General features: G+C 38.6%; 2 protein-coding genes and 1 long non-coding RNA gene across 6 annotated transcripts; all 3 read right to left on the minus strand.

The window, feature by feature from the left end:
• Nucleotides 1–7,261: 7,261 nt before the first annotated feature.
• Nucleotides 7,262–8,924, minus strand: LOC126606226 (uncharacterized). The gene is made up of 2 exons (XR_007617157.1): nucleotides 8,513–8,924; nucleotides 7,262–7,613 (listed from the first exon to the last, which is right to left on the minus strand). It is a non-coding gene; the product is annotated as an uncharacterized LOC126606226 (long non-coding RNA).
• Nucleotides 8,925–10,823: 1,899 nt separating this feature from the next.
• LOC126606223 (cyclin-dependent kinase F-4-like) lies at nucleotides 10,824–18,026 on the minus strand. The gene is made up of 18 exons (XM_050273578.1): nucleotides 17,837–18,026; nucleotides 16,240–16,546; nucleotides 15,545–16,147; nucleotides 15,393–15,471; nucleotides 15,231–15,299; nucleotides 15,059–15,148; nucleotides 14,825–14,963; nucleotides 14,283–14,385; nucleotides 14,125–14,177; nucleotides 13,957–14,023; nucleotides 13,649–13,757; nucleotides 13,248–13,313; nucleotides 13,043–13,111; nucleotides 12,879–12,942; nucleotides 12,204–12,317; nucleotides 11,817–11,848; nucleotides 11,621–11,702; nucleotides 10,824–11,377 (listed from the first exon to the last, which is right to left on the minus strand). Exons 3-18 carry the CDS (start codon nucleotides 15,598–15,600, stop codon nucleotides 11,157–11,159), a joined length of 1,413 nt encoding a protein of 470 aa, XP_050129535.1. The 5' UTR covers nucleotides 15,601–16,147; nucleotides 16,240–16,546; nucleotides 17,837–18,026; the 3' UTR covers nucleotides 10,824–11,156.
• A 1,554-nt stretch (nucleotides 18,027–19,580) lies between these two features.
• Nucleotides 19,581–24,681, minus strand: LOC126606222 (probable methyltransferase PMT21). Of its 4 annotated transcripts, none has more exons than XM_050273575.1 (9): nucleotides 24,292–24,681; nucleotides 23,816–23,886; nucleotides 22,798–23,068; nucleotides 22,557–22,705; nucleotides 22,232–22,427; nucleotides 21,749–21,959; nucleotides 20,633–21,308; nucleotides 20,419–20,496; nucleotides 19,581–20,218 (listed from the first exon to the last, which is right to left on the minus strand). In XM_050273575.1, the coding sequence occupies exons 3-9, from the start codon at nucleotides 23,047–23,049 to the stop codon at nucleotides 19,996–19,998; spliced, it is 1,785 nt and encodes a 594-aa protein (XP_050129532.1). In that variant the 5' UTR covers nucleotides 23,050–23,068; nucleotides 23,816–23,886; nucleotides 24,292–24,681; the 3' UTR covers nucleotides 19,581–19,995. The 4 variants fall into 4 exon arrangements, with proteins under 4 accessions (XP_050129532.1, XP_050129531.1, XP_050129530.1 ...); XM_050273574.1 differs by having other exon boundaries at nucleotides 23,816–23,889; XM_050273573.1 differs by lacking the exon at nucleotides 23,816–23,886 and having other exon boundaries at nucleotides 24,292–24,680.
• Between the last annotated feature and the right edge of the window lie 47,408 nt (nucleotides 24,682–72,089).

The following is a 72,089-nucleotide window of genomic DNA, read 5'->3' on the forward strand; positions in this document are numbered from 1 at the left end:
AGTGCTTCGAATATGTTCTATAACTGCTCTCAATCAAAAGCACTCACGCGATGCTTCATGCAAGGCGAGAATCTCAACATGGTTCAATGAAGTCACAACTAGCGTTTGCTTGGTAGACCTCCAAGGTATAGCGATGCCTCCAACGGTAAAGACATAGCTCGTTTGAGAGCGTGCCATATGTGGGTCAGACATATATTCAGCATCTGTGTAACCAACAAGGTGAGAACGTGCCATATGTGGGTCAGACATGCATCGTTGACAATCATCTCATTTTGATTCCAATACTGCGTAGTGGACCGAAATCTCACGATGCTTAGAAGGCCGGGTTGTCTCGTTTAAGACATCGTCGTAATCTAGAATAACCTCATGTGTTGGGACAGATTAGTGAGCGATAGTCGAATTCAAACTAGGGTCACTAGTTGGTGCCATTTTCCTCTTCCAAGGTTGTGAATCCTTTAAACCAAGGGGTTTGCCATAATGTACCGAGCTGCGTGGAAGGTACGGCTTTCCCAAGCAGGTTGTTGACGCGGGGTACATCTATCCTTGCAGGTGCGTTTTCTGCAATTACATATGATCTTGTCAACTTTGCTAGATCATTAAAAGTAGGGTTGGGTTTGATTCAAAACAGTTTGGTTTTTTGCCACAATTGAATCAAAATTTTTGTTTGGTTCGATTCGGTTTAAATTTTTTTCGATTTTTTTTCAGTTTTGGTTTTTTTCGGTTTAGTTTTTTTCATGAATTTTTTTTTTAATATCTGGAGCTTGAAGCACATACTTCATTGCCTTGAGCATCCTCATTCCTTATTGAGAAATCAACCTGCAACATGCCTTAATCAACATATTTGAACTTTAACTAAGAAGTCAACTTAACTCATGCTTTTTAGTTTTCATCTCTGCATTACACAATATTATACAAAAGCTTAATACTTATCAAATTAAAATCAACCAGTAGTAAACACGGTTGGAGCATTTGAGCTGAAACAAAAAAAATCCAACAGTAGAAAAAACTAATTTAGAAACCGAAAATAGAAAACTCAACCTAATTTACCAAATTAAAATCAACCAAAACAAAAAAAATATCAATCTTTTTTAAAATTAATAGTTAAAATAAGGAAGAGATCGAACTCCCTCTGTGCTAGTGTCAGGCCATTGCAGGGCTAAGTTGAACTAATCGAACTCCCTTTGCCATCCTCCTCTGCTTCTAATTTGAAAAGGGCTAGGGAAAATTATGGTTTGGAAGAAGGAATCCGTGAGGAGGACAGGAGAAGACTAAAGAGAGTGACTTGGAGGAAGAGATGAAGTAGATAGAGAGGAAGAAAGCAGTAGAGGGGGAAAAAGTGTTTGAGAAAACATAAAAACTGAAATGGGAGTGAATGACAGCTAGGGTTTGTAAACTTAAGAAATTTTATAAAGCATTAAATATTAGAAACCTATAAATAATTTACTGGTACAACTATAACAACACAAAGCCTACAGTCAAGTTGGCTTGATGCAACTATCCTCAAGCTTGAGGGAAGGGGCTTAAACCCTCACGCCAACATGTTTTTGAGTATTTATATATGATTTTTTTTGTATTCAGCTCGATCCAGTTTGATTTTTGGACCAAAAAAACTGAAACCGAACCAGCCAGATTCAGTTCGGTTCAGTTTGGCAGTTTCGATTCGATTTAGTTCAGTTTTCAGTTTTTTGAACCCACCCTTAATTAAAAGAATCTGGCATGCTCTGAGCAATGCTCTAAAGATCTATAATTCGGCACACCTTAGTTTCAGACTAGGTAGTGTGGGATCTAAATAAGACATAATAGGAGCATACCACGACAATTCGCGGCATTCTTCAGGAATGTTAGCATGCTTATCTCCCCCTAACGATAGGAATATTGTCTCATCAAAGTGACAATCCGCAAAACGTGCGGTAAAGAGATCTCTTGTCAAGGGTTCTAAATAGTGAACAATTGATGGCAAATCATAATTGACATAGATTCCCATTTTTCTCTGAGGATCCATTTTGGTACGTAGTGGCAGCGCTATTGGCACATAAACTGCGCACCCAAACACTCGTAAATGTGATACGTCAAGCTCGTATCTAGTAACTAACAGTAATGGTGAATGTGGTTGGGTAACGACAGACCTCAGGATGACCAACATAGCTGCATGCAATATTGCATAGCCCAAGGCAGATACCGACAGTTTGGTTCTCATAACTAAAGTCCGAGCTATCAATTGAAGGCACTTTATGAAAGCTTCTGCCAAGCCGTTTTGGGTGTGAACATAGGGTACATGAAGTTCCACATCAATCCCTACTAACATGCAATAATTTTCAAAAGTCTGTGACGTAAACTCTCGAGGTTATCCAGTTGAATTGACTTGATAAGATAATCAGGGTGATGAGCCCTTAGCTTAATAATTTGTGCTAGGAGTTTAGCAAATGCAGCGTTGTGTGTGGACAACAGCCAAACATGTGACCATTGTGTCGATGTATCAACCAACACCATAAAGTATCTAAATGGTCCGCATGTTGGTTGGATAGGTCCATAAATATCCCATTGAATCATCTGAAGAAACTTAGGGGGGTCGTGAATGATCTTTGTATGTGAGGGTTGAGTATTTAACTTCCCTAAAGAACACGCTTTGCATGGCGGGAATCCAACATAGGGAGGTAACTGATGCCCATGTGATGATTTTAGGATACGGCGCATCATGTCACATCTGGGATGTCGCAAACGGTCATGCCAAAGCAGGAAAGTGCTCTAGAACTCAAAAATAGGGTCGGCCACATGATGGGCTTCTATGCCACAAATGGTTGTGATGTACAACCCACTCGAGATACGTTCCAACTTTTTGTGAATACGCTTCTGGCCATATTCGTACGAAGTGATACAAAGAAATTCAGAACCATTATCTTCAGTGGTTACAATATGATATTGATTATCTCGAATATCTCTAAAACTCAACAACTTTCCTCCGAAACGTGGAGAATAGAGTACCTCTTTAATGGTTAAAACTGTACCATTGGACAACATGATACGGGTCTTTCCATATCCTTCAATCAAGTTGGATGGGCCTGAGAGAGTTGTCAGATGTGCTTTCCTGGGTATTAAGTTAGTAAAATAGTGTCGATCACGCAAGATGGTGTGCGTGGTAGCACTATCAGCCGGACAACTAACTTCCCCACAAGACATACCTAGAAATAAATTGATTGAATTAGTTATATGCATAAATATAATTTCATTCATTCAATTAAGCAATTCAAGAAATAATATCCATCAAATAACAATCCATAACTCAAAACAAACCAAAACCAAACAAATTATTCCAAAGACTTAGAAAAATTGTTCAAAATTAAACCATAAACCTAGAAAAATAAGAGAGAGGGGCCGGCCACTCCTAGTGGGGTCGGCCACTAGGGGTAAACACCCTAAAAACATGTCTAATTTATTCATCCATTGGAGCTGACGCCTTCTAAAAATTCGATATCTCCATTGATGTAGTAGCATCTTCCGGATGTTCCACATGTGCAAAAGTTAGACTCACAATGGAAATGATACTTGGCAATAGCCTCAAGGGTGGCTTGGCATACGCATGACCAATGATCCTTTGATCCACAACGGTAACACATGTCCATTTTAGTGGAAGCTGACTGAACAAGAGCTTTTCCCTTATTTTTGAAGTATGAGGCATTTGGGGCAAGTGTGCTAGATCACATTTCCTTCCTTGGGGCCGGCTCTTTGTTGACCTTGGGCCCGTGGTTGGGCTTGCCACCCATTTCCACGGTCATGATGATTCTTACGTCGTTTGTGGCTGTTAGAATTGGTCGCATACACTTCAGGCGCGGCGTTCAAGCCAATCGGTCGAGCTTGATGATTATTCATCAAAAGCTGGTTCTACTTTTCAGAAAGAAGTAGTACATAGATCAAATCCAAAAATTTGGTGAACTTATGTGCCATATATTGTTGTTGTAGGACAATATTGGTGGCATGGAAGGTCGAATAGGTCTTCTCCAGGAGATCTGATTCAATTAATTCCACTTTACAAAACTTCAGCAGTGATCGGATTCTACAAACTTCAGAGTTGTATTCATTCACAGACTTAAAGTTGTGGAAGCAAAGATGTTGTCAGTCGTGTCTTGCTTCAGGCAAGTAGATGTCTATCTGGTGATCGAAACGGTTGGCCAGAGCAAGCCAGATGATGCGTGGGTCCTCCTCCACGAGGTACTCAGTTTGCAATGCATCATGGATGTGTCTTCAAATGAAAATCATTACAGTAGTTTTCTGAACTTTGTCAACAGGTTTGTCATCGGTAAGTGCCTCGATGGTGGCTATAATACCTTTTGCAGTTAAATGGAGCTTCACATCTTGAACCCACTTTAGGTAGTTTCTTCTGAAGACTTCCAGAGCGATGAAATCGAGCTTGTTCAAGTTCGACATGTCCCTAAAATGTAGGGTACAAAAAAAACGTGATTAGTGATATAGTGATCCATACACATACATCATAGAACAATCGAGTTCTATTGACATATATTGGTTTAATTTATGCATGAAAACTACAGGTTTTATGTGGTAAGTTTTGAATGAAAACTTCAGATTTCAAAGACACTAAATATGAAACTACAGGTTCAATTTAGTTTTTATGAACAATTAGTTTATAAAGGAGAAGTTCCTGCAAGAAACACAGAATGCAATATGCTGATTTAAGTGTAGTGGATTTAAGTGTCTTTGGGAACTCAAGTGTGAAAGCTTCGAGACTACGAAAGGATGTCAACGGTTCAAAGTATAAAAATAAATTATTGAATCGTTAATGTCCAAAAGTGATCTTCAGGTCAATAATTTTGGATTCATTATAAGATTAATGGACTGGAGGTCACTTTTAATTAATTCAATAGATCGGGACCAAATAGGGTCGATCGTGGAAGCGAAAATAATAATAACATTCAGATTAAAATTATTTAAAATGCTAAATAATAGCATGGGGTCAAAAAAGCATAGCCCAAAAGGATTTGGGCTCAGGTTGGCTACAAAAGGCAGCCCACGGGTGGCTACATGCCACGGGCCGAGGGATTTAAAGCCCAGTAGCAAGCTACTGGCTTATGAAGGCCGAATGGGGGGCATCGGTCAGGCCCAGCGAAACGCTGGCCTAGTGTTAGGTCCGAGAAGCCTAGCCGGAGCTGGGATTCGAGTCGGGCACAACCCAGCAAACAAGGCTACGAGAAGTTGGCCCGGGCGTAGGGTAAGGGCCAGCAGCCTAATGTTGCTGGCAATGCGGGCGTAGTTCACAAGGACAACCCTAGGAAGGTTGCGGCTTCCTTAGGGAGCAGGCTGGGACTTTAGGCCCATACAGGTTAACCAAGCCAAATGTCTGAGGGTGTCCGTATGGTTGTAGCAAGGCCTAAAAGGCTGCTGCCGTGGTGGTGTTGCACGGTGCCCAACGCCATTTTTTTTTTTTGACATGGTTAGGGTTTGAAAAACCCTAGAATTGCTTCTAATTTATTTATATGCTTTGACTCACAATTCCACATAGCAATTTTTAATTGCGTAATGCATGAAACAAATATATGAACATATACAATTATATATCGTAAGGAAAATATAAACATAAAGGGGTTCATGTATCATGGAGAATGTTTTCATAATTCGTGGATGTTTCAAATATCTTCTTTTATTTTAAGCGTACCTAATTGGCAAAACACAAAGAAGAGCCCTTGAATTTTGTGGAAGATAACCTCCTCCTACGATCAGTCAATTCCTCAGCTTCTAGCAAGAGCGTGTTAATAACATGTTGTAGGCCCATTTGATTGAACTAATCTAAGAGATTAGAGAGAAAGGGGGCCGGCAATAGCATGAGGGAAGAGAGAGTGATTTAATTGTGAGGTGTGCTTGTATCACCCCTATTGTGCCTTTATTTATAGTAGTAGGATAGGCAAAAACCTTACCCTTTTCGGATTACAACTCTTAATAGGTAATCAACTCCAAATAGGAATATAAGAGATATTTCTAGATCTACTAGGGTTTACACAATCACATTCCTATTCTAAATATAACTGCAACACATCAAGTATTTTCCAAAAAAAAAAAAAAATCCAATTCAACAATCAATTGAATTTAATTCTAAATCGATTTGGTTCGTACAAAATTGCAAACAATCAAGCTTTACTTCTGAACAAACAATTCAACACCCTTTTATTTATCTAATTGTTTAGGGTGTATTTTTGCTCACCCACACTAACTATAGGGTATGTTCACCACCTCTTCTAATGCTTGCCACGTGTAATCTACACTAACCCTAGTTAAGCCTAATTTTTTTTTCAATTTTTCTGCTCTAATTAATAGGAAAGAGAATCCTAGTTTTACCCAATTACTTCCATATTTATTCTTTCTTCTTATATTTTAGTAAAACTTGTATGTACGCATCTTCTGAGTTTTTCATTGTTCTTGTCGAAACCTACGCCAATAGATTGGATGAACCGACTTATTTTCTCCAACTAGAAAGGGTATGCAACTCTCTTTTATTTGCTTTTTAGGATTATTAGAGTTTCCATATATATGCTTTTTTGGATTATTATAAGGTGTCAATTTAATACAATATTAAGTAATTTGATGCTTATACTGATAGAACACCAAGATGATGAGTTTCATACTCCATCTTCCAATGATGCAAAGAACCAGTTGATTATATACACTTAGATTCAAATTTCGAAATCTTTGAAGTCTTTGATCAAAATGATGAAAAATGAGATATTCCAAGCAAAGTTGGAGATAATTCCATGGGATTACTTTTGATAGTTGGAGAAAAATAGCAAGTTCTTCCAATTTGATGGAGTAGGTTTCAATAAGAAGAATGAAAAACCCACAAAATTCGTGCGAATTGTCTGTTTGTATTAAAAAAGAAGAGTTTTAATAAAGAGTCTTAATGAAACACTCATGATATTGTTCACTTTTAACATTAAAGACATTTTTTTTCCTAAAAAGTCACTCCTGATACTATTCACTTACAACATTATTTTATTTTTTTTATTAAAACTAAATTTTTTGAGGACTTTTTGTTAGTTTTCATTTTTATAAAATATAAGTAGAAGAAAGGATAAATAAGAAATTAATTGAGTAAAAGTAAGATTCCCTTTCCTAGCAGAAAAAATTTAAAAAATAAAAAGCATAACTAGGGTTAGTGTGAATTACACGTGACAAGCATTAGAAGGATAGTGAACATACCCTATAATTAGTGTGGGAGAGCAAAAGAGGCACCCCTGTCCAGAAAAGAAATAGAAGTATATAATACAAAATTAAATTATTTTCTAAAACTCAGATCTCATACAATTTTAAGGGAAATTTTATTTAAACTCATCTAACCTATTTATACACTCAATTTACTCTTTTCACCCATTTGATTTTTAACTAAACTATTAATATCTCTTTAAACCCAAATTTAATACCTAATATACCCTCATAAACCTAATTCAATATGTGGATTTATTTTTTCCCCCATTAAATTTTTAACTCAAAGCTGCCGGCTGTGCCACTTGACTGCTGAATAGTTACCGCCAAATAAGCTCATTGATTCTTCAACAGATGTAAGATTGAATCCGTTATTCCACTGTAACTTCCTTCTTCCTCTTCCCCTTTTCCTGTTGCCGACGAACATAGAAAAGTTAGAGAGAGAAAGATAGGTAAAGGGAGATGGCGTTGGACTGGTGTTGCTCACAAGTAAAAATGGCTTCCACGGAGGGTATAGTACCAATAACCAGGGCTTTTCTCGCTTCCTACTACGACACATACCAATTCCCCCCTCTCTCAAACGACATCGCTCCTCTCAGCCGAGATTCGATCCTTCACCGCCGACTTGCTCCGCCACTCTCCGGCGGCTCAAGGTCATCGTAATTTCAAAACCCTTTTGAAGATTTTACATATTTTTGCTAAAGTGATCAACTTTTTCCAATTTTTTGCTTGCAATCTCAAAAATTCAATATCTTGCATAGTGAATGAATCGAATGGGTTTAATTTTTAGGCGAGGAGAGATTGTTAGTGAGTGAATTGGATAGTGAACCTCCCCATAAAGTCGACGAAAACATGTGGAAGAATCGAGAGCATATGGAAGAGATACTATTTTTGCTTGAAAAACCCCATTGGCCTCAAACTGTAAGTCTAAGCTAAGTTAATGTAGGGTTTAATTATATTATATGGGTTTACGGATAAATTTGAGTTTTATTATTAATTTGATTTTGTATTTAATAGTAATTATGTAATAGGATAAACTAGATAATTAACATTCAAAATTTAAAGTTGGATGTAAAAAGAAGTTGTATAAGTTTAAATAAAATTTCCCCAATTTTAATTCAGCAGAATTACAATACCAGGATCAAATTGTACAAAACTACCCGGATCGAATGCAGGAGAATGTTTTCACACACATGCATTCAAATTTCAATTAAAAACACTAGAAGATCTCCAATCACGTGAAAGCGTTTTCGGTTTTAGAGAGGGACAGAGAGAGGTTGGTATAGTTAGAGAGAGAGAGAGAGAGTACCTTCAAGAGAAACCAGAGATAGAGTGAATCTGACGAATGCTACATAGGAAGGAGAGATTGAATCCGTAAATCGCCTGACCCTCTTGACCCAATACGGCGATGAAATTAGTCGCTCGGCTGCTTCCTCAGCCACGAGAACGACGAATTTAAGCTATTGTGGTGGAAAATTTCAGATCATCTCATCCAACCCCACCACCTGTTAAAAAATCTGTCATTTTGCTCCGGCTTGTTCATCTCAAATCATCTCATCCAAGTTGAATTAGTTGCTGCGAGGATCCATGTCTGTCGCCAAGAAGCTGTTCGATACAGTTTTCCAAGCTCGCCTCCGTGATTTTACCCGTTGATAGCCAAACGTCGATGTGAAGATTGCAGTCTTGATGACAGCCGCCAGGGAGAGGGAGAAAGCAACCCCTTTTTTCTCTTTTTAATAATTTTTTCCATTTGCCACGTGGCAAAAATTGTGGGGTCCACATTTTCCATGTCACGGTGAAATTGAAAGAAAACTTAACGTATGTATGACAATTAAATGAAAATTAAGTAAATGTTTAAAGATATATGAAATTGCAATCGAACGGGTGCGTGCAAAATATAATTTACCCTATCATCTATATCTAGGTTTTTTTAACTAAAATAATCTATGAGATTGTCATAACTCCTCACTTTGATTCCTGACATTGAAAATCGGTGAAGTGTTCTTTGAGTTTGTCCATTGTGGTCCTTTCGCTAAAAAAATCCGTTAAATGAAAAAGCAAGTAGATGGGTTTATTAGACAAATAATTAACATAGGTTTTTCACGATATCTCAAATGATTGACAATGGACAAACTATGCTTCAATGCTAAACGTTGGAAGAAGTTCCGAAGGTTCCATTATATTAAGCAAAACTAAGCGAGTGAAGAATCCAATCCAAATATTTTGCAATGCACTGAGTGTGGAATGCACTGGATCGGCACACTACACAAATGGAATTGCATGATACGATTTCAACAGTCTCACTCAACCGTGCGTTGGTCTATTTGTCCTTGGCTTTCATTATGGCCAACTTTTGTTCTTTCCGAATCCAAGTCTCAAGCTAATGAAATAACGATATGTGGACAAAACTCCTTATACATGCCTTTATTTTATTGAGCAAGATGTCACCGTGGCAGTACATCTTCTCCAGTTTTGGATGTGATACTATACACTTGCAAACTTGACCATTATAAAAGTCTCATGACACGATCAGGCATAGGCAATCCACGAGCTCAAGGGAAAAACCACTCTTACCACAAACCACAAGGGAAGCGGCAAAAAAGTATGGCCAAATCGAATAAATGATCCATGTGGTCATAAGGTATTCGGAAGATAACCCATGTGCTAAAAAAACTCAGATTTAAACCCTTGTGGTGTACTCCGTTTGCAATCCAAAAGTGATTTTTCCGTTAATTATATATTAATACATGGGTAAAATTGTACTTTGACATGTGCACCTTCTTCTTCCTGCATATTCCCTACGCAACCCCCAAACTCACTTCGTGCAAGAGAAAAAGGAGAGACCATTTTTAGTTTTCCACATAGCTACCACCGCAACCATGACGGCCACGGTGTCTCTCCTTTTTCTTGCGCGAAGTGCGGAGGAGGAGGAGGTCTTGACTAAGCTCTCTCTCACTCTGAAACCATGGGTACCACTCAGACCCCCTCTCTCTCTCTCTTCCTCTCACTCTCTCTGTATGTGTGTCACTGGTTTTGTATATGTGATAATATGCAGGTATCTCACGTGACTCGATGCACAAGCGTTGTGCTACTGGAGGCAAGAAGAAGGCAAGGAGGAAGAAGAGAAAGTAATGCTTTCTACCTTCAACCCCATTTCTCTCTCTACTTTACTCTTTGATTGCTTGTTAATTTTCCTTCATTTTCTATTATTTGCCCTTTGTAATATTTTTTTTTATTGATTTGTTATGTTGTAATTAAGCGACAGATGTGTTGTTAATTGTAAACTATTTCTGGGTTTTTCGTTGTAGATAAAAGGTGAGGTCTCACCGGATCTTCTTTTTCTTGAAAATGGTCTCTCCTTTTTTCTCTTGCACGAAGTGAGTTTGGAGGTTGCGTAGAGTAGATGCAGGAAGAAGAATGTGCACATGTCAAAATACAATTGTACCCATGTATTAACAGATAGCTAATGAAAAAATCACTTTTGAGCTAAATTTGTTAACGGAATACATCACATGGGTTTAAATCCGAGTTTTTTTTTAGCACAGGGACCTTTTTCCGAATAACTTATGACCACATAGATCATTTATCCAATTTGGCCAAAAAGTAATAAACAAACAACCTTATACAAACAGCGCATTAACTTCCATTTATTCACTCTGAAAGACCACCATTTATTCACTCAGAAAATCCAGGTCATTGTTTAGAAAGCAACAGGAAATGCCGAACTCTCATCCAGCCCGGCGTACATTCATGAAAACTGGGCAGTACATGCCATTTGTCATACATACCACACTTCTTCACCTGTAAACAAACCAAACCAAACACCTGGGCAACTACATAGGCGTTCAGTATTAAACAAGGCGAGACATAAAAATCCGCACAGCTGCAGGTTGTGATACCACACATAAAACGGTCTATACATAAGACCTGTTAAAGAAGCTCATCGCCTTCAATCATCCCGCAACTTTCCTTGAATAGGTTCTACCAGGTTGAATCTCTTGAACAGGCCTGAGATACAAGTTTCCAGACTCACCAATCCACTCGACTCCAGCCTTCATGGGAGGGGGCCGCATCTGCTGCCCGACAGTCTGCCTGTGATGACCAATTGTCATATTTGCCAACTTCTCAGATGTATCTGAAACTCCACGTGCAACCCTTACCTTGTTCACAGAAGCTGTGCCAGCCAACATTGTATTCTCAGTTAAATAGAAAGTCAAATAACAAGCACTCTGACAAAACAAAAGCAAAAAAGAAAATCCAGGACCAGGGGATTGAGAAATAAAACTAACTAAAATCCAAAGAAAAACAGACAACATCACCCATTCTTGTGGTTCATAAATGTGATCAGTTTGGATATTAAATCGAAAACAATTCAAGAAAGCAACACAATCAAATTCCTTCTAGTCATGGAACTTACTAGGACTGCTCTTTCCCGGTGGTCGATATTTCTGCTGCTGCTTGGGAGAGCTTTTCAAATATTTATCATTCTTTTTCGCATCCTTAGATCATAAAGATGAGGAAATTATTTAAAAGGAACAAGCAAATGAGGTATGTCCACGTTTGGCATAAGCACACAATCAAATTAAACAGACACAAGTAACATGTGCTCTCACCTGGTCGGCCATATCCAGTTTCCGCTGCACCCCTGCAAAGTCAGTTCTTACATAATGAGAACTCATTTAGAGAATTACCAGTTCTTTCGACAAAAGGATGGCAATACTTCCTCCACTAAGAAGTATAGGACTAGAAACTTTCAATAGACAAAAAGCTAAATTTTATAAGGATATTGTTGAGGAGAAATAATTTCTGACCACAAGGGTTAGCTCTCAACAAGAAAAACCTACGACAACACCACCTGGTGAAAAGACTCATTGGAGTAATTTACAATAACTGCAGATATTAATAAATACAGAAAAACAAAAAATAAAAAATAAACAAAAGGAAGAGAGAGAGCAGCATTTAAAGTCTAAATAAACTCCGCAGAACAATATCCAACCAACCTGTGCCCACAGAGGCATGCAACTTGGGGGAAGGGAAGTTGCTAGCAAGCTTTGAATGAGATACAGTCCCAGAAAGTCTTCTAGCACTTTGCTGCTCCACTACCCTTGCTCCAGCTGTGCAATAATACAAATAAATTTATATCCTACATTACTTGAATACCATGTATTAAAAGCGTGAGGTGTGGGCGAGGCATCCGAGGGATAGCCCAGCCTAGGCGGGACCTATATTTTTTAATATATACATAGAGCGTACACACACACACACACACATATATATATACATATATTATATTATATATATAAAATAGACGATGAAAAGCACAATGAGCACACATATAACAACGTAGACAGCACACACATCCATTATATAAAAAAATAAAAATCAGAAAAAAAGGCAGAGAGATGATAGTACAAGGAAGAGGTATGAGGCAATTAAAACCCTACCCAAAATTTGGGTTTGGGAGTAAAATAAAAAAAAAAAAATCCCCTGAGGCTCGCCTAGGTGGCTTTGGCAGCGCCTTCCGCCCACTCCCTCAAAACAGAGGTGGCAACCCTCAAGCCCAGCCTCACAGGGCGCCTGGGCGCGCCCTGAGGCAAGCCTTTTAAAACATTGTTGAATACCTAAATAACAATCTCAAAGCTGATACATTTCCATAAATTATCAGATGGACAAACCTATTGGATGCGTCCTAGCAACAGTTAATCTGGAACGAAGGGATGGAGGAACAGAATAGCAACTCTGCCACATGAAAGGAAGTACATGTTAGAATACACAATATTTGCAGACCCCTATTCATCATAGGACGTTGCAGTTACTAAACTTTGTTCCAATACACCACCTGGAAGAAAGGATGGTGGAGGGCCTCTGCAGCAGTTGGCCTCCTGGAAGGGTCCCAAGAACAAAGTGACTACATCAAAAGGGAAGGAAAAACATAAATCACACAGTAGTAGACATTCTTTAAACAAAGTCACCATGTGGGCTAAGTTGAGGGGTAGGGAGGATGGAATAAGAAACAGCTACAGTAAATACTATATAGGACTTACTGTTATAAGGCTGATTGCACCCTCACTAGCTGATGGAATCCGTGTAGAAAGATCAACACCAGCAAACTGCAATGTTAAAAGATACAAAACCAACTTAATATATATGGTTGTTTTTTCAAGCAGGGGAACAACATAATCTTACATTTCTACTAAAAATAAAAAATAAAAACGCAGATAAAATTACATCCCATATTTGCATGCAGCTTTAAACTGCCTAATAAATCTCTCATAAAATACAATGCAGCAATGACAACAGTCTGCTAAAAGTGAGAATGTAAACCATTCCCCAAGAGATTTCTGTACAATTCTATGCACCTCAGAGAACGCACTAAAAATGCATGAGAAAAAACAGAACAAACAAATATGAGGAAATGAGTGATGCCAAATCAGAAACAACTGACCTGAGGAAATTGGTAGTTGATATCACTTGCAAGGCGAAGCCCGTCAGCCCATGAGTCCTTGGTTGGGCTTCCAATCACACTGCAAATTTTATATACCTCATCTGCTTCACTGCAAGAACAGTGGAAGAGGGAGGTGAAGGTGAGAACATTTAAAATAAACCAACTTATATTAGTCGCTAAATTATTAGCAAAAGCCACTAATATATTCCAAAACACATCCAAGTTAATTAAACAATTACTGCAAAGATTCAAAATTATATCCTATGGGATGCAAACCACTTGATGGTTAGGGAGTGTGGAATACATACCTAACACCCGGAAATAAAGGGCGGAGAGAAAACAACTCAGCCATTATAGCACCCATTGCCCACATATCTGACAGTCAGAATAAAAACTAATAATTTAAGAAACCAATCACTGTGAACACATGTTTTCACAAAAAACAAAAAATCGAAACTTTAAACATAAAAACTCACCAACTTTTGAGCTATACAGGTACGACTGAAGCAGCACTTCGGGCGCTCGATACCTAGCACACCCACATTCTAGAGTCAGTAACTTACAGCAACATATTAACACCCAAGCAGAGATAACTTATTACCAAAACTGTAAGAAAAATTAAATTAACACCCACCACCGTGTGGACACGTATTCTGTATATGGTGGTTGTGAATTGATTTCCCGAGCAAGTCCAAAATCAGCAATTTTGATGACATCTTTGGTAACCAATAAGTTCTCTGGAAAGGAGTGAACGTATAGGTACAATTATGTCAGTCTGATAGCAGAAGAAAAATCAAACACAACAGGTGACAGCCTGAACGACTTAATCACAAACCATGAATGCAAAGAAATCGATTGAGGAAAGAAAATAACCACACGAAAAAAGTAAAAATAAAATTTAAGAAGAGTTTGCCACATGGGGATTCAGAATACGAGAGGAAAAAAAAAGAAAAAGAAAACCATACACAAATGCAAGAAAGTATAGCAAGGGCATGCAAGAAGCAATGAGTGAAGACAGACCGAAAAAAAGACAAACAAATCAAAATATATAACACTATTGGCATTCTGAATATCATGTATACCTTCACTTCTCCAAATTTTTATTCAGCCCTTCTACTTCTCTTTGAACATTTTACCTGCTCAACCGAGGTTATCCATAATAATTGTAACAGTTACCTGGCTTAAGGTCTCGATGAAAATATCCACGCTGATGCATGTAAGCAAGGCCTTGGAAAACTTGAAAACACCAATTTCTGACTTCAGCTTCAGGGAAAAGCTTTTCCTTATCTTTCATAAGTTGATACAGGTTGAACTCCTGCAATGTACATATGACAACACAGAATATCAACAAAGACTCTTATCAATGGCATCATAGCAAATAATATCAAGTTTGCCAACTATACCACTTACCATGTATTCAAACACGAAGTACAACATGTCATTTTCTCTGATGACTTCCTTGAGCTTCACAATATTTGGATGATTCATTCTACGCAATGACTGCATGCAGAAAAAATGACATAATTAAAAAGTATAAATCATATCAGGATATTAATAAAGAGGAGGTAGTACATTGAACCACCTTCACTTCCCGTAGACTTACGCACTCCTCCCATGAAAAATAACTTTTCTTCATTTTTTTAATTGCAACCTGTAAATTGTCCAACTGATTATGAACAGAACAAAATCTAAAGCACAAAATACATTCCAAAGGGAATGGGAAACGGAAAAAAAAAACACTTACGACTTCACCAGTTTGCTTATTAATAGCTTGCCAGACAGTCCCAAATGTGCCATCACCAACTTCCTTTATTAACTTGTACCTAGAGTAACCACATACTTATTTATTAGTATGAATACAAACAGATAAACCTAAACTCCCCAGTAAACACTCACCTCTCCATTCTTCCTGTGGAACACAAAGCAGCTCGTTCTTTATTCAGTGAAAGCATAAAGACTCAAGATAAATGGAATTTATCTTCTGAAGATGATCCTTAAAATACACTGTATGATATCAACAACTGCCTTGCTGGTCGAGCTGAATCAAACCATCAATCTTCTGAGGCAACATGCACGAGCACAAAACCACAATTCTTATGATGGATAGGCTGCACGGCCTTATTCATTACTAAGTCCAGGGCATCGGGACTACAGCATGACATTAATGGCAAAAAAGGACAAGGATCACCGAACATATCGATGTTAAAAATCCAACCAGACTGATTTATCCCGCCAAAAGAAAGACTTCTAGCTCAAGATAGTGTCACCCAAGGCTTAATAAACTTAACTAATAGCTATCTCATCTAAATTACGCAGAGATCAGTGTGGAATCTTCAGGTAACCAATATCTTGCCACTTATCATAGCACCCACCAAGAGCAACGATGAAATAATAACTTTGACATAAACAGTTTGCACTGGTTTGGTTTGACGTAACTGATTATCTAATAATAACTATGTAGAGATCTTCTCTTCAGTCACAGATTGCCAGAATTTAACCCTGTCATAATAATCAAAGAATAAAGTTTAGGAATACTTAGCAGGCATCGAATAAAAAGGTATAAGTATAAAACTGAGTTGTATATGTTGTACCCCTGATGAAGTTTTCCCAGAAATTTCAACTGGATGTTGTATCAGCAATGCGCTATGCACTAAAGATCCAACACCTGACTCAGAAGTAACAAGCATCATGTCTCCCGTATTGATCATTTGAGAGAAACTGACCACTAAGTGCAATTAACAAAAGAAACCAGAAAAAAATCTCCAAGGACAAGAAATCTCCAGTCAAGCACTTCCTGGAAAGAAAAGACCTGGTACTGGTGGCAATTTGACCAGAAGCGCATTTGCTCCATGTCTTGAAATATATATGAAATCCCTTTAAATCTAAGCCCGGCACAACCTGAAATTAAGATTAAAATACATTAATGCATTGAAAGAACATCAGAAAATCATGCAGACAAAGATACAAAGTAACAATTTACTGATTTTAATGGCAGGTTAAACTAAATCTCACATAATATGGCAAATAATGATGCAAATCCAAATACTATCACAAGATAACATTTAATCAGTAACACAGCTTCTTAATAGCTCTCACATAAAAATACAAAACTTCCAGCACATTTCAGAACCAAGTTCAGACAAATAAATACCACAAACCACAAAACGACAACATACAACAAACTTTAAGGCACTTAAGCTGTATGATGTATACAACAATAACAACAACAACAACAAAGCCTTTTCCCACTAAGTGGGGTCGGCTATATGAATAAATTACTACAAAACTTAAATGTGATGTACATATTCTTTCCTATTTCATTGTTGATATGCATACCCAGGCCAACAAATGATTTCCAATCCTAAGCCACATGCTGCAAAATCACAAATTTGGTAACAGGATAACCTAAAGTCACAAAGGAACATCAGGGACAAAGTACATAGACCCCCATGACACGGTCATGAATTTCAACAATAATTTGTATAACTTCTAAGCCACCAAATGACCTTTGGCACAAAATTGGAATGTAGGAAAGGTAGGAAGAAAAACCATAACCAGAAACAAGTCTACAGAAAAAATTGTAGCGGTTAACTTTGAGGTGCAGCAAATTACAGTTTTAGCCACGATACACTTTTAGCTAATGCTATAACACGAGTGATCAATAACATTAGCAATTTATATAAGAGAACACAAACAAAATACAACCAATGAAAATTTACGAACAAATAAATAAAAGCCTCAAATTACCAATTGGAGTTAAGATTAACAAAAATAAAAACCAATGTAAGCCGCGATATATCTCTGTTACATAATCCAATCAGAAAAAAAATCACCATACCTTAATAACCCAGAGGATGAAAACCCTACAAAAATAAAGCCCCAAAATAGTCAAACTCTGAACCCCCTTCATTTCCCAGAATTTCTCAGCAACCAAACATACTTCAAACCGAAATCGAAGAATCACATCCAGCCGATTGCGTTAAAAAGCTAACCATAATCCTAAAATCCCAAAATCCCAAAACATAAATCGAATAAAATCGCGATACAATCAACAAGGAACAAAACCAAAATATCCAAAACAAACAGAATAAAATCAATTACAAAACAAATCAAATTCAGAAATAAATCTAAACAACAAGAAGGGCAAAAAAATTATAGGGGATCAGATCGGGAGAAAAGGAATCGAACCTGAAAGCCAAGCGGCATAACAACCGTCGCCTAGGACGGGAGGGGGTGGAATCCAGAGTTTCTTTTATGTCAAACCGACTTCGTTTAAACCCACCGAATTCTGATATGCTGGCACATAGAGAGATGAGAGAGAGAGAGAGAGCGCGCGATGAGAGAGAATGAAAGCCTTCGTGCCAACCAAGGAATTTACCTAACTCCACGTTATCACGGAGGCAAGGGATATTCTTGTCCTTTTATCGAGTGCTTGATCTTTTTTGGGTCGTCGTTCTTTTTTTAGCTAATTGTTTGGTGGGTTGGATTTTTTTTTTTTTTAAATACATCGATATATTTGTACATTAAAGGTTAGATTTTTCCTTTATTTGTTGTACCTTTTTTTTTCCTGTGCCCATTTTATCCACTGAAAGGTATCACTGTGGTGGAATTGAGTGTTATTTTTGCATCACGCTGTAGGTTCAAATCTAACAAATAATTTTTTTTTCTTTTTTTTTTAGTACATCGATATATTTTTACATGAAGGGTTAGATTTTTCCTTTATTTGTTGTACCTTTTTTTTCAAATGAGTTTACTTTAGAATTCCTTTTTTGTTATTTTAAGTTTTGACTTTTTCCTGTGCCCATTTTATCTCATTGTGGTGGAATTGAGTGTTATTTTTGCATCACGTTGTAGGTTGAAATCTAACAAATAAATTTTTTTCTTTTTTTTTTAGTAAATCGATATATTTTTACATTAAGGGTTAGATTTTTCCTTTCTTTGTTGTACCTTTTTTTTCAAATGAGTTTACTTTAGAATTCCTTTTTTGTTATTTTAAGTTTTGACTTTTTCCTGTGCCCATTTTATCCACTGAAAGGTATTACTGTGGTGGAATTGAATGTTATTTGCATCACGTTTGAATCTAACAAATATATCATTTTATAAAAAAAAAAAAAAAAAAAAAAAACCTCCCCATTATATATTTGAGAGTCATATTTTTCAGTATTTTGGATTTTTCTTATTTAACATAAAACTGATATCAAACATAATATCCTGAGAATAACAAAAAAAATTTGCACAGAAGACTAGAAACTCGGGAAATAACTCTATCCCAATAGCGGAAGCTTTAACTTTGAGTGATGCTTTGAACTTTTCTCAGCAGAGGGGCTTTATAATATTTGCGTAGAGGGAGATTCTAAGCTAGTTATTGATGATGTTCTATACACTTGCGCTATTTCCTGAAGATTGAGACCAAATATTGATAATATTCGATGAATGGCTTCTTCCTTCCACTGTGTTAAGTGGAAGCATATCTTCCGGGAAGTTGATATTGGCCTTTTTATTTTCAAGCAGGAAAAAAGAAAAACTAGACAGAGAAACTAGTCGACACCAGAATTAAACTTGATTCTCTCTCTTCTGTTGTAGTTGAGGTTTCTCTTTTATAAAAGCACCTCAGTACCAAACCAGTACTTTATGTCAGATATAAAGCACATTTTCAAGAATTAAACTTGATTGACAAGTTGGTGCAACTAGTCAGGGTCTGCCCATATATATGTTTCACAACATGAAATCACAAGCTAGAACGCATTCACCAACAAGCTCATGAAAAACATGGAAACGTAGAAATCAGTCTACAAACCCCCTATGAAATCTACAAGTGTCAATTACAAAGAATAGAGAGAGAGAGAGAGCTTCTTCTTACTAAGCCCAAAAGCCAACATAAGCATCCTTTGTTTCCTTCACTTGAACCAGTAAGCACCAATAACAAACAAACTACAGTTCAACAGATGCAGCAGATTTCATTTAAGAAACGAAGAATCCTTTGTTTCTTTTTCTTTTCCTTTCTTGTTTTTTTGGTACACACACACCTTGCACGTATTCAAATCATCCGATTACAGCTTGACGCAAAAAAGACAACAAATTATGAAAAATGGGAAAAGGGAAAAGATGAAAGATGAATTGTACCAAGTGCATGTAGACGCCTTATAAAGAATATATCTATACGCAAAGCCCTTGTGGTTGATTGACTACCTTATTGGGTAACCGAGTCTTCGATGACAAATTTGAATATTCTCGGCTTCTTATAGAGTGAACTAATTCTCTGTGAATGGTAAAGAACTTGCTTCTTTTGCTTCTATTCCTATTTCCGTCCTTCCAAGAAATCAGCTTCGTTTGGGTTTCTGTGTTCATCATCTGGAAGTTTGATTCGATGAATACCAGAGTTTTTTCTGGCATATCAATATTTTCTCCTTCTCAATGCCATACTCAGTATTTTCTTTGCGGCATCCCCATCTCATCCCTTTGGCAATAGCCGCAACAGCATCCACTAAGTAGCTGGATTCTCGAACTATTGCATAGCCATTAGGTCGCAGGATTCGGTCCATCTCTAAGAGCACATATTTCATTTCGCATCTGCCCAAGTTTACTATTATTAGAACCATTTACAAAGTTGATTACCAACTCTGCGTGTGTGTGTACTTCCTATGTTGAATGAGGCAAGAGTGCATAAAAACTTAACATCCAAGATTAAGTAGTTAATTCAATATGCCGAATTAACAAAAGTTTTCAAAATATATTTCATGTGCCCAAATAAAGACAAGCCCATTTTTTACCTGTGGCTTTCGGCAGTAAAGAAGCCATCAAGATGTAGAAGATCATAAGTTCGAGGATAAGTAGAAAAAGCTTCACACCTGCCAAAAGAGAACAAATAAATCAACACAAAAACCACAAGATTTTATAACAATGACCAAAATGAGAGGTGCACCCAAAGTATGCTATTTATGCAGATCAAAGCTTTAATGCCCATATAAATGAATTTCAAATTACCAATCATGGAAAGTTCCGATAAGGCCTCGATCATAGACCACAGGTAATGTATTTGCAGCATAGGAAGAGACGACATTCATGACCCACAAGGGATATTCAATCGTGGCTGCGGCAAAACCACCATATACTGTATTCATGTCCATAACATTTCTGATCTTATCTGTTCCAATTGCCGGGAGCAACTTTTTGTAATGCTTCATTCGAACCCTCCAATTTCTGTCATCATGCTTGAAAGCACTAGCACTCCCACCATGCACATCAGATATACGCTCTGGTGCAACATGCAACCGCTCTGGCCATCGAGGGATGGCTTTCAAAGCTGACTTTTTTAGCTTTGGGTCTGGAACTACAACACAAGAGCGTAATGGAGTGTACCATCCTGAATCTGGTTCGAGGCTATCATCACATTTTGCAGGATAGGTGTCAGGCTCAGAAAGTTTATTGTAGCAACTGCTGTCTGACTGTTTCTGCCAAACAGCAATATCATCCTTCTTGTTGTACAATTTAAAGCACAGTGAAGTTAGCAGTTCTTGCAACTTTTCATAATCTGATTTCTGCTCTTCTATGGTTGTGTTCCACCCACGCCAGTGGTTTTCGTAGTTGACAGGTGGACCAGACAGGACCCAAAAACCTCCAGGACGGAGTATACGATGAATTTCTAGAAGGTAAATTCCACCTGACAGCAGGACACTAGCCATTAGCACAACTGGTAACAACACCACCACCTACCTCCAAACTTTAAAAGATAAATAAAAGTGATAAACGAGATGAGAGAAGGAGAAGAAAGGAGAAGAAAGCATTTTTGATTATATGATATCCTACAAAAGAAGTTCCTATCTTATGCAATAAATTACAGTTCACAGCTGAACCGTGGAAATTTTCCCTAAAAATGATAACAGGAAAATAGGAATTTGGTGGATGCAAATTGTCTAAAGTTGGTGCTATTTAACATTTCTACCGTACTTATGGAAAAAAAAAATCTCCAAGTTCCTAAAGTTGGTACTATGCTATTGCTAATTTGAAAACTGGTTCCAGCAGCTGGACATTAAGCTCTATAAAATGAATTATATTCTTTAGAACTGAAAGATTTTTTAAACAATTTCATAGAAGAAATACCAAATTCCGTCCATGGGATGAGGCATCTTGAGCAGTGAGCCATATCAAATGAGTTTGAAGGGAAAGGAAGTCTCTGTGTAGAAATGATGCCAAGAATGGCAGGAATTCCACGCTCCAGAGCAAACTGAACCTGAGCTTCATGATTATCTCTTGGGGCGAGAGAAACAGTTAAAATCCCACGATCTAACAAATCAGCTCCCCAACTTGCAACCTAGAAATTAAACAATTAAGGAGGTTAACTTCTGTAGATTCTCACAACTTTACTTAGCAGTTTGTGCTGCTTCAAGCACAATAAGGAAATAGATTATTACATTAGTAAATAAATTTCAATCATGAAATAAGGAAAGAAAGGTGCAGATGAAATTTAAACTAGCATTTTACTAGTATCAAAAAGGCAACATGCTTTCACTCACCAGAAATTTTCAGCTAAATTTGAACATGATAAATCGGGAAAACGTAAAAGAGGATGAAAGATGGACTCACTCCACACCCAGTATCAATGGCAGTTCGAACAGTCCCATCTTTCATTTCTGGAATAAGATCTTGCATCAAATCGACATATGCAGAAACGCCTCTAGGAAACATAGTTCCCCCACCAGGAAAGAAAAACTTCTCCCCTTCTTTTCTCAGCCAATTCTGATTGGACTTCTGTTTGTTAATCCAATCATATGGCACATTCCTGAAACCAAATCGACATGGTAAATTCAGGGAAACTTTTAACTCTTTTTAGGGAAAAAAAATAATTGAGACTTAACTGGAAACTTTTGACTGTACATAGGTCTTAAGCATCAAGCTGTCAACTATTTACCTGTACCAACATTCGTCCCTGCTATTTGGCCATCTGATTGGTAGCTTGTAGCCATCTGGAGGTGGAACTAAGCATTCTTTCCTCTCAAATACTGGAGGGCAGTGCCGTTCCATGAAAGTAAGCCGATGAACACCATATTTTCTCCACCTCTGTACAATAAGTAGCCACAATCTGATAAGCATCTAGCAGTGTGTAAGTTCCGAAAAAGGATAAAGTACCATAAAAATGATTAAGCAGTTACCCTTGGATCCGTGCACGGGGTGTAGTCTTGATAGTCACTGCTGCATTCAGCAAAGGTAACAGGTTTTACATGGAGAGATGATTGAACTGCCTTTGTGACATCTTCGACCTTGACAGGCTCAATTTTTTTTTTCTCAGAGCAGAAGATTCCACCAAGATAGAATGAAAGCCCGCATAGCAAAACAAACAAGATTGTCGTAGGGAAAACCCTGGTACCTTGGGGTCCCGGTTTTCCATCTTTATGTTTCATCATCTCAGAAAGTATTAACTACCTGCACACATACAAGGCTAGATATCTTCATGATTGTGGGATATATGATTTAAAATAATACTGATCTGCTACCAACCACGATTCACCGCAAAGAGCACGCACAATTTTATTCATGTAATCAGGCACTCAAACCAGACCCGTCACAAGCTACAAGGGATTTATTTTGTTCCTCAAAGGCGACTTCTTCTACATTTACAAACCAACTCAACTAAAAGAAACACATGTTCAATTAAATAGAACCTATCAACCAATCTTAAACCTTGACCGAAAAAAATGAATAAAGAAACATATGACTCAAATATTAAACAGGGGAAGCACAAAATATGTCGTGGATCACACACAGAAAAGGTGAGACTCAAATTCGGATCGATAGTAACGCAGAAAACATAAACGACTTGAAAGATGGCAACTACCGACACTTTCTACTTTCCATGTCAAACCTCCTTTATGTCTTTCACATGGCAATGGGCCCTAACTCCATCAAACTCCACCCTTCCTCTACTTTTCACTTCCCACTGAGCCAGAATGGCCAACCAAATATCAATCAAGCCATGGAAATCAAGAAAAGCAAAGTATTCAATAATTTCATCATTTCTTGAAGGCTAAGAAATGTTTTTTATGCATGATTTATCGTAACCACTGCTTGCCAATCAGCTGCTGCTTCCATTCTCAATCATCAAATTGCTACATTATATGACCTCATATCAAAGAAACAAACAAACGCACAAAATCATGGCAAGAAATGCACCTCAATTTCGTCGAAACGAAGCCAAAAAAACCCGAAAGATTAAGTGTTGAAGGCTGATTGCAGGCCTCCGACTGCTACATATTCATACAAAAGAAAAGGAAAGACAGATCAAAATTACCCATCTTGCCAAAAAGATTTACCAAGCATTGTAGAAAAAATAGAAAATTAAAAAAAAACGAGAAAACCCCAATTTTTGAAAAACCAGGAGATAAATTAAGCATTTTGCAATTGGCAAAAGTGAAAAATCCTGTGCGATCACCGCCGTGCAATAATAGGAAATTAAAACAGAAAACAAAGATGGGGTGCTGTCAAAAACCAGATCCAATGTGCAGAAGAAAGAAACCCATTACCAAGATGATCGTAATGTGTTCGACGCAATTACACAAAGAAGAAAAACATGAGATCTGACGGAGCAAAGGTACTAACTGTAAGAGAAGAATAAGAAGCTAATAACACAGCAGATGGATAACTAGTACCTTTATCTCTTTCTCTCTCTGCGTACAATGAGTATCTCTCTCTGCGTACAGTGAGTATCTCTCTCTACAATATCTCTGCAATCAATGGTTGTTTCATGAATTGAATCCCACAAACCCCAAAAATGGAGGTTGAAAATTAAATGGGTTTTTAATTTTCTGGGTGAAAATCTCTCTGTTCAGGAGAAAGAAGAAACAGAGAGAAGAGGAAGAGAGATTACTGAGGTGGGCTTTGCTTGGATAAAAGGGATATGGGAAGAACACAGTGGAAAGGATCTCTCTCTCTCTCTCTCTCTCTGAGCTAAAAGCACACAAACAAGCTTGTGCTTGGCAGTCCCCTCAAAAGCCTCATGTTTCTTCAGACTCCTCTGCTTCGCAGCTCTTTCGCTTTTTCTTTGTTTTTCTATGAGGTAAAAGTGGTAACTTCTTTCTGTCTTCCATTTCATTTTCACATGCATTGCATCCTCTCATTATTATTTGAGATATTTCCCCGTTTTTCTCCTAAATTTGTAAAAAGCTCTCAATTTTTACTTTAGTCGATTACTCATCTAAAATTTTATAAATAACCAATTTCCCTGTAATGTTAGATTTTAAAATTTTTCATCCAATTTTCATCCATCCAATTTTTCATTCATTTTGCTTCTATACAGTTGTCATGTGTTGTCTACGTGATCAAAATAGATGGAAAATTTTATGAATTTTTTTTTAAATCTAACGTCAATGGGAAAATTGGCTATTTATAAAATTCAGGAGGATAATTGGCTAAAATTAAAGTTTAAGGAGAAAATTGGCTAATTATAAAAATTCAGGAGGTTAATCGGTTAAAATTAAAGTTCAGAGAAAAATTGACAAACTTATACTAGTTCAGATTGCAAGTCGACAAATATGATGTGGTTTATCCTTTGAACTTTTAACTAATTGTTAATTTACTTTTTAAAATATATTTTTCCTCCAATTTACTATGTGAACTATATAAAATGACCAATCTAGAATTACCGTTTAGTTTACCAATTGTCCCTCGAATTTAGAACCGTTTAATCATTTATGATATTTATCGGAACAGATTCCTTGATACACGATTAATCACATGTTTTCAAACAAGTAAATATCGTTGCTAATGGTTTTGCTAATTATACGCATCCCATAACCAAACTTGTCACATCCTGTCCTGGCCCCATCACATTCCAGGCTCGACTCCGTCGTAACACGATATCGTCCGCTTTAGGCCCCGATCACGTCCTCACAATTTTGTTTCCGGAAACTCACACGAGAACTTCCCAGTGGGTCACCCATCTTAGGATTACTCTCGCGCGAACTCGCTTAACTTCGGAGTTCCGATGGAACCCAAAGCTAGTGAGCTCTCAAAAGGCCTCGTGCTAGGTAAAGATGAGAATATACATATAAGGCTTACAAGATCTACTCCCCTAGGCGATGTGGGATGTTACAATTCACCTCCCGTAGGGGTTCAACGTCTTCGTCGGCACACATCCGGGCAGAGATTAGCTTTGATACCAAATTGTCACATCCCCGCCCGGACCCCCACCACATCCCGAGCTCAACTCCGTCGTAGCACGATATTGTCCACTTTGGGCCTCAACTACGCCCTCACGATTTTGTTTCTGGGAACTCACTTGAGAACTTCTCAGTGGGTCACCTATCTCTCGTGCAAACTCGCTTAACTTCAGAGTTCTGATGGAACCCGAAGCCAATGAGCTTTCAAAAGGCCTCGTGCTAGGTAGAGATGAGAATATACATATAAGGTCATCTCCAACCGAGGGGTTCAGAGGGCCAAATGGCTGAAAATAGCCTGAAAACCGTCTCCAATTGAAGGCTAGGCCAAAGGGCTGTGGAATCTGAGAATGCCCCACAGAATTGGAAAAGGCTGGCCAGAAAAAATGGAAATCCTGCTGGTTATAACCGACAGGAATGCTTTGAATTTTTTTTACAGTTTTATTATTATTTTTTATTTACAAAATTTTTCCTATAACTTCTATTTTTCATATTTTTTTTAAATTCTATTTTTTTCGTGTAACTTTTATTTTACAAAATTTCTTTCATATATTTTTTTAAATTCCATTTTTTCCTATAACTTCTATTTCACAAAATTTTGATTCATTTTATTTTAAATTCTATTTTTTTCCTATAACTTCTATTTCACACAATTTGTTTCATATTTTTTTAATTATATTTTTTTCTATAACTTCCTTAGCCATGAAACAACATTAAATTAAATTAAATAACATGAAACAACATTAAACAATATGAAACAATATTAAATAACATTAACCAACATAAAAATTATACCAAAAAAAAACATTTAACAACATGAAACTTAAACAACATTTAAGTTGTAGTTGTTAAATAATAAATTATGTTTGGCCCAATGGCCATTTGGCCCTCAATTGGAGACGATTTTTTGTGACAGGGCTAAAACGAGCCCTCTGGCCCTTTGGCCCTCAATTGGAGATGGAGGCAAATATGGCCATATACTATTCATTAAAATATTAATATCTTGGAGAGCCAAATGGCTAAAACGAGCCCTCTAGCCAGCCCTCGATTGGAGATGGCCTAAAACTTACAGGATCCACTCCCCTGGACGATGTGGGATGTTATACAAAACTTGTAATTGTTTTGATAATTTTTCTCATGTAATAGTTTTTTTTTTTTTTTTACATACTATAGCGTTGATAAGTTAAATTGTTGAAAGTTAGGAGGTAGGAGGATCGTTGCGAATTGAATTTGCATTAGGATGTGCATGCATTATTACTTTCTATTACTGTGGTAAAACATCACCTGCTCATTGTGTAATAATTATGTTACTTTTTGATAAGTTTGAAAATAAGATCGGTCGAAGATTCTGTCTAGATGTTATTTTTTTTCTTTCCATATATATATATATATATATATATATATATATATATATTATAAATACATTCCTTCAAGTATTTATTTTAAAAGTTTTGAATTTTTATCATAGATTAAGAACATCTAAATCAAGACTTGGTTAATATTTTATTTTGCAATGGGACTTTTATATTTTGTGGTTAAAAAGTATGGCTTACCTAAGAAATATTCATGTCCATATACACTGCGTCAGAATCTCCATATAGTGTAATCCAATTTTACTTGACTTTGTTGCTTTTTATTTCCCTTTTTCTCATCAAGTAATAACATATTCTTCACTTCGACCATTTATCTCTAACAAGATTGTATCAATTTATAAGCCCGCCCTCAAACTTTACTAAACTCAAACCTCAATTTATAAGCCCTCCATCAAACTTTAGTAAAATGCATAACACAACGGTTTAACCTATTTAGTTAACTTTGAGCATCATGAACATGACCACCACCATCGTAGTCACCATTCCTCCACCACCATCACTCATGGATTGGCGCCACCTTAGAATCACCAACACCTTACTACCACCCACATTTTTTATAGCCCTAAACACACTCCTACAGTTGTCGTGGCCACCACCAGCACCATCATCACTTCCCACCACTACTAGCTCATTTACTAACTATCACCTATCATCTATAGGTTAACAACTCAATACACATTAAGTGCCATATTTAAATTTTATTATACATCTAATTAGTTAGTTAAACAAGAAAATTCACAAATCTTAATAGTGAATTGCTGTTATTGTCAAATGTTGAAATAAAAAAGACTTGTTTAATTTTATTATTATCAATTTTCCAACAGTAGAACTTATTTTCTTGGTGTTTGTGGAGAGGAGAGGAGTTGGTAGTACAAGTGGTGCAATGGGAGTGTTGAAGCACCCCTCCACTAAAAGCCACGAAGTCAGAAAATCACAAGGTTTCTGACAATTTTCATATTAATTTATTCCTTGGATCAGTTAATCTTTCGTTATGACAACACCAGCAATCACCGTATGTCAACCTTAATTTTCTTTGTTTTTTTCCTTCTGAAGAAATTATTAAAGTTTGGTATTTTAGTAGCAGAGAGTTCGGTGTTTTGAGTCAGGAGACCAAAATACTCCAAAGCCGGATGGTTTCATGCCATCCCTTGTCGAACATGCTTCCAAACTATTACGTACCTTGTTTGCGTGCACCTTAAAATATCTGCTTTCACAAAAAAAAATAAAAAATTACACAGTATATTTACACTTAAATATGAAAGATAGAGCTATCTCACCCAATCAACCAACAGCGAAAACTTAGTATCGAACTCGCTAACTGTAAACCCTAAGACCTCTCATTTGCAAGTATTAAAAATATCACTAGATGAAGTTTTGAAAATCCTTAATGACCCAATACTTCATTATATAAACTAGTAAACTTCATAAGAGCATCTAGAATGGGTTCTGTAAATAAACTCCTAAAGATTCCAAAAAAATCAACTTCAATTAATCATGCTCCTTATCCACATCCTTAGATAAGGATTCATTTAGGAGCTCCTAAATATAAAGAGGGGAAAAGGAGCTCCTAGTGGCTCTCCATAATTAATGCTTACTGTTTTAATATTATCTCAAATAAATAATTCATTTTTATTGGCTAATTATTAACGCATATATTTGTACTCACCACCCTACTTATAATCTTTGGATGAGTTTAAATTTTGGAAGTGGTGTTTATCTAGTACACAGATGTCGAAATTTAAACTTATCAAACGTTGATAAATAGGGTGGTGAATATCACCATCACTTGAACGTGTTAAGCAAAAATATTTCCAATTATTAGCTCCTAAAATAACTTTCCGATAATTTTAGCTAAAATTTTACTATAAAATAGAGACCATTATTGAAGATAATTTTAGAGAGCCCTTACAATAACTTTTCGATAGTTTTTCTTTTATATTCGGATATTATAAATTTTCCAGCTTGTACGTACATTTTCATATATGTTATAAATAAATAATATTTATTTGTGACACACCCCGACCTGGAAAGGTCGAAGCATGCTGGCCATCACCGTGAGCTGACGTAACCATAAGGGTAAGTGATGCAAAAAGTGAATAAGATTAAAACTAATTAGAACTAAACAGTGATAAAGTGCACAATTCGTGGGTTGAACCCACTATAATTATTCAGAGCGTAAAGACAGTGAGACTACAGAAGAGTAGTCAAAGCAACCAAAGTGCACTTATTACATAATAGTGATAAGTTCGTACGTCTAAAACAGAAGAAAATGTCAGAACTGCTGGGATTCCTCGAGTGCCACAAAGAGTACAGTTATCTAGGTCCTGGAGGGGCGAAAAACAAAGTTGAGTGGGTCAGCAAAACAATGCTTATAAGAAAACCTTTCACTTTGAAAATACTAACCCCTCGCCATAAAACAAGTATAGTTTCCTTAAAACATACTACTCAGGTATATAAACAATAATTCGATAATATTAAAGCAATATAATAATCAGAAATATGCCAAGTAATGATGTGTCAAATGCCACAGTAATAATCATGTGATAAATCAAGTATAACTAAGTGCTCATCCATCTAAGCTGACACACAAGTTCGAATAGATGGTTTCTGACACGAACAGGACTGGGTGTAATCAATATGCTCTCGTACTATGATCACGTGAAGACTGGTGCAAAAGCACATCACATACAAGTCGGATTGCCTAATGCAATCTACCCGACAAGACTGGCACCTAACTTGGATCCAAGGCGAGCGAATGGTGCGGATATGAACATACACGTGAAGGACTGGCCCTGGTCCTAGGGCTAGTACTAACACCGGGTGCAGCAAGATGAGCATGTACAAATATGTATGAATGCCATGACAATAATGATACTAGGCAATATAGGCGTAAAAGTGAAGTAAATACGCATTTATGGAAATTATAAATATGTATAGGTATAAAACAACTGCCCACTCACAAGTACGTCGCTAGGTCGTAGCCCCCGAGCCTCACTTGGCCTTGTAAATCCTCGGGATAAGTTTCCCCTATATGTGAAATAACTAAAATAACATTAATTAAAGCACATAACGGAAACCTAAATAAAACCCCCATAGTTTGCTCAAACCTAGGGTTTAAATATATGAAATCGATCTACTCGACGACACGAACACACATGTGTCAACCACATGCCACCCAAAAGGGCTGCCAGAAAACCCACGCGCGCCCCCACGTGCCCGCAAGTACACTGTACTCGCCTTCCTCGTGAAAATCTGTAGTCTTGCAGATTTTTGGGCCAACTTCCAAAGCTCCTAACGAGCTCGATTCTCAACCAAAATCACTTCTACAAAGGCCAAATTAAAGCTAGGAATGTGATGTACCGATCCCAATTCACAGAAAGTTTGAATATAATCCGTGTTAATCAGAAATTTGGCCTGAATGTGGCCAAACGACCACAGCTGAAATTTTCTAGAAAATTGAAATTTTCTTCGTAACTTCCAGAGTTGATTTCTAACTCGTTACTTAACCAAGCTCAGTGATTCAAAAGCCATTTTAAAGTTAGGAATGTAGAGAACAAGTTTGTACCTAGTAGGAGCCTAGATGTGGTCGAGGTTGATCGGAAAAATGGCTTGAAAGTGACCAAATGGTCATAATTTTTTAATGAAAAACCCAGGTCCTCCTTCTTCTCGAGTTTTCTGGGTGAAACCACACATTCAAAACACAAACAAGGGATCAATAACAACCCATAGAAGTGAAATAAAGGTTCTAAGGGTTTCTCAAGGCTTACCTAAGCCATAAATAGCTTGAAAATCGATATGTCGAACTCGCCGAGTCGACCTTCCGAGTTGGTGAGTCATAACTTGTCCACACTAGATTTCAAGGACATGGTTGAGTTCATGGGACTGAGATGAGCACATTGGTGTAGTTTGTTTGTCACTTTTGTGTTTTTTGGTGAGTTTTTGTGATGATGGCAAAGAGGAAGAAGGAGAGAGTTCGGCGTGGGAGAGGGAGAAGAAAGAGAGAGAGATGGGAAGTTTGCTTTTCTGATAGGATGATAGAAAATGAGGGAGAGATGGGATAGTTAAGGGAGTGAAATAATGAAGGGGGGATGCATGGGATGGGATGAAAAAGGAATCCAAGGGATATGATTTCAGATTTCCTACGGTAAAAGGAAATTGAAATCTATCCGAAGTAGATATTTTTACACTTTAAAATCTATGCCTACTCGTACTAGTGTGTACAATTTAAATGCGATAGCGAGAAATAAAATGAAAGCGATAAGAATAAGTCCACGTCACTTGCCAATATGGGCATAATCGTCAAATTACATATTCGGGAAGAAATTATATATGAAAATTAGGGACGTGTCGTCACAATTTGTTTATCAATTATTGTTCTTAATTAATTAAACTAATTTAAAAAAATAAAAATACATATTTGCACAATGAAATGCCTTCATCACATAGGGTTAAAAGCCAAAAAGAGTTTCGTCTTGTAAAACCATGAACGACAAATAACTTATAATTTAAGGGAACTTTAACGAAAAGCTCCCGGTACTATTCACTTTAACAAAAAATCACATTTTTACACTAAAAAGTCAATCATAGTACTATTCACTTTACCTTTTTTTTTGTCCTTATCGTTAAAACTCAAAGTTTTCAAGTCTTTTTCATTAGTTTTCCTATAATTTAATAAGTTAAAATTACTTGAAAATAAAATATGATAGGCCAAATTTCCTTGCATCAATTTTTGCACAACGAAAGCTTTGGTCGTGCAAAGTCATGTGTGATGATTAGTTATTGTCGCAATTACATCAAAGTGATGACATGTTATCGTGGTTTTAAACCTTGTGCCACGAATGCCTTTGTACCTAAACATTTTGTGCAACGAAGTGTTCTTTCATCGCACAAAGGCTCTTGCACAACAAACTTATATGTCTTCGTCACTCAATTTATTACGCGACAAATTCTTTCATTGCATAACGTAAGTTTGCTTGTCGCAAAAGGCGTTATATGTACTATTGACTCTGAAGTACTAGTTATAGTCATATTGAATTAGGGGATGTAACACCTATGAATGAGAAGTAATAATAACAAAATTTGACTAGGGTGAATATTTAGGCATAATTTCATTTGCCACTGGTTTCCCTCACTGTGGTTATATACATTTACGTTCGACGAAGATCCTAGATTTCCCCTTCAAATTACTCCGGAAATTGCCCTTCTTTAAAATTATTTAACTCAATTTTCTAGTAAATTGAATGAAATCGAACAGTACTTTCACACTAAGCTAGGAGTTGGTGTTCATCTTGATTAGGATGGCAATATTTTGGAGGAGATCAATGACTTGAAGAGTAAGTCCAATCTTTTTTTTTTAGTTATTAGGTTCCGGTCCCTAATCAACCTAGTTGTTAGAATAAAATTATATTTGTTAAATAGTTTGATCAAGTTCCCTATCATCATTTAAGGGATGCATTTATGCATTCAATATCCCACAAACTATCAAATTTAAACAAATCCAAATAATATTGTTACAAATATAACAATTACTTAAAAATCAATAATAGAGTAATTTGTTTTTCACATAGTTCTAGCAAAAAAAAAAATGTACCCACGTAATTATTAATGTAGTGCAAGAAATAACCATTCATATATTTTAAAACATAAAATAAACACATGTAATTAGCATGGGTACGTTCATAAAAAAATATTGGTACAAATTAAATTAAAAATATGAGTACATACTAAAATTCAAAACTATGGTACAAATTAAATTGAAAATATGGGTACATGTTAAAATTCAAAATTATGGGTACAAATTAAAACTAAAAGAATATTGGTATAAATTAAAAAAAGGATACAAATTATAAATAGAAATGCATGAAAAAAATACTAAATGTTATATGCCTAATTTACTGAACCATATAAAGGACATAGAGAGAGAGGTGCGACAATAGTAGAGAGAGAGAGAGAGAGAGATGTGTTTAATTGTGAGGTGTGTTCTATTCCACCTCATTGTGCATTTATTTATAGTAGTAGGGAAGGTTAATTCCTTACCCTAATAGGATTACAACTCTAATAGGATAATATCTAGTCTAAGAGATATGGTAGAATCCCATAAGGATATCCTAGATATGTTGAGATTTACACAATCACATTTCTAATTTATTAGGACTGCAACACTCCCCTTTGAGTGTGTAAATACTCAAACAAATGGCGCATCAGGTCCTCAATGATGAAGTAAATACAGTTGATGAAGTTGTTAGCACAATGAGCAAATGCAAGTCTCAAAACAACAGAAGAATGCATAAAAAGTAAAACTCGCAAAACCTCGCTATGGTAAAACCCAAGGTAGGATAAAAACTCATAGACTAAGGAGAAAAGTGAGAAGTTGCATTAAGTCAAAACTATACATTTTCTGGACTCAAGTAGAAGAGCTCATAGGGGTATGATCAGCCCAGGATGGGTGCCTCGTCAAAACCTAGTTAGGTAGCAAAAACCCAGTGGACAAAATGCTCATAATCGTAGGGAAAAATAGTACATTAAGATCAAGTGAGTATACATCTGGATACTCTCTCTGAGTTTGACAAAACTTCCAAATGAGAACTACAAGCATTGCATATGAATAGTTAGGCATACCAATTCCTCGGACAAGCTTCTAGAAGGTTGACTTCAGCAGTGATGTCATGTAGAAGTCAGTAAGGTTGTCTAGGATTGGCTTGCATGACTTCAATCTCCTAATGTTTTGCTGATGTAGACGCAATATGTCTTGGTGTTGACTTTGTTGATATATCATGCCTTGGTCGAATCGATACATGCAGCATAGTTTTCATGGATCGTCATTGGGCCTCAACGATGGATGAAAATAGTAAGTACTTTGAATATGCTCAACAAGAACTCCTAACCATATCTCACATGTGGCGTAGTGAAGTGAGGTGAGTCTTGGAACGTTTCGAAGATTTCGCAACTAAGGTCATATTGTGGACCTCTAAGATATTGCAATATCCCTTAACAGTAAAGACATAACCATTTGGGGATTTGCCTTTTGTGGGTTTGATAAGTAACTTGCGTCAACATAACAAACAAGGCAAGCATCATTCCGAGGATCAGGGGGGTCAGATCCACTTGAGAGGCGTTGGAATTAGCCCAAATTTGTAGTACCTTTCAGGGTAGCGGAAAAACATCTTTAATACCAATGCAGTGGTTATGTGTAGGCGCAATGATGTATCTTTACCAATAGATTAACATCGAAGGAGATGTCATTTCTAATTGCAATGAGCTAAGTATAACAAAGTGCAAAGTTGAACTCAGATATGGAATTTCGGATTCCATAACCTCTTCAAGGGTCTCATTTGCATATAGCGTTGGAATATCATATGTATACTCAAAGGTAACACCATCGGGGTGTAGTTTGACTGGTAGACCAAAGTACCGTCAAAACAACGGTTGAACTTCAAGTCAAGATGAGTTTTTCCAAGATCCAACATCTCAAATTCCGTCTTTAGATGCGAACTAGTTTTCTCAAGTTCTTCTAAGTCTTACTGAGATTTATATCATTTGACATAAATTGTAACTCTAGCAATTCGGAATAAGACTTCATAATTTAACACGCAAAGGCATAATTCATATCCCTAACTGATCAAATAATCACTTAGATAGGTATACCATATCCGTTGGATTGCTTTAATCTGTAAGTGAACGCCTCAAACAAGGTAAGTGGGTGTTCCGTGGTTTAGAACTATTTGAGTCAGTCCATGCAATTCTTCAAGAACTTACATGTAAATCTTTGTATCAATATCCCCATAGAGAAACACTAACTAGATTTCATAATGCTGCAGTCAATCATAGGGCGTTTGAGAGAAACCTTGTGCCGTAAGGCGTGCATCATATCACATTGTTTCATTCATCTCATTACGCTTCATTTCCCACTTGTAACATAACAGGGTTACCTTTGGCAGTGTATGAACGACAGGTCCAAATACACTTTGGTAAGGAATTTAACCTGGATTGTAATTTCAGTTGTCCAATCTGTTTTACGTTGTCACTAATAAACGAAACACGGTTTGAAGTCGTCCTTTTCATTTAAGTCGATAACTGCCATATAAGTGAAAACATCATCAATGATAATCTCATTCTAATTTTATTATCTCATCCAAACTAGTATATTGGACCAAGAACTTCAAGTTTCGAGAGTAATCTGGATTAATCTCATGAAATGGAAATGATTTGAGACAACGATTAAGTATGGATTCATTGTTGTGCTGTGATCTTCCTCTTCTAGGGAAGTGAATCCTATGAACCAAATGATCTGTTATGCTTTAAGCTGAGATAGATTGATTGGCTATCCGTCGGTGTACCAGACCGTCCAAACCATCCAATAGGGGCGGCACACCATTCGAGGATGTTGACTAGAAGTCTGTTAAGTACGTCTATCCTTGTAGGCATATTTGCAGCTAGTATATGATCTCGTTACTTTAGTTAGATCAAAGGAATGCGTCTGGAGCAACATTATAAAGCTAGAATACATCGCACTTGCTTATCACATTTGTGCGGCACTAGAATTGAGATGAGATATAGTGGGCAACGTGCATGCAAATTCACGTCGTTCTACAGGAACGTTGACGTTCTTATCTCCCCCTATGGATGGAAGGCTGTCTTATTGAAGTGACAATCTGTAAATGAATGGTAAAGAGATCGCTTGCAAGGGCTCTAAGGGAGCTAGTGTGAAGGAGAATCGTAATCGACAAAGATTCACGTCCATCTTTGAGGACCCATGTTGGTACGTTGCAGCGGCGTAACTTGGCACATGAAATGCACACCCAAATATGTAACTATGAAATGTCAGGTTCGTACCTAGTAATCAACTGTAACATCAAATAGGTTGGGTGGCAATGGGCCTCAAGGTAGACCAACATAACTGTGTACAAGATTGCATAATCCTAGGCAGAAACCGAAAGCTTGGTGCGTTCACCAAGGTCCGAGCGATCATTGAAATTGTGCTATATGATCACCATGTGAGGTTATTTGGGGTGAACATAGGAATTCGATGTTCAATTATAAACCTAAAAGACATGCAATACTTATCGAAAACCGTCAATATAAACTCTCAAGCATTATCCAGTCTTCCAGACTTTATGGGATAAATAGGGTGGTGAACCCTTTAAAATTGGTCATGAGGTTTAGCAGCAATGTGTGTGGACGAACATGTGATTAGTTTGTCGATTCATTGACCAAAACCATAAGTATTTATATGGTCCGCATTTTGGTTGGATTAGTCCACATATATTCCTTTGAATCCATTTTGAAAAGGGGTGATTTCACATAATGGAGGCAGTTAATTAATATAGATTGATCCAAAATCAGATTCAAATCCAATATAGCACCTATGGGTACATAAGAAATGTATTGAATCAATTATTTTCAATGAATATATATGATCGCAACTTCGAATATGGAATTTTTGCAAGGGATGATTTAGAAAATCAATTCCCTAATGAGCAGGCTTGGCAAAGTATGCTTGTAGGCATAAGATCCTTACTTTGGGTAAGGAGATGCATCGTGGCATCATTGTTTAACCTAAGTGTCCCAAAAGGTTATGCCAAAGCAAGTAAACTGCTCGAATCACCCGACTCGGGGCCAGTCACATGTGGCATATTCCCAGTTGGGAGGCAGCCCATTGGCCCAAAACAAGACTTTAGGCTCATTTTTGGAGGTAGTGCAAAGATATTCCACTCTATTTTCCATCAGTGGTTTCATTCATGATCATTGTTCTCTCGAATACCCTTAAAACTCAACGACGTTCTTCTAGAATAGGGAGAATATAAGGTCTCTGAAATGGTAATTTAGTACCATTCATACAATGAGGAGCGTGCCAATGCTCTTAATCAGGTTGGATAAACCTGAAGTCGTTGTTAGAGATGTAATTTAGGTATAAAGTTAGTTTGCGTAGTATTGCATTTGTTTGTACCATACTTAGGGCCTCTGTATTTAGATCTCGTATAAATATTCGGGGGACTCAAATGTAATTGTGGAATAAAGGAAGGGGCAAATATGTAATAAGTGAGAGCCCTTATTCTATAAAAAGACCATTCACTCTCTTCATTAGGAGAGGCCAATTCTTAGGCCTGAGATCCCCAAACTCCCTCACATTCAAAGAGCCTCATTCTCATATTACAGAGGCTCTCTCCCTCACAATCTTCTCAGAGAAATACAATAATCAGTATGGACGTAGCCCAAACATTGGGGTGAACCACGATACATCTTGTGTTATTTACTTTCTTGCAGATTCACGGTTGAATTTACGTTGTTCCAAGACCTCTCCGGTTTTGTGCATCAACATTTGGCGCCGTCTGTGGGAATCAACACGAAAATCTATGTCGATTCTCTCTCAATTTTTCACCTCCGCCGTGAATCTGCACAACCTGAGATCGTACTGAAGCATGTTGGTGATGTACGTAAGGAAGCCACTAGCGACGGGTGTGAGACCCCGACACACCAAACACTCCCCTCTCACACCAAACTGCTCACCCTATCGTTTATTCTCCACTGTCTGATCAAAGCATTCAATCATCGTAACCGCCGATCAAAAGCAATGGCTCCGTTCAAGCTCCAGGACTACTAGTCGATATCATGATCGAAGACAGTCTCCTCCTCACTATTCACGCTCTCCACGATATTCCCATTCTCCACCTCCATGACGTTCAAGATCTCGATCTCACAGCAGTGGTTATTATTCTCCTCCAAAACAAATGGCTTATTCCAGGGAGACAGAGTTATGGTGACGAGGGATTTGCGGGACCCGACGACTAAGCAAGTAAGCATGGCTTCGGTTATTCTTTCTCTGCCCAAACCATCTCCTCTGTAGGTTCAGCTTCATGCTTCTCAATGTCGACGACGACGACAACAAAAGGGAAAGCTCCTGCATACCTCCACCATGTTTCAGCAGCTGATCTCTCCCTTCAGCATAGCCACATAAATTGGCCAAAAGATTGAATATCATCACAGCCCAATAAGTCATCGCTGTCTTCCCGTCACTCAACAAGCAACACATAAAGTTAATGGGTTCTCTGAAACTCTCAGACTCAGTCTGACTTGGAGAGACAGCCTCCAAAACTTCAAACCTGCTGGTACTGCTGCTAGCAGAGCTCTAGAAAAAGAGACACAGAGACAGAGAGACAGAAAGCTCAAAGCTTAAAACATGGCCCATGGCTGATTCCAAAGTGGAGACAATTTCCCGATTAGCCCAATAGAGAATCATGAGTTCTTGAAAGATCTAGAAGCACCGCCACCATTGTTGAAGATTGAGTCGTTGGGGCTGGAGCTAGGGTTTGTGGAGCCGTTGTCGAAGGAGGAAATGCTTGCTGAAGCGGTGATGTACGGACGGAAGAACCGCAATTAAAGCTTTGGCGAACTACGAGGCCGAGGTTTCGCAGCCACTGCTCGAAGCCTCACTCTCCAACGATCTGAAATCGGTGCTGGAGTGCGTCACCAATCCGTTCGTGGATGTGAACTTCGTCGGCAATGTGCTCCTCAAAACGAGGAAGTGTGAGTTGTTGCTGGGTGACGAGTTGGCGAGCAAAGTCCGCGTCCACTACCAGGAGTTCAAAACCGACGTCACGGCTCTATTCCTCGCTGTTCATGCTGGAAACGTCGCTTTGGTGAAGAAATTGCTGAGCATTGGTGCTGATGTAAATCAGAAACTCTTCAGGGGCTTCGCGATAACAGCAGCAATGAGATAGGGCCACCTTGATATTCTAGAGATCTTACTGAAAGCTAGAGCATCTCAACCAGCCTGTGAGGAAGCTCTATTGGAGGCAAGTTGTCATGGACATGCTAGGCTTGTTGACCGGCTTATGGCCTCTGATTTGATTCGGCCCCATATTGCCGTGCATGCTATTGTCATAGCCAGCTGCAAGGGGTTTGCAAATGTGGTGGACACTCTCATGAAGATCTAATATCTTTCGGAGCAGTCTGGTGAAATACTGGGGTCAACAATGGATCTTTCCACCGTGAGCTCAACCACTACGCCTAAGCAAAAAAAAAAAAAAGAGGAGGAAGGAGATCAGGATAAAGGAACAGAATAAAAAAAAAAAAAAAAGATCATGATGTTATTGGGAGAATATTTCAGAAACAGGAAAAGAGAAAAGGAAAAGTAAAAGGCAATTGGCTGGCGACAGTAGTGGAAATTTGTGGCTTTCCTATCATGCTTCCCTACTTTTTCATCCTAGCAAGCAGAAAGAATCCAACCCCTGTAGTTTTGAAAGTTGCAGGAAATGGAGTGGGAAACAAAAGCAGAAAAGAAAAGAGAAAATGAAAGCAAAAGCAAAAGCAAACAAAAAAAAAAAAAAAAAAAAAAAAAGGAAATGGCATTATTCCCTTGTCTGTCATCTGCCAAAAGAAAGAAAAATAAAGAGAAAGGAAAAGGTAAAACTATCAGTAGGCACACATGGAAAAAGATCTGCAACAACCTAGTACGCAGTAAGTGCAGTATGCACCAACGATCTGCAACTGTCGAAGCTTTTGTGTTGAAACCTTTGTTTTGAATAATGTAATTTTTTTCTTATCTTTCGGAGACATCTGTATAACCCTATTAGAGGGTAATTAAAAAAAAAAAGGGCAAGCCCAAAATAATGGGCTAGAATGTTATGTGGAGGGCGAAGGCCCATATGCCCAAAAAAGCCAGGCCCTCTATTATCACCAACCAGGTGATCAAAAGTACGTCCAGTACTACAAAAAATTATTCGGTGATCAAAAGTACGCCCAGTACTCTAAAAATTATTCGCCAGTCTGCCGCTATTATCACCAACCAGGTGATCAAAAGTACGCCCAGTACTCCAAAATTATTCGGTAGCTTGCCGCTATTATCACCCACTAGGTGATCAAAAGTACGTCTAGTACTCCAAAATTATACATGAGCATCACTCATGTCAATCATACATAAACATTCATGAGCATCACTTATGACAATCATACATAAACATTCATGAGCATCATTCATGTCAACATTCATGAGCATCACTCATGTCAACATTCATGAGCATCACTCATGTCAACATCCATGAGCACCACTCATGTCAATCAACATAAACATTCATGAGCATCACTCATGTCAATCAGCTTCGAAAGCTTCATTTACAAAGCTCCAGCTTCAAAAGCTTCATTTACAAAGCTCCAGCTTCAAAATCTTCACTTGCAAAGCTTCACCTAAAAAAGCTTCAGTGCAGGGTATACAAATACCACATTCGAACAACCGCCACTTCGGCCCATACATGGATTCAATTTGAAGTCTCCAGCCAACAGACTCCATTGACCGAAGACTTGGGAGACTACATTATCTACCATATATTGGGCCTCAACTAGGCCTCATGAAAAATACTTGGGGAACTTAGCCTATTATTCATGTACTGAGGAGCGAACCCTTATTTTATAAAAGGGACTCCGTCACCCTCATTAGAGAGCATCGCCGCCAGCTGAGCAACTGCCTCGCCGCGAGCATCACTCCTAACCCATTATTCATGTATTGAGGAGCGAGCCCTTATTCTATAAAAGGGACTCCCTCACCATCATTAGAGAGCATCACCGTCTACTGGGCAACCGCCTCGCCGCGAGCATCAACTCTAGCCCATCATTTATGTATTAAGGAGCGAGCCCTTATTCTATAAAAGGGACTCCCTCACCATCATTAAAGAGTATCGCCACCTACTGAGCAACCGCCTCGCCGCGAGCATCAACTCTAGCCCATCATTTATGTACTGAGAAGCGTGCCCTTATTCTATAAAAAAGACTCCCTCACCTTCAACGCCACAAGCCGAGCTAACCAAGGCAACATAAACCATAAGCCGAGCAGCCTCGCACATGTGCTACTTCTAGTTGAGCATCATTTCACTTTAAGCACCACCTCATATCAAGTATCAGTTCAAGACAACATCTAGTTACTTCAGCCCACACATGGACTGAATTTCAAGTCTCCAGCCAAAAGACTCTCTTGACTGAAAACTTGGGGGACTACTGTTTGTACCATACTTAGAGGCTCCGTATTTAGATCTCATATAAATACTCGGGGGACTCAAATGTAATTACGTAATAAAGGAAGGGGCAAATATGTAATAAGTGAGAAACCCTTATTCTATAAAATGACCCCTCACTCTCCTCATTAGGAGAGGCCAATTCTTAGGCCTGAGATCCCCAAACCCCCTCACATTCAGAGAGCCTCATTCTCACATTACAGAGGCTCTCTCCCTCACAATCTGCTCAGAGAAATAAAATAATCAATGTGGACGTAGCCCAAACATTGGGGTGAACCACGATTAGGATTACAACTCTAATAGGATAATATCTAGTCTAAGAGATATGGTAGGATTGCATAAGGATATCCTAGATATGTTAGGATTTACACAATCACATTCCTAATCTAATAGGACTGCAACACTAAAAAGATTATATTTGAAAATGATTAATAATTTTTCATTTTTAAATTGACATATAATGACTTGTAAATAATTTAGTATTCAAATAATGATATGAAGAAAAGTGAAAGGACCTTGATAAAAAATGAAAAAGGAATAAGATTTCAATTAATGAGAAGGAGAAATGAGGGATGGGAACTTAATTTAAACTTTTTTTTTTGTTGGTGGTAGCAACGCGAAGGCAACATGGTGGCGCATGAATTAGCAAAATATGGACTTAGCGATGGAGGTTTTAGTATATAGATGGAGGAGGAACCACTTTGGTGATATCCCTTCCTTGAAAGTGATTTGGAGAATGATAATTGATTATAATTGGTGAGCAAGATGGTTAGACACTCTTTCTTCTTCATTTTTGGAGGTTATTTACAGGGGCCCCTCTTACTCACAAACTTTGTATATGCAGCAATGAAAAACTCAGTTTCTTAAAAAAAATACAGCTTAATCATGGTAAAACTATATGATTAAATTTTGTGATATATACACATAAGGATGATTATGATAACTTAGAAATAAAAGGTTTAAATTATTAAAATAAAATGCAGAGTAAATCTATGAGGTGTCCCTCAATCAGTGGCGGAGCCAGGAATCTTACCACAAGGGTCTTAGTGTAAAAGTCCAAATAAAAATTTAGGATGGAAAAACATATTGAAAATGAAATCATAGTACTTTCATTCATAATTCGTAACGGAAATAATATTACAAGCTATAATTGTCCACGACGAGGTTTCATATTTTGAAAACGGAGCATTATAGCTTCATTTTCAATACAAGCAAAAATATCTCTCTCAATATAAACAAGCAAGCTATCACTCAACCATTGATCTCCCATTTTGTTCCTAAGTGGACCCTTAACAATATTCATGACAGAAAATGCGCTCTCCACTGAAGCAGTTGCAACTGGTAAAACTAAAGACAATGTAATGAGCAAATATACATAATTGAATACTCGATGCATCCTTGTCTCCACCATTTTTTTTGCAAGATCACCAATCCCTTCCAATTGAGAGAAATCACTACTGGAATGCACATAATGAATATAAATCTCAAGTTGATCTTCAAGTACCAAATGATCCTCATCTGAAAAGTCTTGAGGATAAAATTGAGCAAGACGAAGTAACTTTGGTTTATCAAAAGCTACAAATGAATCTTTCGGACTCAAACATGCCAAACAAATAAGCAACTCGGTATTTACCTCATTAAAGCAATCATCTAACTCCGTAATTTGCTCATCAATGACATAAATAAAGAGCTGCACACAATAATGATGACGATTTGTCATTATTGGAGCATTACGCCTTGAGCTCCCTGGAAGTATAAATGCCTCTTCCATGTTAGGAACATCAATATAATGTTTTTCACAAAAAGAAGATACTTCATCAACCAATGCATCGAACCCATTATTCCTCATCCAATGTAGTTTTTCCTTGCATGATTTCACTAAAGCCATTGCATTCACAATTTCTTGATCTTTCCTTTGCAATGCTTGTGACAAATCATTTGTGAGTCCCAATATGACTTTCAGCAAGAAAAGGTGAAACACAAACTCAAAAGTACATATTTCTCTCATTAACTTATTTGCTTCACCCGCACTTTCATTGGGATTATCATCAATAACCATTTAAAGCACATGAACCACGGATGAAAACATGGAAATGATGTTAATCAAGGTACCATAGTGTGAGTTCCATCGTGTGTCACCGGCACGATTGAGACTTTTTTCTTGATTTAAGCCTCGCCCCGTTATAAGACAATCATTTTCAAAAACTATCACAAGCTCTTCTTGAAATTGCTGTCTAAGTAAATCACGCCGCTTACAAGATGCTCCAACATGATTAACCACACTATTAGCCGTTGCAAAAAAAGAGGCAATGTCTATATTCTTCTTTGCTACGGCAACAAGAGCTAGTTGAAGTTGATGAGCAAAGCAATGAACATAATATGCACAAGGTTGTTCTCTCAATATCTTTGTTTTAAGGCCATTCAACTCACCTTTCATATTGCTAGCACCATCATAACCTTGTCCCCGTAGCTCAGAAATGCTCAAACCGTTGCAAGAAAAGAATGTGTCAATAGCATCCTTTAGTGAACTTGAAGTACTGTCGGTAACATGTTGGATACCCACAAATCTTTCAATTACATGCTCTTTGTCATCCACATAATGCAACACCATAGCCATTTGCTCTTTCACCGACACATCACGTGCTTCATCCATCAATATTGAAAAGAATCTATCTTTTAGACCATCCATGATAGCATCAAGTGTTTCAAAGGCACATGAATTCACAATTTCTTTTTGAATGCAAGGAGCTAGTAATATGAGATTCCCCGGAGCATTTTCCATCACAACTTCTCTAACTTTATCATCATTATCTGCAAGGAATTGTAATAGCTCCAAGTAATTTCCCCTATTGCTTGAAGTGGCACTTTCATCATGGCCACGAAAAGCAAGACATTGTCGCAATAAAAACTTAGTGTGCTTGATTGATGCATTCAAGCATGTGTGATAAGCCTTACAAGCTTGGTCGGAGTGTTTGCTTAATGCCGTTTCAATATATGTAGCTTGATTCATCAAATTTGTAGCAGCTTCTCTAGCCTTATTATGAACACTCCCAACCGGTCCAACATGCATCTTAAATCTTTCTCTCCCTTTCTTCTAAGTCTTAAATCCATCTCTAGTGAAAGCTTCACTACCCACTTGTTCAAAATTGGTTCTAAAGAGATAACAATAGAGACAAAATGCCGCATCTTTAGATATACTATACTCCAACCAATCAAACTCATCAAACCATTGGGGAATGAAGTGTCGATTATTCCCGACATATTAGTTATTGGGAAATTATGACCTCTAGGTTGACAAGGTCATTTTTGTAGATATGATCTTCGGACCTCTTCTCTCATATTAGCATAATAATCTATCATTCGAGTTCTTAATCCAGGATTCGCTTGAAGATTACCCAAAACACCATCTAACTGACTTTGTCTTGAACTTGGAGTTCTTAAACTACCAACAGTATTTGAACTATCAACATTATTCGAACTACCCGAACCCGATGATGACTTTCTCTTAAAAAACCGTTCCATAATAATTCTACATATACAAAATATTCAAAATAAATACTCACAATATAAACAAACCATCAACATAATCAAAATAAATATGAATTGGATTTCAATTAAATTAAATTGTAAAATGGAAAGAAATTTTTTTTATAGTATCGTTCCATTAAGTAAACTATACTAATATGCATAATAACTAATCCAACCAAGCCAACAATTCAATTAATCAATACCAATTAACATACAAATTATTCAATAAATAAAAATTCAATTCAACTAATCATATGAATAATCAACAACCAATAACCAACTTAGTGCATTACCATATGAATATGATACAAATTATGTAAGAATTCAAATCTTAATTTTCACCGTAAAAATTAATTTCATATCAATAATCAACTTAGTGCATTTCCATATGAATATGATTCTATTTCTATAGCAATTAAATAAAATTTGTATTAAATAATTATTTAGGCTTAGGTAGGGATTTTAAATTTACCTTTGAAGTTTGAAGTTTGAAGGTTGGCTGAGGGCTGAGGCTCGGCTCAGTTGTCACAGCCCGTCCTTGGTTTTACGAAAATGCACTAGAGGTGAAAGGTTTTTTACTTTCGTTGACCAACGTATAGTGAGAAGTACGAAATTATTTCAGCATATTCCTGAAATACTCAACAATATGAGCAGAAGAGGATTTGGAGTTACGGTTAAAGTTTTTACGGAACTCTAACCTGAGAAGTACTTTTACTTTGGTTAATATATATATATATATATATATATAAGTATTATTATTTTATTAGTTGTTATTAGAATTATTAGAATATGGGAAAGAAAGAGGGGAATCGGGAAGAAGAAAAATCAGGGAGAGAGACGTCGAACAGAGGAGGAAGAGCTCCGGGAGTGAGAGAGAAAGAGTTGGCAAATTAGGAGAGGAGAGAGGAAGGGCTGGCCAACTAGAGAAGAGAGCATGAGGGAAAGGAGGAAGAAGAAGAACTAGCTAACCAAACCTACGACCCGGTTCCATATTACAACCTGGTTCTTGACCCGGTCGTATCTCCTTCGTCCGAGGTCCGTTGGAGGTGATTCCGGTGTCTATGGAACGTTCTCGACGAGCCCAACATCCCTGTGGTGGTAGATTATCAAATTTCTTGTCAAATTTATTCGAATTGAAGTCGTACACCCACGGTGGTTCCAGCGGGTTTTTCCTTTCTCCGGTGAATTTTGAAATGATTCCTTCCAATTACCACCACCATTATACTCCCTTAGAACCCAGGAACAAAGCCCAGGCAGTGGTGGAGGCGTCGGAGCAAGTTTGAAGGAATTGGAGCCTTTCCGGGCCAAATTGGTCTTGGCCTCAGTTATAAAGTTTACTCTACTCATTGAGATCTTCATTTCTGTAAATTTTGGTAATTTTTGGAAATAGTTGGATTTTCCGACGAGCCGGGGCGGCCGACCGCCACCCACGGCGGCCCGTGAGGCGGCGCATGGCCAGTGGCCCGCCAATGTCATTCTTAGCATGTATTTAATGTTCTAGGTTCAGTTTTAATAATTGATTGACGTAAATTGAGTAATTGAATCTAAGTTCGTTACGATTCGTGGTTAGGTGAAAATGTGAATTGACGATCCGACCGTTGGATCGTCACCAATCTTTGATACATTGTAATATGTTATATTTGAGGATTATAGGAACTTACGGATTGGGAATCCAATTTATGGATCTTCCGGAATTGGAGTTGTAAGTTCATAAAATATAATGTTAACCGTCACTTGGTTTTGACAATTGACGGAGATCCGACCGTTGGATGGTAAGGAAATTTTAGGATGTTGTTCTAGAGATATATTGTGGACCTCTGGAAGTTATGGATTGGAAATCTGAGTTGCAGATCATCCGGATTGAACTACGTAGTGACATGTTTTATATAAGTTATATATTCTATGGATAAGAGTTCTGAGATATGGTTTGATAACTGTTTTAGGCATTGAGCGTTCGGGACGCCTTGGTTCTAATGTTAGGGAGTTGTAGCGCAGACCCCAGGTGAGTGGGCAGTATTTTCTGTATATACCTATATACTATTGATTTTTCCCAGAAATTGAATTTAAATGAAAGTATGTTTTCAAATGCCATGCATGCATATTATATGAAATATGTGAATTAGTATTTGATGTATATATGTTAAATGGTGTTGTGGACGCACAGGTGAGTATCAGGTGAGTTTATATTGTTTATATGATTTATTGATGATGTGAATTGTGTTGAGAGCTCATAACCTGCACCCTTGGTGTTAGTGCTTATATTATTCACCCTGCACCACATGCTCACCTTGGATCCAAGTAGGTGCATGTTGTACAGACCATGAGAGGTGGTTCCAACAAGTCGTACAGACCATTAGAGGTGATTCCGACTTGTAGGTGACTTTAGATATTTATACAGCTGTTGATGAGAGAAGCACTAGAGCGTATTCTTACACCATCCTTGTCGTACAGACTACTTCAGGTAGTTCCGATTTATGTGCAGAGTAGTGCCGTACATGTCACAGTTGGTGACTCCGGTTGGGTTGGATATGGAGCTATAGAATTAACCATACAGGACAACTGCAGGGTCTCCGGTTGATTCCTTATTTCAAATGTTATATTGTTGCATCCTTATTATGTTTTGATGCATAGCATGGCATACTTTCTGGTTTTGATAAAGATTTGTGAATTGAGCTATTTGAAGATTTATATGCATATTATATACTATTTTTCTGGGAAAGTATACAGGTTTTACAGCGAGGGGTTAGAAATGTTATTAAATGAAATATTTTCGAAAAACTTTGTTTTACTGACCCACTCAATCTTGTTTTGCACCCGTCCAGGTTCTAGTTAGCAGTGTTGGTGGCTCACAAGGATTCCCAAGGTGTTCTGACAGAATTCACAAAAGTAGGACTCACCCTCGGGTGTTACATCTTAGTAATTGTATCTTTAAAGCTTCCGAACTGTATAAATGGTTACGTCACTCTCACGTGACGGCCAGCATGCCCTCCTTCGGGACGGGGTGTCATTAGTGGCTCGAGGACTGGAGTAAGATTGTGAGACAATGAGAGTGAAAGGAAACGGCTCAGTGGCTGGCTTGGCTGGCTCCATCCGTTGCTGCTCTCTCTGTCTGTAATTGGTCGTGAGGGCTGAGAGAGAGTAAAGAAGGTTGAATGGGGGACACGCAGTCCCCCCCTCCCCCCGCACCATATATTTTTGTTTTTTCAAAACAGATGAAACGGCGCCGTTTTGTTTTATAATTAAAATTTTTTTTTTACCAGGCTCAAAACGACGTCGTTTTGGCTTGGTTTAAAAAAAACAAATAGAACAGAAATCTGTAGATTGCAGATTGCCTAGAAAAAACAGAGGACTGAACCAGGTTTTCCAACGAGGCACGCGCGAGGGGAGTGGCGAAGAGCTGGGTCCATCCAATGGTGTTTCCTGGCGAGGGGAGTGGCGGCCGCCACTCCTTGCCCTCATGTGGCTTCGCCACTGCCTGCAAGCGAACTCTTTCTTATTCTTTCAGACATTTCGTCGACCACGTGGTGTGCAGCTCCAAGAGGTCGCACCAGCAACTCCAAGGGACCTCTAAGGTTATTTCCATGGCTTCCAAGAGGTCGTGTGACCCGATTGACCCCATTGTGGCTCCGCCTCTGCCCTCAATAAGCTTATTTTTGAATCTTACATTATATTATATACATACATATACATATACATATACATATATAGATATATATGTATATGTATGCGTGCCATCATTATTCATCAACATTTAAATGTTACCTTTCATTATTTTGCTGGACAAATGTTGGTCCTCCATGGTTAGTAGATTTGGTCTCAAGTGATTCTGTGGTTAAGATTTTTTGAGGCAGCCCTACTCGGTCATGCGAATATCTATGTATGTCCCGATTTCGTTGTGTAATAAATTTCCCCTTGACCGAAAAAGTATTTTACTGGTTGTTATTATTAGGAAGTTTTAATGAAAAGTTCCTCATAAAACAAAATCTTAATCTAGCGGTAGGATTTCTTTTAATTGATGAACAACTACGGTCTATAAGATTTCAGTTAACATTAAGTTTTTTTAATCAAACTAATCCAAACCCATTTTCAGTGGCAGAGCCAATATTGACTCATTAATTGTCTATGACTTCAACAACTTAAAATAACTCCATGTATATTTGTACGTTTGTTTTTGACCCTATGAACAGACATTAAAAAGAAATTTCAACCTCTTCATCCTCTTATTTCTACTTCTTTTTACTATCCATGTCTTTCTTTTCTCTCTTCTTGTGTGCGACTATATTGTGTGCATCAAATGCTCAATGAAATGCTTTTGTTGACAAGCCTTGACAGGCTTCAAAATTACTCTACAGTTTTCTATAGCCACTCTTGACAAGTCTTTGCATATCATAGTAGTTGTTGGCGTAAGCCGTCGGCAGATGTTGGCAAAAATTGATATGTTCTTATCAAGTGCTCGACAAATGGTCAAATGAAGTTTTTTTGGTCGAAATCAACCCAATTATTTGAAAATCTTGGCTTCGCCTATTATATATATGAGAAAATTGGAGAGTTCTTGAGCTTTAGTCCGGTAACCAAAAATTCATGTGTATTGGTTTATAAACTTGATGCAATATAGAGTAATAGTAAGCGTCGTTAAAATTTCCATCGAAAATAAAGGGTTTCAAGAGGTAAAAAAGGAATGTAAGTTCTAACAGAGTTATCCAAAAAAATTATTACCACATATTGTATACCATGTTCAAGGACTACTACTCACAAAATTTTATTTTAGATACCAAATGTCCAATTAAACTAAAGTTGAAAAATCATTGCTCCGATTATTTATGTGTCACTGTGTATATGTAATTCTAGTCTGGATAAGAATTTGCATGTAAATACTCACGAGTCCAAAATTACCCTGCGTATTGTATGATTAATACTTTTATGTATTTGCATAGACAAAACTAACAAAAAATAATTGTAAATTACAAAACATTAAAAATTTCAAGTTTGATTGTACAACATGCCACCTTCCAGCTGGAAAGCAATTCAAGATTTGGAAAGCAATACGGAGAGTTTAATTAGCTGTAATTTGTAAATGTAGAATGTAGATTACGTTTCCTTTATTTAATTTTCTTCTCACAGCTAAAAACAAGAACACCAAACATAGAAAAAGTTGTGAAGACATATCCTCAAATAGGCAAACTTTCCTGTAAACGTTATTACGAATATTGAGCACGGTGTCACTAAACATCACTTATGCAATATGATTATTTCCTCATTTACTAGAATTACTTGTCTTTGATTTTATTTTTAGTACAAGAAATATTCCTACAATTAATATATGTTATAAGAAGAGAAAAAATTTAAACCTAAATGTAGTGGGTCGAAAAAGAAAATCCTAACCACCATTTCGTCTTTGCATTTTTTATTTTAGTTGGTTTTAATTGTGCTAAGCGTTTCAAACTTTAAACTGCTTATTCTATTTTTCTTTTCTTATAACAAATAAATGTAAAATACATGACCGACGTGTTTGTCTCATTTCCCCCTTTTTATTTTATGTTGATTGGTTTGGCTGGCTGGGACCTGACCCTTTCCCTTTGCTGCGTATAGAATAATCCTCCTATGCATAAGAAATAAATTAAAAAGAAGGTCAACAAGGTAAATGTCGAGAACTTTATTGCCGTACCATTCTTTGACCATATTATTAAACTAAAATATTGTCTCATTAGCCACTTAGTATTATGGTATAGTGATTGTGAGGCCTAAAATAATTCCAAAATTCTAGAGGCAACACTTGGACTTTTGTTCAAGAAAGACAAGATTACCCTCAATAAATGAGCAGGCTCCTCAAATACTCCCACGCGCAACTCACACCCCTAAGGTCTCTGCAGCTGAATACAATTGCCCACAGCTCACATGCCCTTGGCAAGGAAAAGTCAAAGCATTAAAGATAAGGATTAATTACCCAAATCCCTTCTTTAATACATTCCCAATTGAAGATTGACTCCAATCAAGTAAGTAATCCCAATTTAAATTAATTAGGGATACTTACTCTATTATCTCAGGATATTATTTCCTATTTAATACCTTGAGAATATTTATCCATAAACATTGCCCAATAGGATGCCACCATGTGTAGGGTAAAACCCTAACACTATGGCCAACCCTCTCCCCTATATATACCTCATATTCTACCAAATTTAAGAAGCAGTTGCTACCCCTAAAAGCCCTAAACACTTTACTTTTCTCAGATAAACTAACTTAGGCATCGGAGATCCATTGACCTACCCCCCCTCCCCACCTCGTGGGTGCATGAAGCTTAGGTCTTTGATCAAAGGTATTGATTGCTTTGTTAAGACTAAGACGGCATAAATTTGCATCGACAGTGATATTCCTCTTTGTTTGTAAATGAGAAGTCTTAGGTTCGATTCTCACCAAAGGCGAATTTGAACCGCATTATTGATAACCCATTGTGCGGCTTAGCTCACTTTTTATTGTAGATAATATTGTTTGTTCCAAAAAAAAAAATTGTCCCATTTAGAAAATGAATCACATTGACTTAACCATGGGGTAGGTACGTTAAACTACAGAATATTTACGCCGTAAAATATTACAGTGACTGACTGACCGAGTCCTAGCTTTTATATTTTTTGTGTTTTGGGTCTGCTGACTGCATGCTGCACAAGACAACTACATAAAAAAGAAGGCTTATTTTTTGGTATGTTCACATGAACTTCACTTCAATCTCACTTTGTCGCTTAAAATTTAATTTGAGCCACTTTACATTTTGAAACTCAATTTTCGCATAACTTTGATATATTTTGTTATTCCGTAAAAAAAAACAATTAAATTCGCTTATGTGACATAATTGGATCCCACTTATTTATGTTATGATTACCATGTGTATGGGATAATATGTAAAATAATTAATGTTAATATAAAAGTAATGCTATACTTACAACATTTTTCATACCAAATTTGCAAATCATGTGATATGTCACCAATAGAACGTAAGCACATTAATCAACACATATGTGACAACCTGTCCCAAATTTTACAATTTTAAGAATTTTAAGAGAGTGAATTGACTAAAATGCCCTAGAGGCAAGATTGTTGACTTTCATTGACTGTCATTTCGTGACGTTTAAGAGCTATTATTTTATTGTATTCTCGAAGTACTCGATGTTACGAACGCGTAGGCGCAAGCGAAGTTGAATTTGGAGTTATGACGAGATTTTACGGAACTACGAATCCGAAAAATACTTTTGTAAAATTACTATTTTAAATTTTAAATATTTTTCATAATTATTATAATATTATATTAATATTTTATGAGTGGATTTTTATAATTTTTGAATAATTTTCTTGTCATGGGACCCACACTTATACCAAAGCTACCACTCTTCCTCTCCTCTCTCATACACTCTCTCTTCTACCTATCTCCAGACACTCTCTTTCTTCTCACTATCTCATCCCGCACCTCTCCCTCTCATCTTTCCCAGCTTTTTCCATATGCAAACATTGGCGCCAAGATCGACACACCTTCGTCACTCTGGCGAGCTCCACCGTCACCAACGACCATCGCCTCACCATCTTTTCCTCCTCGTCTCAGACTTGGACACATTCTTTCTTTCTCTCTTTCTCGATGCTCACTGCATAAAAATGTCGACGAGGATCTGGTAATCCCCTTCACTTCTCAACCTCGGTAAGGACTCACACTCCTCCATTTTCTCTTAGTTTCGGTTTCTAGCTTGATCTCGAGCTTACTCGCAACTTTTGGGTAGCTTTTACACATAAATCAACTAGAGGGAAATACTCCCCAGTTTTTGGCGAGGAACTTGAGATTTTGCAGGATTTCTCCGGCCAACTATGACCACGGTTGGGCCTTGAATAGGTATAATTCGAATCCTTATCTCCCTAGCTTCATTTTGATTTTAAATGTTTGAAATTGGTTAAGTTTTGGTCCCATTGTAAGCCTTCGAAGTTTTCCGACCATCCTATGCGTTTCTGGCGGTTGCAGAGGCAACCGGCTGAGGAGAAAAAAAAGGAAAAAGGCCCAAAATAGGATTCATGGGCCAGCCCAAGCCTTTTGCCCATAAACCCTAAACTGGGATCCAACCCAGCCCACATCCTAATGGATTTGGAATATACTCTAGAATATTCCATGAAATATTCATTAGAATATTCCTTGCGTTGACTTTTTTGAAATTTTCTCGGAAACCCTCCAAGGCTAATTTCAATGCTCTAAGTCCGTTTTTGACATCCATATAGTGAAATTCCAAAGTTTTAATGTAGTGGACCGCCAAGGCGGCTCGGTTGACTTTCAGGGTTGATTGTTGACTTTTCTATTGACTTTTTGTAACCGGGGACCCTTCTTAGTGTATTTTGACGCCCTGATTTCAAATCCGCACTCCGTTTTCCCAAATTTAATCTTTTTAGTTGAGTTCTATTAATGGCCCCCAATATTATGCTTAGGTGCGATTATTATTAGAGACTCTCTGGCTTCCCCCGTCCGATGGGCTACTACTTCACAATTATCTGTGAGTGGGTTATATATATGTGTGTGTGTGTGTGTGTGTGTGTGTGTGTGTGTGTGTGTTTAGTTTCCATCTATACATCTAATAACGAATTTTCTATGTGATGTCGTAATTAAATTAATGTTTATACTAGATGTCGTAATGATGAGAATTAGGAAATCATTATAAATCCTATGGGATGTCTTATTTAATTTTGCGCTCATGAATAGTGTTATGGTTGTTTAGAATTATTGATTTACCATTATAGGATGATAATTATATTATCTGCTCATCGTGTGCTATACTAGTGTTATAATTACCCTAGTGAGGGCCAGTCTTTCACGTGTATGTTCACATCACACCATACGCTCACTTTGGATCGATTGTAGGTACCAGTCTTACCTTAGTTTGCTATAGGCAATTAAGACTCGTATGTGATGTGTATAGTGCCAGTCTTCAAGTGATTGTAGTACTATAACGTAAATCATTATTACACCCAATCCTATTCATGTAAGAATATATCTACATGAACTCGTTTTTCAGCATGTGTCGATGAGCACTCAATGTGATATGTTTATTTCTGCGAGATATTGTGATTATTGGAAGTTATATGCTTATTTACAAATTTTGTGAAGTATTACATTTTTTAGGTATTGCTAGCAACGACAAATATTTCCATATTGTACGTCGTATGTATATTTTGGAAACTGTACTTGTTTTACGATGAGGGGTTATTACATTTCGAAAAGTTTTTTATAAAACTTTATTTTTAGGCCCACTCACCCTTTTTTCCCCCTCCTGGTTTTAGTGGCTAAGCTTTCATGTCGACGGAGATTCTTAGCAAATTTTGGTATAGGTGGTTACCTTCGAGAGGTTCATTCCCGCTCTTAAGCGCACTCTTATATTTAGGCAGTTTTAGGTTTAAATTTACTCACATTTTCCACATCACTACACTTCATGATTTCGTCACCCTCCCGATGTTGCCCAACACAGCTCAATTCGGAGTCTAGGTAAACATTCCAGGTCGGTGTGTGTTAGTTTGGTATCAAAGCATAAGTTTGGGTAGTTTGCATTCATCACACGCGTGATGTAAGCATTCTTGATTTTTGAACCTAATGTAGAATCTTGCCACCTCGGCGAGCACGAAAAATGTTTAGCTTTTCCTAAGTTTTGGGCAATTTAGACGACTTATCAACCTTCTAGAACATCATTTTGGCAAACGTCTTTAGACTTTAAGTAAAGAACCTCCCTACCAAGGAAAATCCCGATTTGGAATGAATTGTTGGCCCTGAAGCCGAGCTAATGTATCGATAGTGGTGTATCACCAGAGAATTACCAATCAATCCCATCACTATTCTCCAGCCTTATTACCAAACCTTTCGAAATGGTAAACCACAATTAGTTTCGATTCTATGGTAGTACTTGTTAGTATACCACCTATTATAATTTCCTACGAAGTTTCATTGTTCGTTGAGATTTCTGAAAATGTGTCGAGTGATGATGTGGTGCTAAAATGGTAGCACTCAACGGAAGAACATCTGGGGGACAGTCACTTTTGGTCCTCGACAATACTAATTTTTCAAACGTAGTGATAATTTCAGATCTTCAGGAGGAAGATCGATTTCCGTTAAAGTCCATTCTAAAGTAGGTTATTAGCAAATTCCTTTACTCTACCTTAGAACACTTCAACCAACATTAGTTCCCATATTTCTTTCGATGTTGTACTCGTCAATCCGATGAGTATGGGCATGAGAGTATGAGTTGTTATACCTTCGGTTAACAAAAATCCTTGAAGTAGTAACTAATTTCCCCTAGAATAAATGAAACCACCTCTTAGGACCAGTTCCTTACCAATCATCTGAAACCATCCACTCGAGTGAGCTCTAACCTATAATCAGCCTACAGTGGTGCTACTGATTGACAATTTTGTTTGATACCCAAGGCAGTATGATTTCTAATACTGGACACATGCTAGTATATGAGAGTGATACCTTGGTGCCAGAATGCCGGTTCACGGTTTTAGGGTAACAAACAATATCAAAATATCATATATGCATTAATTAGCGGCGCGACTGATAGATTGATTAACAGTGATTACCTGAGCCGAAGAAATTAAAATCGTGGAAACTTAAGAGCAAGCCTTGTATAAGGACAATAAACTCGTAGTTGTGTTAACCATATCACCCATCTAGGTAACCAAAACCTTTTTGACTAGTCACCTTCTAATCATCTCAGCATACAAACATTTCAATCGAAGCACGAGTTAATTTCTCGCTGTAAGAGCGATTTGAGTATCAAGAAAGTTGTAAACACCTATTAGCACATGTCGTAGAGAAATGAAGTAGTATGGTACTTTCGAGGATGAATATCTTCGGCATCATTTCCCAAAATTTTACCAGGGATATCACCAAAGTGTGGAATGAAGTACACCATCGATCCACTTTCTAGTATTACACCAATTTTCCTTGCATCTTCTTGAACAACTCCAACGTCATTGAGATAACTTATTTACAAAAACTTACAGATTAGGAAATTACCCAACCAAATACTTTATCTTGGGAACCTCAAACCTATCTGCGAAGGTGAAAGACTAAACCTTAGGATCGTACCTAGGTTTTAGCAACTCAATCAGGTGACAATTAAAACTGTTAACCCATACTTCGAACTGATGGTCTACTCGACCAACTTTTAGAGCCCAAATTTTCTTCCATAACCTGACGAATTTGTAGTAGTCTTACCAACGACTTTCCAACCTACTTAAGCAACGAGATCAAATTTTCTAAACACCGATAGTCAGCTTTATACCAAAGTATTCAAATGTTAATTTTGTTTAGATTGGTACTTTTGTTGGGAGACATGATCTCAGTAGACAATATTCTTCTTTTTTTCCTAAAAGGTTTTAGTGGAAAAAGGTTGATATCCTGACAAAGTGTTGTGAAATTAGTGGTATCCTTGGTTTTGTCGATTTTATGAGTCGTTTGTTAGCGATTTCTCGACAATGGCATTTTTCTTCACATGTCAACCGAGGAAAATTAGTTTAGTTGCGATGTTGAAGATGAATAAAATTACTGACAACTGAAGTGTTGTCCCTTTTTGAGCTTTATTCTTATACATTTCGATGACATCGATAATTACACAATCCACGGTGACGTTTCTTTGGATGTGTAGATGCAGCATAACAAAGTATCGCTTATGCTTCCCAATGGTTGGAATCGTACGAAATGAACCACCTTACTCATGACTTAGAGTCAACATTTATCATCTTTACTTGAAAACCGGATGACACTTCTTGGTGGAGAAACGTGTCCAAAATCTTTACCAACCTTAGACCTCTCAAATACATCTTCATTTAAAAGGAACTAAATTTCTAACAGAGACAATGGAAGAACCAAATCAACGTCTATGATTACACCATTGTGTATCACCCCGGTTGTGCAAATGTAGTTACTGTTTACCACAACAAAAGACATATCTACCCTTAAACACCTTCAGCTTGTCCTATTCAATTTCAGTTGGAATTCACGAGTATTTATATGACGTTACTTACAAATCATCAAGAAATCGTTCGAGTGGTTATAGTCACTTCTTGTATCCAAATGGAGTTGGGAAATATCACCACAAGCTCCCGATACGAGGTATCTTATACATGTGAAGATTATGATGATGTTTCAGTGATTATCGACCGACTTGACAAATCAACCCACTTTTGTTGGTCCAGAGGGACTACATTTTAGATCACTTGAGAAAATTACTCATTCTTGAATTTATCAAATTTTGTGGCTTTTTGATCAATATCTACTATGACCATGATTCCATAGTCACCTCTTTGTGCTGGAAGACATTCTAGTCAACCTTGAGTATGTGTCTACTCCACTACACTTTGTATTATTTCTGAGGCAGGTAGACTATCTAGGAAAACCGCTAACATTGATAATTTAGTTGTGACCATTAATTCCTCAATCACCCAACAAATACTTTGCTAAACAAATCTTTATCGTTGGTGATTGAATTTTCCAGAAGTTACCATTAGTGAGATGTTATACATTTAATCTAGTTACTTTGTATTCTAGATTGATGGACTTGTTTTGACTCTCAAATTCTTGAGTATTCTTTTAGCCTTCTCGACATAATTTTTCACTAAATTCGAGAGAAATTCACTATGAATCTACTCGCTAAGGCATTGTGAACCACATTATTCGACTACATGGTGTGCATGTCACTACCGTATCTCACTATGATGCATGTTTCACTTCCAAGTTTTGGGAAGTCTCCTTGAAAGCCATGGGTATTTTTATCCAATACCACATTCACCCTCAGACTAACTGCCAATCTGAACGAACTATTTAGGTTTTAGTGGACATGTTGCGTTTTGTTCGTTCTGCAATTTTAGCATGATTATGACTGACACCTATCCCTGCTAGAGTTGCATGTAACTACGGTTACAACTTTTAGTTTTGAGTATGGCACCATTTGAGATGTTGTATAGATTCTATGCACAGTACATGATTGACAGAATAGTATTGCGAACGGGTGTTCAAGGGATCAGATTACAATTTAGGAAGTTGTGTGCTAATGACGTTGTCACCCGAGAGGGTAGTACATGAGTGCGGTCGAGGCGCTAATTGGATGATTTATGCACATTTCCCAATGAGGGGTAAGATGGTAATATTGCACCCTTTTATCTAGATAACAGTGAGTTGTCGATATTGCGAGCTGCAAGCTGTAATATTGATAACTTATTCGTTGGGTTCGTTAAGTGTGCAAGTAAGTATGTTTACGTTAGCATTTTTAGTTAGTTATTTATTGCTTGGGCTTGACCCAAAGATACTACACGCATACCTTCGAAGTACGTGACGCTATGAATGCGAAGTAAAAATCATTTCTACGTTCAGTTTTGATTTCAATACAATTATTTTAAGTTACATTATTATATATGTATTTTGACGCTATGCTATTACGTAGGTATTTTTGACCTTATATTTTTATAAAGGTTGGAGAAAGAAAGTATGAGTTTGGAGGCATGAAAGAAGAATCATTGTAATCCGATCACGATAGAATGACATTCTCTTTTATGCAACCACTCTAACTTGATTTCTTTCTTATATATATATATTTCTTCCTATCTCTTTCGAGTATCTTATGTATAACAAGTGATTTCAAATTTTGGGGATGAATTTTTTTTTTTTTTAAGATGGGTAGATTGTGACAACCAGTCCCAAATTTCACGATTTATAAATTTTAAGAGAGTGAATTGACAAAAATGCCCTAGAGGCGAGATTGTTGACTTTCGTTGACCGTCATTTCGTGACGTGTACAAGCTATTATTTTACCATATTCTCAAATTACTCAATGGTACGAACACATATGCGCAAGTAGAATTGAATTCGGAGTTACGAGAAAAATTTTACTGAACTACGAATCCGAAAAATACTTTTGTAAAATTACTATTTTATATTTTAAATATTTTTCATAATTATTATATTATTATTTTAATATTTTTTGAGTGGATATTTTTAATATTTTAATAATTTTCTTGTTGTGGGACCCACACTTACACCAAAGCCACCACTCCCTCTTTTCTGCGTGGCTTCTTTTCATAACTCTCTCAGACACACACTATCTCTCTTTTCTCACTATCTCCTTCCATACCTCTCCCAGCTCACTCCCTCTGCAAACATTGGCGTTGAGACCAACACACCATCGCCACTCTGGAAAGCTCCACAACCACCAACGACCACCACATCGCCGTGCACTCTCCCTTTTCCTCCTCATCTTAAACTTGGACACATTCTCTCTCTCTCTCTCTCTCTCTCTCTCTCTCTCTCTCTCGGTGCTCACTGCATAAAAATGTCGACGAGGATCCGGTGATCCCCTTCACTTCTCGACCTCGGTAAGAACTCGCATTCCTCCATTTTCTCCTAGTTTTCGGTTTCTAGCTTGATCTCGAGCTTACTCACAAGTTTTGGGTAACTTTTACACAGAAATCAACTCGGGGGAAATACTCCCCAGTTTCCAGCGAGGAACTCAAGATTTTGTAGGATTTCTTCGGCCAACTTCGGCCATGGTTGGGCCTTGAATGGGTATAATCTGATTCCTTATTTCCCTTGCTTCATTTTGATTTTTAAATGTTTGAAAATGGTTGAGTTTTGTACCCTTTATAAGCCCTTGAAGTTTTCCGGCCATCCTCTACATTTCCGACGGTTATAGCGGCAACCGGCCGAGAAAAAAAGAAGAAAAAGGCCCAAAACCGAATCCATGGGCCGGCCCAAACCTTTGGCCCATAAACCCTAAACTGGTATCCGGCTCGGCCCACATCTTAATGGATTGGAATATTCCATAGAATATTCCTTGCGTTGACTTTTTTCGAAATTTTCTCGAAAACCCTCATAGGCTAATTTTGACGTTTTGAGTCCGTTTTTGACATTCCTTTAGTGAAATTCCAAAGTTTTAATGTAGTGGACCACCAGGTCAAATCGGTTGACTTTTATAGTTGACCGTTGACTTTTTGTAAAATTTGCTGAGGACCCTTCTTATTGTTGGAAATGTGCCCTAAAACCAATCATATGATGATACTTTACGGACATTTCACATGTTAAACTAATCTAGTTTAATATCAAGGGCAAAGATTATTGTTTGAGCCGTCTCATATAAATGTTATACGCTTAAACGATAAGTCCAAGGAATATGTGATTGGGAGAATGCGATCTAAAGAAGTTAGATTCATGAGACCATTCTTTCGTAGACACATCCTAAATGTTCCTGATCATAGGATTGCCAATTGGGCATTGACAGTCCGTTAGGATCAGTACGTGCTGTGTCTTCTCTCAGGGAGAGTGATTAGTCTCGAGTCATTGGTGTGTGTGACATCAAGACAAGTACGTAGGTGCTCAATAGAGAATGAGTTCACTGAACACGATCAACAAAGAGTTCTCATATTCATGTCACATGAGAACTCATGGTTGGGATAATGCAAAGTAGTCCTTTGACCTGAGGCATCATAGTTGTCTTGTGGTTAGGTACTTGATCTTTGATTATGTCAAAGTCACCCCATCCGCGGGTGTCCACGGCATTGTCGGGGTTAAGCCACTTAGCCATGGAGGCAAGTGAATGCGCAACAAGGGATCTCTAACCTTCAAACCGTTTGGGGGAGAATACTCTATGATGATTAAGAATCTCTGGCCAGAGTATGAATGAGATTTAGGAAGTCGTTCCAAATCACATTCAAGGTAATCATATAAGCACACGAATCACATTGGATAGTAGACATGAATAAACTATCAAACCAAACAATGTGGTCAAGAGTATTGTATTAAAGAAAGACCGTATTGCATTTGTAATCCTAAACTGAATAGGTTCTCCACCTCTTCTGATTAGCTTGGGTAACCATGATATGCTGCTAGGTGTCACTCATGGTTTGTGGAAGCCCTAAACGTGTATAATCACTAAAGGGAGAATTGAAAGTAAGTTTCAATTCACGATCGATTTGAAATGGTTTTTGTTTATACCATATTTAGGGCCTCGTATTTAGATCTCGTATACATACTCAGGGGACTTAAATGTAATTATGTAATAAGGGAAGGGACAAATATGTAATAAGTGATGAGTCCTTATTCTATAAAAGGACCCCTCACCCTCACAATTAGGGGAGGCCATTTTCTAAGACCATTTTTTAGGCCCTCTCACCCCTTCTCAAAGCTCTCACTCTCAGAGCTCTCTCACCCTCAAATAAATACATAATCAGTGTGGACGTAGCCAAAACCTTGGGGTGAACCACGATACATCTTGTGTTATTTACATTTCTTGCAGATTCACGGTCGGATTTATGTTGTTCCAAGACCTCCGATTTTGTGCATCAACATTTGGCGCCGTTTGTGGGAAACGACACAAAAAATCATGTCGGTTCTCTTTCATTTTTTTCATCTCACCACCGTAGATCTGCAAAACCCACATAAAGATACAAACACAGAGTTCTCCCTGCTCTCTCTGCAACACCGAGAGTACCACCTCAGCAGACACAGAGACCGACGATGGTGGATGGAGGGTCAGCAGGTAGCTCTGTTTCAATGTCAGCGAATTGGCTGCAACGCCATGTTTTCCGAAGACGACAATCCCAAAGGCTCCTGTCAATACCATGATTCGGGACCTATATTTCATGATGGGATTAAAGAATGGAGTTGTTGCAAGCAAAGAAGTCATGATTTCACCTTATTTTTAGAATTACCAGGATGTAAGACAGGTAAACACACAACAGAGAAACCAGTGTTGGCGAAGCCGAAGCCTAAGGATCATGTTCCTATTCCTACTACAGCTCTTGCTACTGATGCATCGTCAAAGCAGTCCTGCTCTAGGTGTCGCCAGGGTTTCTTCTATTCTGATCATGAAATTGCTAACACAGAGAAAAGAGCAAGAGCTGCAGCTGCTATTGGAAATCCAGCTGTAGGTTATAATGCCAATTATGGGAATCCTAAAAGTTGCAGGGAGTGGGAGAATGGACCAATTGCTCCAAGACTTTGACTGCTTTTCCACCGCCTCTATTTTCTCCACCAAGAACCAACAACAGAATAATTAAAGTGGAAAGCAAAAGTAAAGCAAAGTAAAAGAAGAAAGTAGAAAGAAAAACAATCAAGTGAGCTGTGGCACAAAAGCAAAAGACAGAGACGCAGTGGAGAGAAAAGAAGAAAAGTAAAAGATCTTCCTATTATTATGATTCCTTCCTTCTATCTACCAGATGAAGAGACAGAGAGTGCGACGGAAAGCAGAAAGCAAAAGCAGAAAGCAAAAACAAGGAATAAACATCCCACCAGAATGATGTGATTTACTTTTCTTGTTTCTGAATGGTGTAAATTATTTTTCTTATTTTTCGGAGACATCTGTATAAACCCCATCAGAGGGTAAAAAAAAAAAAAAAAAGGCAAAGCCCAAAATAAATGGGCTGGAATGTTGTGTGGAGATCAAAGGCCCATAAACCTAAAATAGCACCAACCAGGTCATTAAAAGTACGCCCAGTACTCCACAATTATTCGGCAACCCGCCGCTATTACCACCAACCAGGTGATCAAAAGTACGCCTAGTACTCCAAAATTATTCGGCAACCCGCCGCTATTACAACCAACTAGGTGATCAAAAGTATGCCCAGTACTCCAAAATTATTCGGCAACCTGCTGCTATTACCACCAACCAGGTGATGAAATGTACAACCAGTACTCTAATATCATTTGGCAACTAGCCATTCATGCCACCAACCAGGTGATGAAATGTACAACCCGTACTCTAATACCATTTGGCAACTAGTCATTCATGCCACCAACCAGGTGATGAAATGTACAACCCGTACTCTCCTTCATGCCACCAACCAGGTGATCAAAAGTACGGCCAGTACTCTAAATTATACATGAGCATTACTCATGTCATTCATACATAAACATTCATGAGCATCACTCATATCAATCATACATAAACATTCATGAGCATCACTCATGTCAACATCCATGAGCATCATTCATGTCAATCAAACATTCATGAGCATCACTCATGTCAATCAAACATTCATGAGCATCACTCATGTCAATCAAACATTCATGAGCATCGCTCATGTCAATCAACTTCAAAAGTTTCATTTACAGAGCTCTAGCTTCAAAGCTTCACTTACAAAGCTTCAGTTCAGGGTATACAAATACCGCCTCCAAACAACCGCCACTTCGGCCCATACATGGATTCAATTTGAAGTCTCCAGCCAACAGACTCTATTGACCGAAGACTTGAGGGACTACATTATGTACCATATACTGGGCCTCATGAAAAATACTTGGGGGACTCTAGCCCATCATTCATGTATTGAGAAGCGAGCCCTTATTTTATAAAAGGGACTCCCTCACCTTCGTTAGAGAGTATTGCCGCTAGCTGAGCAACCGCCTTGCCACGAGCATTACTCCTAGCCTATTATTTATGTATTGAGGAGCGAGCCCTTATTCTATAAAAGGGATTCCTTCACTTTCATTAGAGAGAGCACCACCCACTATTTATGTATTGAGGAGCGAGCCCTTGTTTTATAAAAGGGACTCCCTCACCTTCACCGCCGCCAGCCGAGCAACCGCCTCGCCACAAGCATCACTTTTAGCACCACACATTGGGCCTCTGCATTTGGGGGACTTAGCCCATTATTCATGTATTGAGGAGAGAATCCTTATTCTATAAAAGGGACTCCTTCACCTTCACTGCCGCTAGCCGAGCAACCACCTCGACACAAGCATCACCTCTAGTACCATTCATTGGGCCTCTGCATTTGGGCCTTATGAAAGCATTTAGGGGACTTAGCCCATTATTCATGTATTGAGGAGAGAACCCTTCTTCTATAAAAGGGACTCCCTCACCTTCATTAGAGAGCATCGCCGCCTACTGAGCAACCACCTTACCGCGAGCATCACCTCTAGCCCATTATTCATGTATTGAGGAGCGAGCCCTTATTCTATAAAAGGGACTCCCTTACCTCTAGCCGAACAGCCTCACCTTCATCACTTCATGTTGAGCATCACCACATGTCAAGTACCAGTTCTAGACAACCTCTAGTTACTTCGGCCCACACATGGACTGGATTTCAAGTCTCCAGCCAAAAGACTCTCTTGACTGAAGACTTGGGGGACTACTGTTTATACCGTATTTAGGGCATCCGTATTTAGACCTCGTATAAATACTCGGGGGACTCAAATGTAATTATGCAATAAGTGAAAGGGCAAATATGTAAGAAGTGAGGAGCCCTTATTCTATAAAAGGGACTCCTCACTCTCTTCACGGGGAGAGCCAATTTGAGGCGAAGGTTGAGGCTAGAGAGAGATCCATCAAAATAGGCCTTTGGCCTCCAGAAATATATTAACATCAGTGTGGACGTAGCCCAAACATTGGGGTGAACCACGATACATCTTGTGTTATTTACTTTCTTGTAGATTCACGGTCGGATTTCTGTTGTACCAAAGTCCTCACTGATTTTGTGCATCAACAGTTTTAATCGCCCACTGCCTCGCTAAAAGGAACCTAATGGATCGTACACCGTGTAAGGTGGAGATTGAAGAAACAATGGAGATGAGTAAGAATAATTAAATGGTTTAATTATTTATGGCAAGGATTAATTAATATGTTAATTAATCAAACGAATAAGTTCGTTAAAGACCTCGGGATAGTTTTGGACCTTAAGGCCCAATGGGCTTTGAACGTCAAGCCCATTGAATTAAGTTGTATGACAACTTAATGAATAATGATTCACAAAGGCCCAATTAGCCCAATAATACCCTAAGGCGGCCATTTAGAGATGGAGTGAGTTTTGGACTTATTTACAAGTTTGCCACTCCAATGAATTAAGGTATAAATATGACTTTATAGCCAAAATTCATTTAGGGTTTTCTTTTGGGGAAAGGATGAGAACATAAGCTCTCATTTCTCTCTAAAGTGGCCAGCCTCCTTGGAGGGTTTAGCTAGCAATCCTACTACTCCAAGGTCACTCATTTCTTCTCCAATCTAACCTTGGTGAAGAGACTTAGAGGTTCTTAATTTTGGGAACTTGGAGAACCATTTTGTTTGTACCATACTTGACCAATCCCGAAACTACTGAGCACCGGTCAACGTTATACCGTCAAGGACCCAGAAGAGCTTCCCTTCAACCAGGAGGCCAATCACAATGCGACACGTGTCGACATCAGAAGCCAATCACAGCTCGACACGTGTCAACATTAGAAGCCAATCACAACACGACACGTGTCAATGTTAGAACAAAACTAGAAACTCTCTTCTATAAATAAGGATCATTCTCCCACAATAATCTCTAATGTCATTTTGTACTAAACTATTCACTAGAACTCACAAAATGAGAGCTTGAACCTATGTATTTGTGTAAACCCTTCACAATTAATGAGAACTCCTCTACTCCGTGGACGTAGCCGATCTGGGTGAACCACGTACATCTTGTGTTTGCTTCCCTGTCCCTATTCATTTACGTACTTATCTTCACTAGTGATCGAAGCAACCAAGCGAAGGTCACAAACCTGACACTTTCTGTTGTACCAAAGTCCTCGCTGATTTTGTGCATCAACATTTGGCGCCGTCTGTGGGAAAGACACTTACTCCCACTATCTTCAGCTTTGTTAAGCTGGTTTCCACCACTCGTACACTTTCTTTTGGCCAAACATCTCTCTCCAACATGGGGAGCGAAAGAAGCCATAGCACACAGAATGACACTCCCATTGGACCTAGTATGAAGCAACGAAAGCAGGAAGGAAATAGAGTTACTCTTCAAGCTAAAGTCGATAAGTTAGAAGCTCAGAACAACAAGATAGTGATAAGGAACGAGGTCATCCAGGAGCAGTATGAAAAACTTTTCGAGATGCTTCATGAGGCTAGGCATGCTCAAGCACACAAGCTCGTCGCCCCTGCTGAGGTCAACAATCATCTGAATGCCCCCCAACACGGAGGGTCACCGATATCCAACACGAACATCCCTGATAGGGATCGAGCTACACATCAATGTGATAATCAACATGAGACTTCTCTCAACCCAGCTGCTTCAACCCGAAGCAGAAGGAGTAAAGGAAAGCACCTCCTCACAGAAGGAGTGGAAGGATCAAAAGCCGTCTATCGCGATTGTCGAGACTTCCTAAAGCAACGTCGGGAGAATCCCATCCATATAAGCTCGAAGATCAATGACCCAAGAGTTTCTGAAAGACTCGGTCCTCTCCCACGACCCAGGCCAGCAGTTAATCTAGGGAATGGGCAACAAGTCCCAGAAGAACATGAAGGTACAGGGGACTCGGAAATGTTCCGACATACTCACTCTAGGAGTCAGTGTGACGAGTCCAAGGAAAAATCATGCTATCTTGATCAAACTTTCCTACTTCCAAGAGGCGATGGGGACTTACGGAAGAAAACTTCAGTGATGCACGACTCCACTCAGGACCCCCTCGTCCTACAGCTCCTGGAGGAAGTAAACAAGTTGAAGGCTGAACGTCAAGCTGAGATACCTGACTGGATCCAACCCAGGCCTGGCCCCCTCACAAGAAGGATCCTCAACACCCCCTCCAAGCGAAGACAAAGCAAAAGCTTGACTTACAACTCTATACTGGAAGGGAAGACCCGATTGAACACCTTAACCTCTTTGAGCCCACCATGGTATACCGGAGACACACCGATGAAGAACGGTGCCTTCTCTTCCCCTCCACCCTCTCTGGCGGAGCTTTAAACTGGTATTGCCATCTTCCACCCGAGACGGTAGACTCATTTGAAGAGTTGAGGAAGTTGTTTGTCTCTCAACACATCTTCCAGACCGATCGCTTGCATTCCGCAGATGACTTGTACACTATTCGCCAGAAGCCGGACGAGTCATTACGAAAGTATGCTGGCCGCTTCAGCCATGAGTATTCCCGCTGCGCTGAGGCAGATGACAAGACCGCCCTCAAGGCCTTCACGGCAGGCTTACGTGACTGTTTCTTCGAGTACATGATCAATGCCAACACTTGGAAAACTTACTCTGAGGTGATGGCACAAGCTTACAACCATGCCTCTGCCGAGGCAAGGACATATCAAGGAAAACCCCCTACAGTCACCCCTTATCAGTAAGTAGGGAGTGGAGGCCAAATCCAACCGAATGAAAAGACCTCAACCTTCCAAACGGTAGCAGCACACCCCCCGACCTCATTTAATGCTTCGCCAAGTCAGCAGACATATCAATCCCAAGGCAAAAGGAAAGATTTCCATCCTCACCAATCTCATTTTAATAAAAAGAATAAGGGGCATTATCGCGATAACTCAATATATCGTCACAATAACACCCATCCCCAGGCAGTCAACGCATTGGGCCAATCGCGTGTCAAGACAGGCCCTACCCCGAGGTATGAGACATACACACCTTTGAACGCTACATGCGCGGCCATCTACCCCAGTATAGCTTACCTGATACCAAAGCCAAAGCCAAGGTAGCCAGATTACAAGTCCACGAAGAACACGGGCGTGTTTTGCTGCTACCACGAGTATAATGGCCATGATGGCGAGAAATGCATCATCCTCCGTGATCATATCGAAGCTTTGGCACGTGAAGGAAAAATTGATCAGTTCCTCCTTCACCCTCCAAGGGATAACCGTAACCAACGCCAGGTGAATGTGATATACTCCATAAGCGGCGGCACACCCATGTCTGAATCTTCCAATAGGGCTATGAAAAACAGTGAACAAACTTTGAAACATGGCCATCAAGTGTTTCACGTGGAAGACATCAGGGGAGGCAAGTATCAAAAACCTAACTGGGATCCAATATGTTTCTACCCTGAGGAAGAAAGAGGTATCATCTACCCTCACAACGATCCGCTGATCGTGGAGGCTCACATAGCAAATTTTGATGTGAAACGAATCCTGATAGACACAGGTGCTTCAGTCAATATCATGTTTGCTGAAGCTTTCAAGGCACTTAATGTAGCTGAACACTTGCTCGATAACTCGATTTCTCCTCTGATAAGCTTCTCTGGCGATATCGTGCAACCTTTAGGGAGTATACACTTACCCTTCACCATTGGTACAAGCCCCTACACAACTACTATTACCACTAACTTCCTAGTGGTCAATTGCCCGACGGCATACAATGTCATCTTTGGGCGCACAGGCATCAATGATCTCAAGGTCATGGTATCCACACATATGTTGTTGATGAAGTTTCCAACCCCTTTCGGCAATGGATACATCAGGGGAGATCAACTTAGTGCTCGATCATGTTACAAAACTTCAGTTAAGCAACAACACCTGCCTGTCCCCAAGGAGACCCTCTCTATACATAACCAGGTAGTAAAGACCAGTCCAGATGAAGCCAACTCGGATCTTCATGATGGCAACAGTCAACCCGACGACCCTCGAGATGACTCATTCACCCAGCAAGCACAACCCGCTGAAGAGTTAGAGAATGTCTCTATCTCCAAAGACCATCCAGATCGCATGGTGAAGATTGGCACCACTTTGTCACCACCCCTTCAGTTGTCGCTGATCTCCTTTTTGCAAGAGAACGCCGAGGTCTTCGCTTGGTCATATAAAGATATGCCGGGCATCTCTCCCGATATCATCTGTCACCACTTGAGTATTGATCCCAAGACCAAACCAGTAAAACAGAAGCGAAGATCTTATGATGTTGAACGATACGAGGTGATGAAAGCAAAAGTTGAAAAACTCAAGGACATAGGCTTCGTCCGTGAAGTCAATTACCCAACATGGGTAGCAAATGTTGTCCTTGTTAAGAAAAATCCGACCAAGGAAAGTCTCCTGCTTCAAAAGGTCTTGTGGAGAATGTGTGTCGACTACACCGACCTAAACAAAAGATGCCCGAATGATAGTTTCCCCCTTCCTCTCATTGATAGACTTATAGACTTTACGGCAGGGTCGACTACACAACCAAATCCTCATGAACCCCTCAGACCAAGAACACACAGCCTTCACTATTGACAGGGGACTATATTGCTACAAAGTCATGCCCTTCAGTCTAAAGAATGCAGGAGCAACTTATCAGAGACTGGTCAATTCAATGTTCGCCGAATAGATTGGGAAGAGCATGGAAGTTTACGTTGATGATATGTTAGTCAAGAGCAAACATGCTGACCAACACATCACCAACCTATCTAAAACTTTCACCATTCTAAAGAGGTATCGAATGAGGTTGAACCCCAACAAATGTGCCTTCGGCGTGGGCTCTGGCAAATTCTTAGGCTTCATGATTAGCCAACGAGGCATTGAAGCTAACCCCGAAAAGATCAAAGCAATCCTCGACATGAAAGAGCCAGTAACTTCAAAAGACATTCAAAGCCTTACTGGCAAGGTGGCAGCCTTAACCAGATTCATCTCTAAGGCCACAGACAGATGTGCTCCTTTCTTCAAAGCACTCAAGGGAAATAAGAAGTACATTACATGGACGGAGGAATGTGCCAAGGCATTCAGGAACCTCAAAGAGTACATGAGTAAAGCCCATCTGCTCTCCAAACCAGAAGTTGGTGACACTCTCATTATCTATCTATCGGTTTCAGCTTCAGCAGTCAGTTCTGTTCTTATTCGAAATGACAGTGGTGTCGAACGGCCCGTCTACTATGCTAGCAAGGCCCTACAAGATGCGGAGACACGATACTCCAACATTGAGAAATTAGCTCTAGCATTGGTCATGTCTGCTCGAAAACTTCGCCCTTATTTCCAAGCACACGCCATCATCGTGCTTACCAATCACTCTCTTCGACAGATACTCCAGAGTCCTGACACGTCTGGGTGAATGATCAAATGGGCGATAGCATTGGGTGAGTTTGACATCTCCTACCAACCAAAACCAGCCGAAAAGGGTCAAGCAGTAGCAGATTTCATCGCCGACTTCACATATCCTGTTGACATTGCTTCTACACCTGAAGCAATAGCTTCATTACCATCGGAAGCTCAGAAGATAGAATCACCAACCCCAGCATGGAGTCTGTATGTTGATGGCTCATCCAACCAACAGGGCTACGGAGCAGGATTAATCCTCACTACCCCTGACAAAGTGGCGATAGAATACGCTCTTCGTTTCAAATTCAAGGCATCGAACAACGAGGCCGAATACAAAGCCCTTCTAGCAGGCTTACGTTTGGCCAAGCATCTTGGAGTTAAACAAATTGATATCTTCAGTGACTCCCAATTAGTGGTCAACCAAGTCACGAACAACTTTGATGCTAAGGATAGCTCCATGGCAGCATATCTTGCGCAAACACGACTTTTGCTCAAGCACTTCCACTACCAGATCACCCAAGTTCCTCGAGCGGCAAACAGTCATGCAGACGCTTTGGCCCGCCTCGCCTCGGCAGTGGAAGACAAGATTGGGAGAAAAATTCATGTCGAATTGTTGGCAGCACCAAGCATCATGGTCACGGAAGTGTGCAATTTACAACAAGGAGATAGTTGGATCACCCCAATTTATAAATTCCTTGCCCATGGCACCCTCCCAAATGACAAAGTCCAAGCTAAGCAGATTCGATACAAGTCTGCTCGCTACCTGATCATTAATGACCAACTTTACAAGTGCGGTTTTACCCTGCCCTACCTAAGATGCCTTACACCTGCGGAGGCGAAAATTGTCCTTCGGGAAATACATGAAGGAGTCTGCAGAGATCATGCTGGGTCTCGATCCCTAGCACACAAGACTTCTCGCTCATGTGATAAGTGTCAACGCTACGCAATTATCCCTCACTCCCCTCCCGATGCGCTCACTCCTATGATCAGCCCTTGGCCCTTCGCCCAATGGGGACTTGATTTGATCAGCCCAATGCCTGCAGGGAAGGGCAAGGTCCGCTATGCAATCGTTGCAGTTGACTACTTCACAAAGTGGGCTGAAGTAGAACCCTTGGCAACCATTACTGAGGGAAAAATAGAAGACTTCGTATGGAAGAATATCCTCTGTAGATTCGGCATTCCCAATGCGATAGTCACGGACAATGGGCGGCAGTTCGACAACAAGAAGTTCAAGATGTTCTGCTCTAAGTTCAACATCAACTTATGTTTTGCCTCTCCAGCCCATCCCCAGTCTAATGGACAAGTCGAGGCCGTTAACAAAATAATCAAGCGCACTCTGAAAACTAGCTTGGACAAAGCTAAAGGTTGTTGGCCAGAATTCGTACCCCAAGTTCTTTGGTCATACCGCACTTCATATCGGACTTCCACAGGAGAAACTCCATTCTCACTTGCTTTTGGTACAGAAGCAGTTGTCCCGGTTGAGCTTGAGCAAGCAACAAACCGAATCCAGAATTACATGCAGATTGAGAACGACAAACAACTCACCCTCAACCTAGATCTAGTCGAGGAACACAGAAATCAGGCTCACCTGAGGAATGTCGCCTACAAGCAGCGCATTTCCAACTACTACGACTCAAGGGTCAAACCTCGCTCTTTCAAAGTGGGAGACTGGGTATTGAAGAAAATATTACTCTGTGATAGGTCCCGAGTGAAGGAACACTCAGTCCTAACTAGGACGGACCGTTCGAGGTCGTCAGCATCAGCCGCCCTGGCTCCTACAAGCTCAGAAACTCCGACGGCAAGGCCCTTGGCCATCCATGGAATGCTGACCACTTGAAGTACTATTACAAATAGACTCACATTGTACAAGTGTTAAGCTACAGCCGTTCGGCATCCTATGTAACAAAGACAATTTGGTATGAATTCAATAAAGAGGTGATTTAGCCAACTCGGCCCTAAACTCTTTTACATTCTGAGCAATGAAACACTCAAGTGTTAAAGCTTCAACGCAAATGTTTCCAATACAAAACAAAATCTAAGTATGTGTCAACAAGACTATACAAAGGATCTACATCATACATTCCAACACATTCATACATAAACATCATACATTCCAACACATTCATACATAAACATCATACATTCCAATACATTCATACATAAACATCATACATTCCAACACATTCATGCATAAACATCATACATTCCAACACATCCATACATAAGCCAACTGTGCTTCGAAAGGGTTCAACACACTTTGTGTCATTCGACATTTGCCACAATGTGCCTCGACACTTTTCCCTTATTCTCACCAACTAGGTAATGAAGGAACTCACCTTCGTACCACCAACTAGGTGATGAAATGTACAACCCGTACTCTAATATTATTTGGAAACTTGCCACCCTTATCACCAATCAGGTGAAGAAGGAACTCATCTTCATGCCACCAACCAGGTGATGAAATGTACAACGCGTACTTTCCTTCATGCCACCAACCAGGTGATGAAATGTACAACGCGTACTCTCCTTCATGTTACCAACCAGGTGATGAAATGTGATGAAAGGTGACTAAGGAATTCACATTCGTACCACCAACCAAGTGATGAAAGCAACCCACCATTCATTCCACTAAC

The sequence above is a fragment of the Malus sylvestris genome, chromosome 16 (genome assembly GCF_916048215.2).
Source record: "Malus sylvestris chromosome 16, drMalSylv7.2, whole genome shotgun sequence".
Lineage (NCBI taxonomy): Eukaryota > Viridiplantae > Streptophyta > Magnoliopsida > Rosales > Rosaceae > Malus > Malus sylvestris.

Excerpts from the sequence above, each read along its gene's own strand:
- LOC126606223 (XM_050273578.1), bottom strand. The coding sequence starts at position 15,600 with ATGCTTTCACTGAATAAAGAACGAGCTGCTTTGTGTTCCACAGGAAGA. Across the intron at positions 13,314-13,648 it reads TCAACTACCAATTTCCTCAG|TTTGCTGGTGTTGATCTTTC; the intron begins GTCAGTTGTTTC and ends TTAACATTGCAG. Across the intron at positions 12,318-12,878 it reads TGCTAGGACGCATCCAATAG|CTGGAGCAAGGGTAGTGGAG; the intron begins GTTTGTCCATCT and ends ATTATTGCACAG.
- LOC126606222 (XM_050273575.1), bottom strand. The coding sequence starts at position 23,049 with ATGATGAAACATAAAGATGGAAAACCGGGACCCCAAGGTACCAGGGTT. Across the intron at positions 21,309-21,748 it reads CATCCCATGGACGGAATTTG|GTGGAATTTACCTTCTAGAA; the intron begins GTATTTCTTCTA and ends TCCTGCTGTCAG. Across the intron at positions 20,497-20,632 it reads ATCGGAACTTTCCATGATTG|GTGTGAAGCTTTTTCTACTT; the intron begins GTAATTTGAAAT and ends CTCTTTTGGCAG.